The sequence below is a fragment of the Triturus cristatus genome, chromosome 7 (genome assembly GCF_964204655.1).
Source record: "Triturus cristatus chromosome 7, aTriCri1.1, whole genome shotgun sequence".
Taxonomy (NCBI): domain Eukaryota; kingdom Metazoa; phylum Chordata; class Amphibia; order Caudata; family Salamandridae; genus Triturus; species Triturus cristatus.
In genome coordinates this window covers 337,420,678-337,492,766 of record NC_140590.1, presented here as the reverse complement: position 1 = coordinate 337,492,766, position 72,089 = coordinate 337,420,678, and positions in this window count along the sequence as shown.

Sequence of the window (72,089 nt, the reverse complement as noted above, 5' to 3'; positions counted from 1 at the left end):
TAAGGTGAAAGGAGATACTCCAGTTGTGCAGTGGGGAGAAGTGTTATAATTCCAGATTTTTCATCCAAAAATATGTTCACATCTAATCCAGCAGACAATGCAGTCTGTATGCCCTCCTTCACAACTTTATTACCTCTTTCCACTAACTCGTTGGAAGTTGGTGAGTACAATGCTACTTTAAGATATTTTATATCTAGCTGCTTTAAAAAATTACACATTTTTTCAGAGACGAAATGTGTGCCATTGTCAGTTACAATGACTTTCGGGGCACCTTCAAGTGAAAAAATATTTTTTAGAAATGTTAAAGTCGACTCAGTATCAGGAGATTCGACAAAACAGTGGTACATCCACTTTGAAAAATAATCAAACAGCCAATATAATGAACTTCCTGTCTTGATTAAGTGCAGAATAAGGCCCTGAAAAATCCAGACCAATTATTTCCCATGGTGCCTTTGGAAATTCAGTGGGGTGTAACAGAGTTTTCAAAGTACGCCAATGTTTGTCAGACAATAAACATTCTGGGCAACTATCGATAGTGAACTTAACTTGAGAATCCACCCCTGGCCACCAATAATGTTGCTTGATTTTCATAGCAGTTTTAGTGGACCCCAGGTGTCCCAGGTGAGCATTGTTTATAATGACAAAACGTAATCCAACCGGAGGAACAAATCTGTCCCTCCGGCATACAATCCCATTTTCAATAGACAACTCATTCGCCACTAGAGCAAAAATGCATACATCTCCATTTAGGCACCTTGGATCTGGCCATACACTAGTTGAATATTCGATTACTTTTTCTTTATCACTGCATCCTTGTCGCATGCATCCCTCCAATCATTTTCCGACAATACTGAATCATACACCTGAACAGCATCCACCACTGCAACCCCTTCAATATCGTCCACTAAGGAATCTTCCTCGTCATCTTTATCCATCAGCAACCTGGACAAGCAATCAGCTCAGAAATGTTTCCCTCCCTGAATGTGTTTTACTGAAAAGTTGAATTCCTGAAGTTTTGAAACTAGACGTATGACTCTAGCGGACATCCAGGAAGTATTAACTTTGTTAGAAATATGTATCAGTGGATTATGGGTGGTTACCAACTCAAATCAATGTCCCCAAACGTACATCCTAAATTTATGGACTGCTCATACACATGCTAGAGCTTCTCTCTCTGCCGTACTATACTGTTTCTCACATTGTTTGAGGGATCTGGACGCAAATGCCACTGTCTGTTCTCGTCCATCCACTCTCTGACTCAGAACAGCTCCCAAACCAGACATACTCACATCTACTGTTATAAGGGACATACAGTCATCCCTAAAGGCATGTAAAGCCTGGGCAGATAAGATCAACTTCTTGACGTTCTTAAATGCTGACTCCACCTCTTCATTCCATTTAAAACCATGACCTTTTTTTAACAACTCACGCAGAGGTTTCACAGACTGAGCATAACTAGGTACGAATCTTGTGTAATATTCGGCCAGGCCGAGAAATGAACGCAACGCATACTTATCATTTGGTGCTTTTGCCTCTTCAATTGCCCTAATCACTGAAATGTTGGTTTAATACCTTTATTGGACACAGTATGTCCTAAATATTCAAGTTCTCTTACTGGAAAATTACATTTATCTGATCTCACAATCATCTCTTTAGACCTTAATATTGCAAGAACACGTTTTAAAATCACATTGTGCTCTTTAAGAGATTTATCAAATATCAGGATATCATCCAAATATGCTTGAGCTCCAACTATTCCATGGAAAAGCGTGTCCATCAATTTTTGGAACACACTTCCAGCTGATGCTAGACCGAATGGAAGACAAAGAAACTTATACGCTCCAAATGGAGTCACAAATGTTGTTAAATCTTGTGAGTCTTTTGATAATGAAACCTGGTGGTATGCTGACCTCAGAACTATCAATGAGAACCACTTAGCTCCCCCTAGGTTTGCCAGCAGTTCGTGAATTCTGGGCAGTGGGTGGCAATCCACGATTATGTTCTTGTTGAGTGCGCGTAAGTCTGCACAAAGCCTGAACTCTCTGGATTTTTTTTGTGCGACCACAATGGGAGCCACCCACTGCGAAGAATCTGTGGGGATTATAATCCCTTGGTCACATACATTTTGTAAATTGAGTTTAAGGTCTTCATGGACGCTCATGGGGACTGAGCAAATTTTATGTGATACTGGTTGTGCTCCAGGTATCAATTTAATATGATGCTCAACGCCCTTTACTTTTCCTACCTTTTTGCTAAAAACAGGTTTAAATTCATCAATGATATCATTCAAACAATTCATGCCCCCTTCCGATTCTGGAAAATCAATGTTGCATACGGGTAATTCCCCCAACTTAATTGGGTTTTCATCTACTGGAACTAAATACAAACCCATGCGTGCTAAATCCTTCCACCCTATTATATCCTTTCCTTTTTCAGCCATATACATTTTTGTCCTCGTCTCCCTCCCAATACATTGTACAACTCCTAAAAAATATCCTAACATATCAATGTCTTTCTCACTGAAAGCTTTGGGGTATACATTAGATTTAAGTAATTCTTTATCCATCCACCATTCAAAAAATGTTGTGTCCCTTAAAATGGTTATCGGTGATCTCGAATCCGCCATGACCTGTAAAGTAATGTTATCAATTGAAGCTGAACATAAAGGGCCCTTAATACAATAACTTCCACAATCTAACGTTACAATCGCATTGTTCAATGAATTGGAACATGTATCAACCTCTGTTTCTATGCTTTGAACATTGACAGTTTTCCTAGAGTTCCCTAAGACCCCTTGGAAATGACCTTCTTTTCTGCATATCACCCAGCGTTTATTAATGGCTGAGCATCCTGGAAAATTACCAATATGATTCCTTGATCCACTCCTATAACAAAACACAGGTTGTTTCTTTTGTATAAATTTGGTATTCTTGCTCTTATTATTAACAGCTGCTAATGAACACTCATTTTACGAATCGTTAGAAGTAATTGAATTGATCCCGGCCTTGGTATCGTCTTGCATGATCCTACTAGTAATAGTTGATTGCTCAATACTCAGGGCCAATTAAATTACCTCTGACAACGGAGGATTTTTGCAACTCAAAATCCTTTCTTTGATTTTACGAGTACGCAATTAAACACAAATAGATCCCTTATATAGTTATCAGCTAGCGGAGCAAAACCACAAGTGGTAGCTAAAACCCTGAGAGCAGAAATGTACTCTTCCACTTTTTCATCTTCTTTTTGTTTGCGTTTGTAGAAGTTGTGAAGTTCTAGCATAATGTTAGGTTCTTCTGCAAATTGCTTTTTAAGATGTGCAACAGCCTCCAGATAAACGTTCCATTGATTATCTCCTGAATGAGATGGTGGAGGTGGAATAGGAACAATGCTGTCGAAGATTCTTTGAGCCGCTTGACCAAGACAACCAAATATTAAAGCAAATTTGCGTGCAGGAGAATAGTCAATAGCGTCTATAGCTACTAGATGGTTCTCAAAAAGTCTGAACCACTTGATCCAGTTAATAGGTGGGCTGCCAGGTTTGCTAAGAAAAGGTGGAGGTTGAGTAATTTGTTGTGTATTTGCAGCCATGGTAGGATCTGTAATACTGGTGATAATGTAGAAAAAATAAAAAATAAAATAAATAAATAAAATATATTTATATAATCTTAACAACTGTAATGACGTGCGTGTCGTCGTGAATAAAACACTACTATGTAGATATTAATGACATGCGTGTCATCCGGAGGTAATCCTGTGACACGCAGAGAACAAATTAATGACCAATTGCTTAATCTGCTTACTCCGTGAATAAATTATACACAGGAATGACATGCGTGTTGTCGCAAGTAAATCGACAACACGCAGATAATAATGATGAGCCGTAATGACGTGCGTGTCGTTGGAAGGTAATCCGGTGACTCGTAGAGTAATGAAGAAATAATCAGCCGCTTGAACTGTGAACTGAACTGCTCCGCTTGAGTTGCGAGCTAAAGATGTCCCGTTTCAATATACTGTCACATATGGAAACGTGGTGACGTCAGCTGGAACAGAATAGTTCGATCTAATTATGTATGAGCTTTAAGTCGAGGAGGCTCTCTAGAGGAATGCGCGAGCAAAGCAACGCTCCGATGAAAATTTCTGCAACATACCTTAAACTGATCTTCCGGGCTGATTACTGGACCTTACCCCACATCTTACGAAGTCCGACCACCGTTGAAAACGAAGTCCGACCACTTTTGAGAAGTGATGTCCGTCAGTCCCTTAGGTGCAGCACATCAGTGAATGTTGTAGAAAACACGTGGGCTGATGGGTGGAGCTGTTCCCAGTTGTCGCCAAATGAAATGAATCAGGTAATCACTCTTGAATGAAGGTTGAAATTTATTTGATTAATAAAGTATATCCACCCATCGCACGGAGCGTCCTCTTGGTCAGATGATCGAACGGCAACTGACCAATGCCATTCGAACACCCTTACAACAGCGCTCCATGCGTGAGCCACAATTCAAATGTACATAGTAACATAAACATTACACGAGGCATCACGCGCCTAACATTCTTGGCATGGCGCGTGATACCGACTAATATAATAGAACTAACTAACCCATTACAGCATCCTTTTTTACACCAATGACAAGTATGCTCACAGACGCTGATGCAATATGTGAGGTTAGTATCAAGTCAGTGTAAAAGGAAGTCAGGGATACCAGAGCCAAAGAACACGGATTCCCATAACATTTCATTTTGGTCCATCTTTCTCTGTGGAACTTCCTCGCTCACTTTTCGCTGCATCTGGAACACTTAAGGTCACAGTAGTATGCCTATTATTAGCGCTGCTGCTTTCATGGTGAGCAGTTAATTGGCATTTACCATTGTCTTTTGGCTGTTGAACAGAGTAATGCTTGCTTGGAGTCCGAACAGCGCCATCGATCACTGTTTATGTTTTGCCTGCACAGCGCTTGCACTTTGCTTGTGAAATCTATTGTATTTAATATAATCTTAAAAGGAGCTTACATACTTTACCATTAGGTGGTTATACTGTACGCAGAGTCTATAGATTCTCCAGAAGTGTACAGAGCTCAATGCAAACCCAAAGGGCTTTATGAGTAGTAGTGTGGGCGAGCAGACTTAGGCCTAACACAGAGCAGTGTAAGATATTTATTACACACACATAGACCAACAAGGGACACATGACTCAAGAAGGAGATTGACATCAATTTTAGAAAAATAAGCTTTGTTTGAGTTTTATTTTAAAACCAAGATCTTTGCAAAATGTAAGTAAGTTTCTCAGGAAAAATACTTTAGTCTTTTAAAAGTCGAAACTTAGTGCAATTTCCAAACAGGTCAATATTATCCTAGGGAGGAAAACAAAAATGCGGTTTCACTTATAGTTTCAGTCTTCGAGGATAAGATCAGCAGAGGGCAAGGAGCACAGGGGCGGCCTGGGTAGATGTCAAATTTAGTGCTAGGTCCATTGTGTTTTAATGGAGCCAGGGGTTGCTTGGAGCCACACTGCTTGCAGGTAGGTAAATCAGTTGCAGGGGCCAAGCTTTGTGGGTTAGAGAAAGCCCAGGGGGCTACAAAGCATCACCAAACATACCACCAGAGGCACAAGGGGGGCTGGGTGCGGGGTGCAAACACAGCATCAGGCACCCAATGCTCTTCGATAAAGAAATTCAGTTGGACAAACAGACTGCAGGCGTTGCACCGGAGGCTACAGGAGCAAGGCCAGTGACAGCAGAGGTAAGTTGAGGGTCGTAGGGGCATTGTTGGTTCAGCTCACCGAGGCCCAGGGGATTGGGGTGCAAGGGAGTCTTTTGACATTGGATTCTTCTTACCAGAGACGGTCGAGGGGTGCCTCTGGTTTCAGTCTGCAGGCATCGTCGTGGAGTCCAGGAGGGGTCAGCCAACGATGGACTTGAAGTCAGAATCACTGGGGAACCTGTTCTGGATCAGTGGGCCACCTGGACATGAGCTGGAAGTGTTGGGTACAGAGTGGGCAGGACTTGCAGATCCAGAGGGCCCAGGAACCCTTTGAGCAAGTTTCTTGGGGTCAGATCCGCTGTCCTTGGGAAGGGCAGGCAGTCTTCCTCGGGTTCTGGAAGTTGCTGGCTGCAGGAAAGGCATTGTCTTCTTTTGCAGGGTCTTTGAAGCTGGAGACAGGCCAGTAGGGTTGAGGCCAAGTTAGTAGGCGTCTTCAGGCTTTGCTGTATGGCATCTTCTTTGTCCTTTTTAGGTTGGCAGGAACTGGTTTCCAGGTCTAGGGGGACCGGCTAAATACTACATTTAGGTGTGTTTTAGGGGAGTAGCAGGTAGGGCCAATGGTCACCTTACCTGGGGTGACTACATCCTTAACTATGCCACCCTCCTGTGGGAGGGGGGCTTAGTCTTAGCCCTGATTAGAGGGGTCTCCCCATCTAAAGACTGAAAGATGTGCTTCACCTTGCCTCCCCCACCTTAGGGATGGAGTTGGTAGAGGTGGGCCCTCCTCCTATTCTTCCTATGTTTTCCTGCCGGTTTTCCTGCCCAAAGTGGGGGTGTAAACTGGGGCTGCCCTCTGCTGCCAGCAGCAGAGGCTGGGGCTCGCATTACAAAGGTGAGATGCCTTTGAAGCTTTCCTCTCGAGCACTGTGCCCATCCTTGTGGAGGAGTTGTGACACCTCCGCCCAGGATGTGCATTGTTTCTGGTGCCAGAGAGCAGAGGCTCTCGACCCAGGGATCGAAAAACAAGTCGGTGGTGGCTGGTCTGTGACCACACCAGGGCTGGTAGGTTTTCGGGGGCACCTCGAAGGTGCCCTCTGAGTGCATGGTTCAATAAATCCCACATTGAGATCAATGGGGGTTTATTGAGAGGAGTAGTTTGGTACCAAACACTCCTGGTTTCACGGAAGCCATCATGGTGCTGGGGAACTCGAGTTGCCGAGTTTCTAGCCCATCTACTCTCTATGGCTTCCCTGGCAACTACAATATTTAAGAATGGACTTAAACATTGTAGGGACATATCTGATCATGCAGGCGCACCAAAGGCAAGCCCGTCTGCGCCCGTCCGCGCCAGGACACCGCCAGGAGCCAGGGAATATGCCAGCTTGGCTTCAAACTTCGGCAAGAGCAATACAAGATATAGAGGGGCAGAACTCCTGCTAATCCGGGATAACAACCATTTCCCCGATTTGGCATGCCCTAATGTGGGGCTCCAACACCTGGAAGGGCCTTTTTCCTGCATACAATGCAGACACCATAGTACCATCTCTGGCCCTGCAGAAATCCGACAAAATGCCCCCATAATAACAACACCTAGGCAGCACGTCACAGATATCAATGTTCCCCTGGCACCTAATACTACCGGTCATTCCCCGATCCCTAAGGTTGCTCCTCCCCCGCACAGACACACCTGGAAAGGTTTTCTCGGTAACGTGAGGTCTCTCCCCAAACATGCCATAGAGATCTGGGACATATTAAATACCAAATCACCCGATGTGGGTTTCCTGACCGAAACATGGCTGAAACCTTCTAGTGGCCCCGCAATTACTGTCGCCATTCCAGAAGGTTATAGGATTCAGAGCCTCGACAGGCAGACAAAAACTGGGGGAGGGGTCGCTATTATCCACAATGAGCGAGTAAAAATAGCTAATTTAGAACAACGCACCAATGCGCAGATCGAAATTATGATCTTTAGGATGGAAATGACACCCTATGACTCATGGAGAGGGGCACTGGTATACCGGCCTCCGGGCCCCATTGCAGACTTCTCTATGCAGCTTATGGAAATGATAGCTCCCCATGTGATCTCCGGCAGTAATTTTCTACTACATAGTGAAAGCCCTGACCTTCCAGAAATATCATCGTTTCTTGCCTATTTATCCACACTGAACCTTACCAAAATGAACGACGGCCCCACCCATTCAGCAGGCCATACTATTGATATTGTTTTCACTAACTCACCCCGGCTCACTTGTGAAGCCCCACGCCCTGTGTGCTGGTCGGACCATGCACTTATTAACTTTCAAGTGCAGGGACTCCACGTGCCCCCTATATCGGCCACCCGCACCCAATTCTCATTCAGACAGTGGCACAAAATCAGCCCCGAGTCTTTCCCATTAGCCTTCACACCCTCCAGGTACCCCTGGTTAATAACCTCGAAGAAAATCTTACCCTCTTCAATACAACGGCCCTAGCGGCCATCAACGCGATTGCCCCCTTAAAAACCTGCACGAAAGCTCCTAGACTATCCCAGGCCATATGGTTCACTCCTGAACTACGTAAGACTAAAAGCCACTGTAAAAACCTGGAAAGAAGGTGGCGACGCACTCACCTCAAAGCAGACAAAGAGAACTATAGAGCTGCTCTTACCCTATATCATAAAAACATCAAACAGGCCCGTAGAACCCACATAGCTCAGCAGCTAAGTCAGGCAGACAATACTCCTAAAATCCTTTATCAAATTCTGAAAAACTTCACCTGCCCCAAAGCATGTGAACTAGTAGAAAACTTCTCCCAGACCCTTTGTAATAAAATCAGTACCTTTTTTATACAAAAAATCGATGCCATCTACGATAAATTCCTCAAGACCTGCCGCACTTTGACGTCAGATGATACCCCAATATTGGTCGTGTAACTCTGCTGGCCTTTCCCCCTCTTTCTCGAGAGGAGACTATAGCACTTATGTGTAAGGTTAAATCCGGCTCACCCCTAGATGTCATGCCTGCAAAAATCTCGGCCTCTCTTGCCACCCTGCTTTCAGACTCTGTCAGCTTCCTATTAAACTCATCCTTGAAAGAAGGCCTTGTACCTCCTACCTGGAAAGCGGCCCAGGTCATTCCGCTGCGGAAAAACAACAAAGCCCCCATGGAAGACCTTTCCAACCTACGCCCTATTTCCCTCCTCCCCTACCTGAGCAAGGTCCTTGAAAAACATGTGAATAAACATCTCTCTGACCATATCGAATTGACCGGCTACCTGGACTCGTCTCAATCCGGCTTCCGCGCCAATTATAGTACGGAAACCGCTTTGGTGGCCGTCACTAACAACATCAGGCTCGCGTTAGATCAAGGCCAACCCACCCTCCTGGTGCTTTTAGATCTCTCTGCCGCATTCGATACGGTCGACCATCAGACCTTGCTCAGGAGAATGAGGGAGGCCGGATTGGGGGGAACGGCGTTGAAATGGGTAACCAACTTCTTATCTAACCGCACTCAAACTCTCAATCTGGGTCCGTTTCGGTCCACCACTGAAAAATTGACCAAGGGCGTGCCACAGGGCTCTTGTTTGAGCCCTACTCTGTTCAATATCTACATGGCCCCCTTGGGCACACTACTGAGAAAACATGGGTTCATCCCTTTATCTTACGCGGATGATACCCAACTCATTTTTCCCTTTGACAAATCATCTCAGACAGCCCAAGCATCCTTCTCCTCTGGCATGCTGGCCATCTCTCAGTGGATGAGCAGCAACTCTTTACAGCTGAATGCCAGCAAAACGGAAATTATTCTATTCGGAGAACCTCCCCTTCTGTGGTCGCCTACCTGGTGGCCCAATGAATTGGGCACTGCCCCCGCCCCTAAAACCACAGCAAAAAACATAGGAGTGCGTCTCGACCAGGCCCTGACAATGGAAGATCACGTCTCCCACACAGTCAGCGCATGTTTTCAGGCGCTGGGTCTTCTGAGAAGAGCCCTCCCCTACCTTCCGGACTCCTTTCGTAAGACTCTTGTACAGGCCCTGGTATTGAGCAAATTGGACTATTGTAACGCCCTTCTGGTCGCTGCCAATGAGACCGCCCTTAATCGTTTGCAAGTGGTACAAAACACCGCAGCCCGCTTAGTTGCCAACGCACCCTACAGGTCAGCCTCACTCCCATTGCTTCAACAACTCCACTGGCTACCTGTGCGGAAACTAGTAAAGTTCAAGCTTTGCTGCCTGACACACAAGGCACTGTGGGGCCCCGGTCCTCCTTACCTGGCGGAGAGGCTCCATCAATATATCCCCAGAAGAGACCTGAGATCTCGTTCTAAATCCCTGCTTTTATTCCCTAGGATAAAAAGAACACGGACAGGAGGTAAAGCCTTCTCCTATCAGACAATGCCCGGATTACCTTAAATTCAGAAAGATATTGAAAACGACTCTCTTTTTTGAATAACACTTACCGTGCCCCTTTCGCAGCTCCGCAAGTGCCGAGAGACCCCCCTGGGGGTGATTCACGCACTATATAAGTCATTTAACATTAACATAACATATGCCTACACCTGTGGTATAGTGCACCCTGCCTTAGGGCTGGGAAGGCCTGTTAGAGGGGTGACTTACCTATACCTTAGGCAGTGCAAGTTGGCATGACATACACGTAGTGTGCCATGTTGACTTTGTCATTTTGTCTGCACAAGGTCATTCATGCTGCAGTGTCAGTGTGCAAGGCCTAGGTGAGGGGTCCATAGGGGACCCTCTTCTGTCCCAATGCCCTAGGTACCCAGGTACCATTTACTGGGGACTTACAGGGGACTGAAGGGCCAATTGTGGAATCCTTTTAGGGAAGAAGCACTGGCACAGGGGGCCTGGTTGGCAGGTACCCTATGCACTGCAATCAAAACCACACCAAATACCACGCAAAAGGTGGGGGCTAACTATGTCAAAAGAGGCACTTTCTCACATCCCACCCTTGCTTTTCATTGATTTCTGTACTTGCTACTTGCTTTTACTCTGTTTATATTGGCTGTAGCATACTATTTCCTGTTGTTCCTCTGTCTGTTTCTCTTATCAGTGTCCTGCAGCTCAAGTACTGTTTTCATCCGCTTTGGTGGAACATCTTTTAAGCGTTGTCAGCACTTCTGCATGCTTTGTGGGAAGCCAATGATTCAATCAAAACATGCACTCACCAGTCCCCCCAGAACAGAAGCAGGGACCCACTCCAGTTTTTAGTTCTTCTCCCTTCATCAATGGTCCCCGTCTGCTTGATCTCATCAGCTTACTCTGCACACAAGTTTGTTTGTCTTAATTAATTTTTTATTTAGAGTTATTTGCAACCCCAAGCGTTCCATGAAAGATTGCATGAAATGAAATGAGCCCGACTCAGCCAGCTGTGCATGCCCTCACCCAATGTGCTCACGCTGGAGGACTGCCCGAAGATGTCGGAGAGGAGTCTGTGGGGAAGGCAAGGTGCACAGATGAGGGTATGCCCAAGTAAGGCACGACTGGGTCCCTGTACTACCAATCTTCATGGAAAAGTCTCTCTGGGCGGCCACTGGTTTCTTTTCTAACTAGTTTTAATATTGCTGAGAGGTCGCAAATGCAATTGCTGTGTTTACTAGATGCTACCAGTGGACCAGCAGATGGACGCTAAATAAAACCACATAAAAATACATTATGGCCAATATTTAGAGTCTGAAGGTATTAACTAATGTTTTTGCCCGTTAAGCTAATACTTTTATCCTGTCTTCCATGCTTGGTAAATGTGGCTCATTTGATGTTTTTCCTGGTAAGAGTCACGCACATAACTTACAGTTTTCTCACAGATGTATTATTGTGCCACTTTAGCTGAAGTACTAACACCGTAAGCTTTGTAGTGCATGTTTTAGCGTTCAAGTGCTCATTATGCTTGCTACATTTGCTGATGGACCCAGCAGTCCTTGGTTTCTTAAACACACCGAAGCATTAAATAAAGGTACCCCTCAGCTGCTCCACACAGACAATGTTTTTTTCTGAGAATGTATTATTCTAAAGAGTTGTGGAAAAATATTACCTTGAGTTGGGGCAAAAGATCGTATTTGGGAATTCAGTCTGTTAACACGGAGGGGCACTGTCTCGACTTCTGAGGTTGATCGTTTTTATACAATTTCCTGATATATCTTTGCTTTTAAACCCTTTTTTGCCACTAAATGATGTCCTGCATGGCATCCTGCAGTCACAAGGCTCCATTCAGGATCTCACTTCAGAAGAGAGCAGAAAATCAAACCGAAGTATTAAAAGCATGGCGCCTTCAAATGTGTGTATTCAGACATCAGTGCTGGCTCTGCAAGGCCATGGCATGCTGTTACATTAGCCTCCACATGTCACACTTCTGCCCAATTGACTGCATGCTGATTATTCTTTCTAACCAATTGTGGACCTAATAGCTAAGTTCATAAAGCTCTTTGGTGCCCAACTATGCTTTTAATATTGTCTCATTTCGAAATAAAAATATCTCTTTCACATGTGTCAGCACTTTTAGTAGCAAGAACACTGACCTAAGCAGCCATTTTGTAAGAGTTGTCATTTGGGATTGTTATGGTATGTCATCCAAGCCATGTGCCACCCCAAATGAGGTCTCTCAAGAATTCACAGTGCAAACTTTTATAAAACATTTGTGGCCCCACTACAGAACATAGGTGCACAAAAAGACAAATCCATGTGTATTACTTTTCAGGCAATGGAGTAAACTCTATTTGTACAAGTGCAGCCTTGACATAAACCTGTTTCCTAACTTTTTTAAATCTGTTGACATATTCATAGCAGGAAATGAATGAACTAAATGCTCATCACTTTTACAATGGCAAAGAGGGGTCTATGTTTGAGACTTAATTAGTTTCTTCAAGTTTTTATTTCAAATGTAGCAAAAACAGTTCGCTCATTTGTTTTTTCTTTACAAGTGCTGATGTTTGTTTAAAGTACTTGATTATTTTGTCTTTTTTTTACACATGTTAACTCTGTCTGGACAAAGGTTTCACCTCGTTAATAGCTGTTTAACACTCAAATACAGCAATAAGCCCCAGAAAGGTGGCAGGTCAACCCTTGCTATTGCCAACTACTTAAAAATAACAAGTGTTCATGCATTTTTAGGTCGAGCTTAGTGGCAGCGTGCATGCACTGCACGCTCTGCGAGGCATGCAGTAGTGGAGTATAGCTTTGAAGCCTCGCCTACTCTCCCCCCATATTTAGGTCTCGCCTGACACAGCGCATGCGCTGGTCTGGCGAGACTTATTGAGAGGACTCCAAAAAGTGCTACCAGGCCAGCCTAGAGCTACAGTGCATGTGCGCGGGCGCGCGCGCCGCCCTTTACCGCGATTACTTTCACTTTCGCAGCCGCACGGCCGCTTTGATGTTTGATCGTGATCCCGATCACTTTCACTTTCGCGGCCGCAGGGCTGCTTTGCATAGCCAATAGGTCTCGCTTTTGGGACCTTATAAGTATTTAGTTATGCAACTGTTGCATGGCTAAACACTTATAAGGTCCCAAAGGCGAGACCTATTGGCTATGCCAATGCTTGTTTTAATTGGCTTGTGTCATTGTCCTTCTTAAACACTGGCTTCGGATTCATTGTGAGGCTTGTTAGTCCCCCCTTGGTACCGCCTTATCTCCATCTGTTACCACCCATAAAGATTGGACCTTTTATTTCGGCTTTTACACGTTACGTCTTATTTAGTCTTGCAAGCACTATTTTCTTAAACGTGTTTCTCTTACTGAACACACAATGTGGTTTGCTTACATTCCGCGCTTTTATTCGCATTTTTACCCCAGAGTCTGCAGCACACTGCTCTCCCTTGCCCCCCAGCTCCACTGTAATGCCTCTCAGATCCACTGCCCGGGCCTCTCTGATATCATTACCACGACCCCTAACTGCAGCCCGCAGGGAGAGGCTCCGTAATTTACTCACTGCACCCTTTGGCGCTACGTCTCTGGCCTCATTTGGGAAACAAATAGCGCCTCAATCAAGTGGTACCTTTATTTTCATTTTTAAAATAGAGTGCAGTGCGAATGTCCTGTGCACATTCTGAATTCAGAGCACACAGGCGAGTCACTGCGAGGTCTGCGCATTACTTTAATAAGATTCTCCACATCTTTCCTTTTAAACTATTTGCGGTTGCAGTAACTATGTGAACTACGGTACACATTGTGAATACAGAGCACGGGGGCGTCACTGCGAGATCTGTGCATTATTCTGATAAGATTCTCCACATCTTTCTTTTTAAAGGGTTGCAGTGACTATGTGAAATACGTTAACCACTAAAGACAGATTTAACTGCATCAGAGCCACATGTGTGTGTCTGTGTTACTCATTTCACTTAATTCGAAATAATGGAGGGCACTTCTACAGACTCCTTTATTTATTTATTACATAATATACCCTTTATCCAGGCAGCAGGAGGTTTTCCTTTAAATTACTAAAAAAATCCTCCCTATAAATTATGCTGCAAGCGTATATAAATTATGCAGCAAATTATGCATCGTACTCTCTTGCAATATATTGTCATCCATTGGAGGCACAAATATCTTTGTGAAATCCGAAAATTATGTGGCCAATTAAATGACAAATGCTGTAATTCCTTAAAGCAGATAAATACCGCAGCCAAAGAGACATGCATACATTCACTTGTCCTCGCCAAAGAAAACCAAACTTTCTAATTCCAATCTGTGCTCACAGTTAGCCGCATTTCAGAAAATACCCTTTTCAAGTTAACTACCAAATAATATTCTTGTATTATATCAGTAAAACATAAGTGTGACAATTGTTACTTATCAGCTCGGTCAAGTGCAGTTGGACACAGAGCTTCATCTATTTGTTATTGCTGAAGAAAGACCTGGGTCCAAATTTATACCATAAAACAGTGTAACAAGAAACACATGTTTAAAAAATAGCAGAATCCAATCACTGCGGAGTGTAACAAAGCCGGACTGATAGTCACAAGAAAGAAAGAAAAAAAACAACATAACATAGTCAACCATGCAGACACGCTGAGTGCAGGCTGGTTCCACATCATTATATATATATGGTCGCCAGTAGATAGTTATAGTTAGAACCTAGTTTCCATAGGAAAAGCATTTTTTGATTTGCTTGTAACTTTGGCGTCGTTTGATGAATCTTTACGAAATTTTCCAAAAAGTTCCTCTTTGAAGGTCAGCTCCTATCCTTAAAGTTTGCGGGTGATTCGTGAAGGGGGGGGCTGAGAAAAAAGTGGGGTCCGAAAACGTTATTTCTCCATGCAATTGCCATAGGAAACTTTAGACAAGGCTACAGGTCAAACTGCTGAACGGAATTATGCCAAATTTGGCAGGGAGAAAGGTCTTGGTCCAGAAAGCATGCTTTTGTTAAAATGGTGTAAATCCGTTCAGTAGTTTTAGAGAAATATCAAAATTTACAGATATTGATATTTGAGAATTCTGACATCTGATTGGCTGTGGCGTTACGAGCACGAACATGCGGCTCATTGGCTGTGAATTGTTGAAACTAGGAAGTGTTGGCAGCCATTTTGTGACTGAGTTGAGAGGCGTAGGGCGGAAAAAAAGAAATTAATTGTATAAGAGGGTATAGTAGAAACACTGTGGTCTTAGTTTAAGCAATCTGTACGGTGCAGAGGCAGGGAGTTTAAATGTTGCACAGGCCTTGGAAATTACGTACGCAGAACAGCGGTGCACGGTATTGCGGCAAAGTTGCGTAGGCTCTGGAAATCCCGTCCGGAAAACAATGTGCCGTATTGCGGCAAGCAGTGTGTAGGGTGCACACACAGATAGTGTGAATGTGCGGTATTGCGGCAATGTTCAGTAGACTGTGTAACGGTGCACACACAGGTAGTGTGAATGTGCGGTATTGCGGCAAAAGTAGGCTGTTTAAATCATATCGGGAAAATAACAATGCACCGTATTGCAGCTTTCCTTTAATATAATGCACAGTAATGTTTACTTATAATGCGGTGTTCACTTTTATCACGGACAGTGTCACTTTCTTAGACGAAATTTAATATTATGTGGGAGGGGTGTTCTGTTCCTGTGCCCGGAACAAAATTAACGTTTAATTGGCTGAGGTGTTCCAACAACAAGCTCAATGTTCATTGGCTGCGAACCATTGAAAGTAGAAGTGTTGCCAGCCATTTCCTCCCCATCCGCGGAGTAGCAGGGACATCTGATTGGCTGACGTGTTCCAAGCAGGACCTTCCCAAACGTCATGTTCATTGGCAGCGAACCATTGAAAGTAGAAGTGTTGCCAGCCATTTCCTCCACTTCCACGGAGTAGCAGGGACATCTGATTGGCTGACGTGTTCCAAGCAGTACCTTCCCAAGCTTAATGTTCATTGGCTGTAAACCATTGAAAGTAGAAGTGTTGCCAGACATTCAATCCCCTCCACGGAGCATCAGGGACATCTGATTGGATAACGTGTTCCAAAGGACCTTCCCAGGCTTAATGTTCATTGGCTGTAAACCACTGAAAGTAGTAGCAGGGAGGGTAGGAACACTATTAACTTGATATAACAGAGTGTGTTGCGGTCTTTTTTTTATTGTGTTAGCAGTTGGGATGCTTCCCAGGAGCACTATTCACTTGTAATGTGGTGTTTACTTTTCTGATGGGGAGCTGTGGATTCGCAGCAAAAATTTCAGTCTAGGTTTGAAACAGTTTTTAGTAAGCAATTACAAATAATTCCTTTGGAAACTGATGCTGTATATATCAAAGGGGTGACAAGTAAAAACGCAATTCATAAAATATCCCTTAAGCTTGGCCACACCCTCCCTTTTTTTCTGCTATAGTTTGTAAAAGTGTTGCCCCATATTCTTGATAATATAAGAGGGCATAAGTTACTTTTAGATAAAGTAGAAAAGAAGTGCTACAAGAAACTCTCCCGCACTACGGTTGCGCAGCAAAAAATGTTGTCTAGGTTTGAAACAGTTTTTATTAAGCAATTACAAATATACTTCCTCCGGAAACTGAAGCTGTATATATCAAAGGGGTGACAAATAAAAACGCAATTCATAAAATATCCCTTAAGCGTGGCCACACCCTCCCTTTTTTTCCTGCCATAGTTTGTAAAAGTGTTGCCCATATTCTTGATAATATAAGAGGGCATGAGTTACTTTTAGATTAAGTAGAAAAGAAGTGCTACAAGAAACACTCCCGCACTACATCATCTAAGATCAGAAGAACAATAAGAAGTAAAAATAGTTCAAGACAAATGACTTTATATTACATACAAGTGTACGCTTTATCATTTTTAAAAAATTCTATTCTGTAGAATTCGGGAAAGTTCTGTCGTAGTGCTTAGAGGTCGCTCACTGCTCCACTAACAAATCACATACTCCTTTAAGAATATATAGGATAGTAGTATAATAATATACACTACTGGTCCTATACATTCTATAGGGAGAAGGTGTATAGGAACCGCAACAGAAAAAAATAGAAATACCCAAAAAACATCCAGAAATGTAGAGTTTATTAAAGGTATTCACTAAGAAAGTATGCAAACTATCTTTTTTTAAACTGCAATTTTGAAAAATATTCTTACTGTAAAAATATCGGATCAAGTAAGTTATAAAGGTCAGTAAGCTGTATTTCAGATGGTTTAATCCTGGCGGTGACAAATCTCACTGTTCTTACACAAAAAGGAAAAGGAGCATAGACTCATGGATACAAAAGAAGATCAATAACTAAATACTTTTCAGCGATGAATATGTTTAGAGCTTCTTTTCTCCTGGACTTCGAAATCTTTCATCTTCGTGCCAACGGGTCATAAATTCCTCTGAGATCACAATGACTGTTCATATTATAATATACATATTCACAATATATGATCTCAAGGGGGAAACAGACTGAGACCAAGAGGCTGCTGACGTTACATATAAATATTTATTCTTCGCGTCGACGGGTCATAAACTCCTCTGAGATCATAATGACTGTGAATATTATAATATACATATTCACAGTATATGATCCCAAAGGGGGAAACAGAAGAAGACACAGAAGCTGCTGACGTTACATATAAATCTGTAGTCTTCGCTCCGACGGGTCACCAACACCTCTGATGTCAAGTTCAGTGTCAATATTATAATATACAAAGTCACACTATATGAGCTCAAATAGCCAGAAAAGGAACAATGTTTGCTGTATTCTGTCTTTTTCTGAAAACAAGCTGCTGATGTTACATATAAATGGCAAAAACAATCAATAACACTATTTTCTAAATACAAGTGTTTAAATATTGACAAATAGCTACGTATTATAAATATCAACTATGCCATAATCAAACAACTTACAACTCTGGATTATGTTTTGTGGCCACAAAAGAAGAATCCAACTCTAGAAAAGAGCACCTGAATCACTGAATGGACATGCGTAAATAACTCGCAAAAACGAAACAAATCAATCAACGGGTGTGGTTCATATACTTTTTGGTTATTGAGTAGTCTATGGAAGGAAGATGCGGCTCCGCCCATTTAGATGTCACGTTTTACAGTTGACACATGCTCACATTTTAACTGTTTAACTTGTGCACGTGTTGGGAAAAGTTACAAAATGTGAAGCGGTAAAGGATTCGATTTCGATCCTAACACGTATAAGGTCCTTAATATGTACACACGCTGGAGAGCTTAAAAACTGATACCCGGGAAACCAAGTCATTTCCATTCTCATGACTAAATACATCTATTAATTGCCGTAATTCGAAATAGAAGACATAAAAGAAATATTTTTCAAAATAGAAGAAAATAAAAACGTGCTAATATTTCTCATCACTATGGTTTCAAATGATAAAAAATGCGAGCATTTGTAAAGCGTACAGCTACCCCTGGAAAGGTGTGCCGCGCTCGGGTACGTCGGAAACATTAGGCAAGGTGTTGCCCACAGTGACATAGTGGTGGGCTAACGTGCCGCTGGAGCCGGGGATCGAACTGTGAACGCTGTTGTTCGAAGTCAGGTATCATAGCTGCTGCGTCACACTTTTTCCACACTTATTTGTTAATTACTGCTAATTATGATCAAACATTGTTAAATTATAACTTATAACAGACAACTGTTACAGTTAGTTTTTCACTACAAAAAGTATGCACGTCTTTATAAAATTTACTTAAAAACAATATTGGTTTCAGGGACATTGTAGTTAGAAATTAGCATTTCAAAAACCATTGAAATTCACTGAAAAAAAACATAGGTTTCATGTACATTATAGTTAGAAATTAGCATTTAAAAAACCTTTGAAATACACTGAAAAAACCATAGGCTTCAGGTACGTTATAGTTAGAAATTAGCATTTAAAAAACCTTTGAAATTCACTGAAAAAGCCATAGGTTTCAGTGGCGTTATAGTTGGCAGGACATTTCACTCGTACAAAACCATAGAAATTCCACCGTTGTAGTAAGTTCAGCTAACTAAAACTGCGCCCCCGCAATGCACTGCTCATGATGTCACATATTACATCATTCATGGCATGGTCAGTGACACCATTGACCATCACTGATGACATCTCAAATGACATCACTGATGACATCACTGATGACATCATCCACATGAAAATCTAATGCACCTCCTCACAGTCTAATACAACCTTTGATACACCCACTGTAAAATACAGACCACTATTTTCGAAACCATTGAGACATCAATACCAGTTAATAATCTTTTTTTTGCACTACGCACTTTCAAAATTGGCATTACACATACCACAGTGCATTGCGAAAATATCAGGAAGTAATTGTGAGTCATGGAAATAAATAATGCCCCTGACGATTGAAACAACACCCGTGATCAAGGTCCAAGTAGGGGGACCGAAAAGCGTTGGGAATGGCAGAGTTTTGTTTGCTTGAATTAACCGCCATACAACTTGGAAACCAAGCATGTGCGACCATTATTGCCGAAAGGTGAAAGCTGTTTCATATATATAAATACTCCATCCCACACCAGCAAAGAAGAAGGCACGTACTTGAAGATATCAGGTGTGGCTTTCTTTATTCAATCAGGTCTCACACGATCCCATGGCTAGAGAGACACGTTTTGGCTTCACAGAAGCCTTTATCAATATATACAGTGCCATAGGAAGTTTGCCATTCCATGCCCCATGATTTAGACATCCCTGCCGCATAATTAAGTCCTCCCTTTTCACACAATGCCAGTGGCCCTGACAAAGAATAGCTCTATATAGTGGCCTGGAGGCAGGCACTTTTATGATGAAGTACATGTTTTAATGGTACCTATGACATTTTTTTCCATATTTAACTATCCCCTGTGAATTATATATTTTCAACCACTGCTTTGTGTGCAATCAAAGCACCCAAGCATTTAATGACCGTCGTTTAAATATTTTTTTAGCCACATGGTTTACATTTTGCTGGATCATAGATACAATGTGCCTCCAGTTTTGGTCAAAACACAGTATTTTGTCGTTTGTAGTGCCACTCCGCCAGATGGCGCTTTTTAATTCCGGTCACGTAAAACACCGACGCGTGGTTCTGTGAGTAAATCAGTTTACGACATGCCATCCTGAACGAAAAGTAATCCTGTGGTGGAAAAACGCAATATAGAACCTGTATTACCATGTAAACTGTCCAGTTACCAGAGACCCGATAGTCTGTACAAAACCAGAAGATATTGTATTGCACCTCTCATAACAATTACATATACAACATTAACAATTGAAAATTAATTTAATTATGTACAGTATATCACGCCATTCTTTTACAGTTTGTAAGCGCTGTAAATAACAGATTTTACAATTACCAAATCTAGTTGCACTGAAATTACCAACCACACGTGAAGAAATCTGAGTTTACCGTAGCAAGATTCGAACTCGACCTACGATCACTGCAGGTGTCAGCAGCGACCGTCAATTCATTAAGTCGTCCACCATAACCGTACTGGTGTTTTATATGTGTAGAAAATTTGCTCACCTGCAAGCAAAGAGTACAATGAAAGACACATACGATCAAATACCTGTGGGGGTCCACTGCACCCGTCACTACATGGCCACAGCAATCATCTGTAGAGGTGCCATACAAAATATAACTGCATAATATATATTATAAATAAGTAGAACAAGTTAACAAGATTTGCTTTCCATATTGTTTGTATAGGTATTATATAAATATAATGAGAGAAGCTCTATAAGGGTTTAATGGGTAACTTTGTAATAAGGTCCTATATTGCCATTAGGGATTTCTCATGACATCATGAGCCACGAGGAGTGATATGGAAATGTCACCACCACCAGACAATGAGAGTTTTGGACCATGCTACCTGGGCCTATATGTTTCTTTATATCGCATGTTTATTTTAGAGCATCAAACTTGAAAACATGGACATGTTTATTCCAATTTGTAAGTTCAACACTGGACTATACTGTTTGGTTTACTGTAGAAAACAAGCATTTGCAATGCAATAGGTCTCGCTTTTACATGAGTTTAAGCCATTGGCATTATTTAAAAAACAGAGCATAAATAAAAGACATTGTCATTTACAATGCCAAATGCTCAAACTGGCGTAAATGCGAGACCTATGGCATTGAAAATGCTTGTTAGTAACTTGTAATCTGTTTGAGCTAAAAACATATTTTCTTTGTTATAATCTGCAGATTGAGCAGCAAATTATAAATTATGTGGCAAATGCAACAAATCCATAATCATGCAGAAAAACACTGCAGTCACAAAATCAAATCGTTCCATAGCCCTACCTATGGAGCAATCTGGCAGTGCCAGAGGGCAGATGTGAGTGATCAGTGTGTCGGCTGTTTTTTTTACCATGTGTGGGCCGGTTTAGTGGACCAATTTTTACATTTGATTTCGCTGAAATTTCCATAAACATTCCCTGCAACAAAGAACAATGCATTCAGTCTCCTGTTCCTTACAAAATACATATACAGTGCGTCTCTTAAACTTTGTTTTTGTCTGCTTTTCTCTCCAATTCGCTCGTTCTGTCTCTCCTTTCATTGTGTCTGTCCATCCTCTCTTTCTTTCCTCTTCCTATCTGTCTCTCTTTCTTTCGCATTTTTCCATATTAGTCTCTCTTTCTGTCTTTTACTCTCTCTATTTGAACACCCAGTTATCTGCATATCCATTTGACCCCCACCTCAGTTTTCTGTTGCACCCAAGTGTTGCTTGTGAAAATCACACAGAGAAAATGTTGATGCTCTACAATATTGCGCTATTGAGTCTGGTCTGTGGGGTTTAAAACCCGCGATGATTCTAATGAGGAACGTCCTCTGACCTTCCCTGATATGCTTTCTATTCTACCCATGCTTGCCCCGTGGTTCCTCTGAAATACCACACCATTTTTTTCACGTTATTATATTGTGATACTGGCTGAGGATTATTAGAGCGCTTTACAACAGAATAAGACTAGTTGACGTTTTTTTGATCACAGTAAGATACACTGATTCGCTCAGAATCTCAGGATATTCAGGCAAGGCCGAAACTGCTGCCCCATGTTTCAAGGTCAGTGGCCGAAGCTGCTGTCCCATTTTTCAAGGTCAGTGGCCGAAGCTGCTGTCCCATGTTTCAAGGTCAGTGGCCGAAGCTGCTGCCCCATGTTTTAAGCTCAGTGGCCGAAGCTGCTGACCCATTTTTCAAGGTCAGTGGCCGAAGCTGCTGTCCCATGTTTTAAGCTCAGTGGCCGAAGCTGCTGTCCCATGTTTCAAGGTCAGTGGCCGAAGCTGCTGTCCCATGTTTCAAGGTCAGTGGCCGAAGCTGCTGCCCCATGTTTCAAGGTCAGTGGCCGAAGCTGCTGCCCCATGTTTCAAGGTCGGTGGCCCGAAGCTGCTGCCCCATGTTTCAAGGTCGGTGGCTGAAGCTGCTGCCCAAAGTTTTAAGGTCGGTGGCCGAAGCTGCTGCCCCGTGTTTCAAGGTCAGTGGCCGAAGCTGCTGTCCCATGTTTCAAGGTCCTTGGTCGAAACTGCTACCCCGTGTTTCAAGGTCGGTGGCCGAAGCTGCTGCCCCATGTTTCAAGGTTGGTGGCCGAAGCTGCTGCCCTGTGTTTCAAGGTCAGTGGCCGAAGCTGAAGCCCCATGTTTCAAGGTCAGTGGCCGAAGCTGCTGCCCCATGTTCCAAGGTCGGTGGCCAAAGTTGCTGCCCCATGTTTCAAGGTCAGTGGCTGCTGCCCCATGTTTCAAGGTCAGTGGCCGGAGCTGCTGCCCCATGTTTCAAGGTCGGTGGCCGAAGCTTCTGCCCCATGTTTCAAGGTCAGTGGCCAAAGCTGCTGCCCCATGAATCAAGGTCGGTGGCCGAAACTGCTGCCCCATGTTTCAAGTTCGGTGGCCGAAGCTGCTGCCCCATGTTTCAAGGTCCTTGGCCGAAGCTTCTGCCCCGTGTTTCAAGGTCAGTGGCCGAAGCTGCTGCCCCATGTTTCAAGGTTGGTGGCCGAAGCAGCTGCCCCGTGTCAAGGTCAGTGGCCGATAGCTGCTGCCCCATGTTTCAAGGTCCTTGGTCGAAACTGCTACCCCGTGTTTCAAAGTCGGTGGCCGATAGCTGCTGCCCCATGTTTCAAGGTCGGTGGCCGAAGCTGCTGCCCAAAGTTTTAAGGTCGGTGGCCGAAGCTGCTGCCCCGTGTTTCAAGGTCAGTGGCCGAAGCTGCTGCCCCATGTTTCAAGGTCCTTGGTCGAAACTGCTACCCCGTGTTTCAAGGTCGGGGGCCGAAGCTGCTGCCCCATGTTTCAAGGTTGGTGGCCGAAGCTGCTGCCCTGTGTTTCAAGGTCAGTGGCCGAAGCTGCTGCCCTGTGTTTCAAGGTCAGTGGCCAAAGCTGCTGCCCCATGAATCAAGGTCGGTGGCCGAAACTGCTGCCCCATGTTTCAAGTTCGGTGGCCGAAGCTGCTGCCCCATGTTTCAAGGTCCTTGGCCGAAGCTTCTGCCCCGTGTTTCAAGGTCAGTTGCCGAAGCTTCTGCCCCATGTTTCAAGGTTGGTGGCCGAAGCTGCTGCCCTGTGTTTCAAGGTCAGTGGCCGAAGCTGATGCCCCATGTTTCAAGGTCAGTGGCCGAAGCTGCTGCCCCATGTTCCAAGGTCGGTGGCCAAAGTTGCTGCCCCATGTTTCAAGGTCAGTGGCTGAAGCTGCTGCCCCATATTCCAAGGTCGGTGGCCAAAGTTGCTGCCCTATGTTTCAAGGTCAGTGGCTGCTGCCCCATGTTTCAAGGTCAGTGGCTGCTGCCCCATGTTTCAAGGTCAGTGGCTGGAGCTGCTGCCCCATGTTTCAAGGTCAGTGGCCGAAGCTGCTGCCCCATGTTTCAAGGTCGGTGTCCGAAGGTTGGCTGTGTAGCCACTAGACCATATCTCTCCCTGCAATCCCTAACTATATGAAGCCGGCTGTCATTAATTATTTCGACACCTCATAATGTTTCAGCAGTAGTTCATGAATGTTTTGGTATGTACATCATACAACAAACATGTAAAAAAAAGTCTAGGCAAAATTTAAAAAATTGTTACTTTAACACATGGGAGGATTTCACCTTAGTTCATCAGTTCATATTACTGCAGCGGATACTCAAATTCTGTGATCAACATTTATGTGATTGGAGTGCAAGCTACATATAGGCAAAGGCAGGTTACATATAAGCACTAAGCTCATTGAGCTATTTTGCTGAGATGGATTTGTAGCCTGAATGTCACTCAGAAGAAGATCTCTGCGGAAAATCATTCTCTTCTCTCCAGTGAGCTCTTTCATCTATTTGGAACCTGTGGGCTGCACACTCACACAGATTTCATCAGCACTTTTACTTTTTCATCAAATTAAAAACTGCTCCCATTGTGATGTATTTTCAAATTATTTTTAAAATGTGCATGTCTGAATCATCTGTGTCTTTGTGCATGAGAGCCCACACGTGAATATCTGTGTGTGAGTATATATTGTGTGTGTCTGTTCGCCTGAGGGGAGTACATTACCCTGAGAGGCATTCCAGTAATTAAAAAAAATAGTTAAATGTCATCATGTCTCAAAGCGCACCTGGCAGTCAGTTCCGGAGCAGCAGGACTTAAAACATTAACTCAGAGAGGCTTGAGAGTGGGCAGGAGGGCATGCATCGAGTGCCCACAAGCAAGATACCGAAAAACTCACACCAAAAGGCTACTTCTTTCATTCAGACTTTCGACACCCTCTCAGAAGCCATATTGTAATTGCATCCATTTCAGTGCGATTTGGCAGGTTCTTGAGAATGTTGGAGGCAAACTCAGTTGTTCCTCCTTAATGTGCTTCCTCCAGCGTACCTTTAGCAGTACCCCGCACCCCTCCCCAGTCCTCGCTTACATATCCCTACCATCCCCGTTGGTGTCTCCCTCTTCCCCGCCACAAAAAAAGTGCTACGCCTGTCTCACTGTGCTTTTATTTTATTTACTTTCAACATGGTTGAGAGAAAATAAAAGTGCTTGTTGGCTGTATATATTATTTTTCTTTGTCCTCCACCCTTTACCGAATCTCCCACTTTATATAATCACCAGTTTCTGCACAATATATTACCTTTCTCAATAAACAAGTCATAACACTTTTACAGAGCTTTAGTGTTGGAAATGGCCCTTTTTGCAGGGGTTTCCCCAAACCTTTTGCTTCTTAATTCTATTTGTTTCCCGACTTGTGTTTGTTGGCTATAGGACTCTGGGCACTTTACCACTGGTGATTAGCGCTAAAGTGCATATCTCTGTGTACATTGTTATTGTGATTGGTTATCCATGATTGGCATATTTGATTTAACAGCAGGTTCCCTAGTAAAGGGCACTGAGTGTGCCAGGGCTGGTAAAGCAAATGCTACTAGTGGGCCTGCAGCACTGATTGTGCCACCCACATGAGTAGCCCTGAAAGATGTCTCAGGCCTGCGCTCAGTTTGTTAACCGCCATGTCGATTTGGCAAGTGCACCCACTTGCCAGGCCCTAACCTTTTCTTACACATAAGGCACCCCTATTGTAGGCCCAAGGTACCCCCCCCCCCTGGGCAGGGTGCAGTGTATGTGAAAGGTAGGGCATGTACTGGTGTGTGTAACATGTCATGATAGTGAAATACAGCCAATTTTGCTTTTCACTATTGAAAGGCTATCTTGCTCCATAGGACACAATGGGGAATGCTTTGTAACATTTTACAAGCATATCTTCCAATAGGGATAAGATTGAAAAATGGAGTTTGGTATCCCTGAACTCAGGATTTAATAGAACATCTTTTAGTAAGGATGGTTGTTAAATTGTGTGTTTGAAAATACAACTTTTAGAAAGTGGCTATTTTCTTGTTTAACCATCCTGTGTGCCTCGGTCTGTTTATGGATTGACTGTCAGGCTTTGGAGTGTCAGGGGCTGGGGAGGTGCAGTTGCTCGAGGAGTCTAGATGAGTCAGCACTAGGCTGAATTGGCCTGATCTGCATTTGGATTGATGGGAGGGGTTGCACCTGTACCTGAATAGGGCAGGGCCTGCCTTCCACTATGCTGGCTTCGTCCCCCTGTGGTGTGTCTGGGGCCAAGGCTCACACTGACAATGGATGTTGTTGTGCACTTGCAGAGGGCCCCCCCAGAACTTGTTTGAATTGGGCTCAGAGCACCTTGCACAAAGAGAACAAAGACATTTTGGGGTAAAAGTATTAGACCTAAAACCCCTGAACTTTGGATCATTCCTGGAATTCAAGAGGAACCTTTGCCAAGGAGAGGAGCTGGAAAGGCTGAGAAGTGCAGCACTTGCTGTGTGTCTGGGGTTGGCCTGCAGTTTCTGTTTCTGCCAAGGAAAGGAGGAGGACTTTGCTGTCTGCTGTGTCCCCTGCTTGAAGGAGATCTCCAAGGGCCCAAAGTGAGCTGGCCTCCTGTTCTGAAGTCTCAGGGACACAAAGACTTCACACCCAGCTCCCCTGAACACTGCTGCTACGAGTTCTAGCCTACCAAGAGGTGCCTGTGCCAGTTTTGGGCCTCTGGAGGATGTTGCTACTGTTTGGGAGCTGGAAGAAAGAAGAAACATGAAGAATTGCTAAGATCGATGCATCGCTGCTGAAGAGGACCGACGCAGCACCGCTCGATGCCGCCACATCGATCGCTGACGCATCCCGGATATCCACACATCATACCTGTGCGGCACGCTTTCCTGATGCATCACCTGTGAACCGGAACTGTCACGAAGAATTGACGCATCACTCCCCATACAGACCGGATTCGACGCAACTCGTTCCTCTGCGTGTCGCAGAACTGTCGCATCGCCTCCACAAGGTCTCAGGAGTGTTGCATCTCTTTGTTTTCCGACTGCAGCTGTTTGGCTTTTGGAAATTTGACGCATCTACAGGTACTTTGTTGAAGATACTTTATTTTTCTAAACACATGTGGTGTCCTTTTGTGGTGTTTTCACTGTGTCACTGTGTTACTGTGAGTGTTGGTACAAATACTTTACACATTGCCTTTGGGATAAGCCTGTCTGCTTGTGCCAAGCTACCAGGGGTTATCTAAAGTGCGTATCCTCCTTACCCTGACTAGAAGCAAGGGTCCCTATTTGGACAAAGGTACCTACCTCTGCCACCTAGAGACCCCCATTTCTAACATTCAGTAACTTATATTGCACAACTGCTCGCCAAGTTAAAACTTACAACAACAATAAAGTATTATTAATCACATAGGCGAAACCTACTGCATTGGCCAATTCTTGTTGTATTGTGGCAGGACGCAGGTTGTTAACGCATGACATCACCAGAGGCAGATATCTTTTGTTATGAGGGTCAAATTGTGTCCTGGGCAGTCACCAGTGCTGCTTTCTTCAGGGAAATAGAAGTGTATGAGAAGGTTTAATGCTGCCACAAGGAAAAGGACTTCACTTGCCTGACATCTGACAGAAGACATTGGGCTAAGAAAAAGCACAAGGGACAAGTTGAACGCATCTATGCACACTTTACATTGACAGTGCTAGCAGAGGGGATGGGATGGAGACCGTGGGCCTTATTTATGGTAATGTGGGGCAGTGCAGCGCAGCAAGTCATCTTGCTGCGCTGCTCTGGGTCACTGGCAAAGGGTAGGAATGCATCGTATTTAAGGCATATGGCACATATATGTCCTTTACCCCTGCGCTGGCGCACAATGGGCTGCCTAATGCCAACACAGGCACAATTGCACCATGGTGCAAGACTGCCTGCGTTGCATGCAGGATTGTTTTGTGCAGGAAGAGGTACCTTCCTGCACAGAAACAATCCTTAGAGGCATATTCCTCTATCTATGTGTGCTGCAGAATGCAGCGCACATAGAAAGAGGAAGTAACAAGTAGAATTAAAAATATTTCTCCTCATAATGCCTCTCCTGGGAGGCATATCTTTTTGGCGCATTCCCAGGTTTACTAGGTTTGGCAAGTCTGGAAATGAACCAAAAACCACAGGAGCTGCATCGGAACACCCACACCATGCCCATAGAATGCCCCCCTTGCGCAGAGTAACAAAACGCACCAATTTGAGCTGCTTTGCATTACTCCAGATTTTTAAAGCCAAAGCACGTAAAGTGACTTTGCGTGGCTCAAAAATATGGCTTAAGGTTTGCTTCAAGCGACACAAACCGGGTCATAAATATGGCCCCTATGTTTAATTGTGCAGCATTTCAACATATGAAATGGTGCATCATTGGGGTTGGGGTCACCTTGGAACAGGGAGGCCTATCACTATGATTTATGTGCAAATATGCCACTGACAAATTAATGCAAAATGACTAAAAAAAGGAGCACAGACATCAAGAAGGAAGCAACAAAGGAAAAGGGAGGGCCTGAACATGAGAAGAGATCAAACAAACCATCAACAAAGGTCAAGGGCTAAAGTAAAAAAAACATGATCTACAACCACATTGTTCTTAACACTGCAACAGACCTACAGGTTATAGATTGTAGATATTGTATATATTAACGCTTATGGGGAGACAGGATTTAGGAGGGATGGTGATATTTATGTCAGACGATAGTCCCATTAAATTATTCCACAGGCATGCTTTTGTGTAGAATAAAGCATAACCTAGTAAAGCTCCTTATTCTGAACTATTGAAAACTCTCTACCAGTGCAGGGCCCAGACGCTGGCCTCCCGAGCCATCACCCACCACCTTGACTTCCTTTGGTACAAAATACCAAATGTACGGTCCACGTTCTGTTCAAGGTCATATTATATGAACTCTTCTTCATCTTATATTGCTCTATTTCGTAATTCGTTCTGTTCACAAACATTTGTACAGTTGTGATATGTGTTTCGTCATAGAAGGCACTCATTTGCCAAATGTTTTTAATGAAAAATGTCCTGCAAATACAAAGAGGGTAAACAAAAATTTCAAAGCATATTCAGGTAGATTGTAAACCCAAGTTACTCCCGTTACATATATTTTTAAATATCATGCAACAGGTAAAAGTGTTTTGCTCCCCTGGACTCGGATCCTCCTTAAATCTTGACAGGATACCGGATATCAACTTCTTCTCGCTTCATCCATTCATGAGCCTGCAGGAGGGCACGGAGGCAGTGTACTGCTCCTAATAATTATAAATAGTTAGGGGCAAATTTACAAGCCCCATGCGCCACTTTTGCGACACCGTTGCGTCACTTTTGTGACGCAGCGGCGGCGCAAAGCTAGCGCCATGCTGCGACAGATTTACAATGTGACGCATCTAGGGAGATGCATCACGTTGTAAAGCCCTGCGCCACTTTAAACCCGCGTAAGGTTTAATGTATGCAGGGTGGGCGTTACGTCGGAAAAAGCCTCGGAAAAGTGACGCAGTGAAATCTACAAGATTTCACGCAGTCACTTTTCCGACACTGGTGCGTCAAATTCTTACGCCTGCTTCAAGCACCATGTTAGGAATAGCGCAGGCTGGAACAGTGCTGGAGTTGCGTCGCGCTTGCGACACAACTTCAGCACTGCGCCAACCTTACGCCGGCAGATGCGTCACGCATCTGCTTGTCCTTGCACCACGATGCACCGCATTGTAAATGCGGTGCATCTGCGGTGGCGCAAGGGCAAACTTGCGTAACGCATCTTCCCTGGCGCATCCCTGCTGATTTGCAGGGATGCGCCAGGGAACGTAAATCTGCCCCTTAATGTGCTCGTCATTTCTTTTGTTGAACAACAACCCCCACACCCACTCCTCCCATTTAATTTTAAGTGCACACTGTCCCAGAGCGTCCATCTTGTGAAAACGGATGTCCATGCTCAAGACACTTGAAAAGTCTGAGCCCGCATCTCCGGGCCGAGCGGAGCGGGTTGCATTTCAGGAGACACTTGAAAGCATTAATAAGTACCACAGGAAGTGCGAGAGTAGGGACAGCTCGAGCGTCAAGTGTTTGCATCAAGGAAAGAGAATCAACAAACAACCATAGACAAACAGAAAAACAAAAACTAGATACGGTCAATGTAAATAGGGGGCAAACAAAAGCCGGATAGAAGAAAACAAGAGATGAAGAAAATTAACAAAGCAAAAAGGGCACCCAGAGAAAAGGTTAACTACCAAAAAAGACTGAAGAGGCACTTCACCCACTTAAAACCTGCTGGATGACAGGCATTAGCTGGTACTTGCCTCTGCTTTACCTTCATCTCCTCCCACACCACTTCCCTGTATTCCTCCACACACTCCCACATTTGCAAAGAGCTCAGTTGCTTTGTGGCTTGGATGACAAATATAGAAACCATAGAACTCAAAATAAATATAGGCTTACAAAATACAACATTTTGAGAATAGTAATACAACAAATGACAGAACACTAAACGTAATATGCACACAGAAAATAGGTGAACGAAAACAGGAAAATAAGAATTGGAAAATAAAATAAATACAAATACAAGTGACAAATGTCCAAAAAGAAAATAAAACATAGGGAAGCAAAGGAGAAAACATGAAAGAACAAGTAACTGAAATTATGAATTAGAAAAGAAAAAAAAGGAGGTCGAGTAAAATAAATGATATAGCCAAAGCTCGCCAAAAAAGTGGAGAGCATATGCAAAGAAGCAACAATAAATTGGTGAAACAAGAGTAAAACCAAGGACTCAAGGAAAAACATGAAATGAAGCAAAAGTAGTAAAAAAGGCTTGCTTGGGTGTGCCTTCTTTCATCACTTTGATTCAGAAGGCAGCACCTAATAAACCGACACAATATACGACCTCAATGTAGAGTTCACAGTCACCTGGTAAATTCTCTAATTTGGAGATATAAGTCAACTAACTCTCTTGCTATAATAACGGCCAAACTCAAGTGATTTTCGTAAAGTATAATATAATGTGTTAATCTACAAACAACTACACACCAAAGCTACTATAAGGGAAACATAAACAGTTGAATTACTGTTATGAGCAGTTAATAAACTGTGCAGTGGTGCTAACAATGATGACAAATTAGAAGAGAAATCTTATAAAGTGTCACCTGCTGAAAAAATAAACGCAATATTTTAATTGAATTGCTTTCTGTCCGTCTGCTATCCATCGTGGTCCTGGAGATGAAGTGGTCTCCAGATGCTACCTCTGCACAAAGGGCAGTGCAAGAGGAAAGACAAGGAGCCTTATCAGAAGTCCCCCGGTACCAGCCCCATCGGGATAAAAAGAGATCTGTGGTAACATAGTGGATCATTGACAGTCTGAAATGCTATAGAAATGAGGAATAACCATAGCAATGATGTGCAGTATTCCTATCCCCTGATATTTCCCCATTCCTAAGGGGACAATCAGGTACACATATGTAGTGGGAGATACCAGTGTGGCTCAAATTGGTAATCCCAGGGGGAGCTCTTTGTTGTGCCTAAGTGGCTATGTTTTTCAATTGTGGGGCGGACTTTCAGTCTCAGCTGGCCTAAGATTAAGAATTTCGAGGCTGCCTTGTAGTTACCAGAGTTATGAGTCTATTTTGAAGTACCGGCATGTATATGGTCCTAGATTGGGAGGCCTGTCAATGCTCATTACTACTAAAATTCCTGAATAGTATGTCACAGGCTTCTGCATCAAGCAATTGCCTAACCAAGTCCACATCTATAATTCTGGGTATTGAGGCTACAGCACAGAGCTAACTTGACTATATTACTGCACAATAGGCTGTCGTTCATTGCGTAACATAATGTGCTCCTGAACCATGGGGATGTCTGCAATGGATTGTATACCACTATAGCAAGGACTATGATATCAACATACACTGATATTGTGGGGGCACTATAGCTTAGATAATCTGCATGATTGTAGAATACCTGATTTTATTTGGTGAGGGATGTTGTTAACCTGAAGAACTATTAGGTAATGTGGCCCCAGAGACAAGATTCAAAACAGCATTTCAAAATACAATCAATAAGAAAGGACTTACTAAAAAATTGAGTTCAAGATCAGAAATGCAGGGAACATCACAAAAGGTTATTAAAATATAAAGTGCAAAACAGCAAAATAGAAAAGCGCAGATGCAGAAAGGTGCAAATATAAATACATTTCCATTAAGGCTCTCAAAGACTGTATAATGAAATAATGGCCAAGAATCAGTTGCATAAACTAAGTCTCAAATGTGCTGCAAATCAATAAGAAAATGCAGTGGCGTAGCTAGAGCTTCAGGCGCCCGGGGCTATCCCTCAGATTGCCGCCCATGTGAGGTAGCGGGGGGAAGGGGGTTGCTGGGGGAAAAGTACGCATTTGCACTGGAGCGCTATGGATTCAACCATGTAGCTTGGCTCTATCGCGCCAAAAACCTCCAGCTGATTATTGGTGTATAGAAGTTCATTTCACACAAGGCCTAGTGACTTAGAGAAATCCCACACTGCTTTTGTGTTCTGACATTCTTGGCATGCTTATTTTCACACAATATAATATAATTGGAGACAAAAGCAGCTTTTAACGGCCATGGCAAATTATTTTTAAAGGCCAAGTAAGAATAAAAAAAACATCAGAAATTCTTTTGTCAAGTGTAGGTGCTAAAAATGATTGCAGTGTGCTTTATTGTAAACAACGCCCACAATAATAAAGTACAGCTACTTATTGACACAGGCAGGCACTAATAGTAAAGCATAACTTTACGTCATAACTTTAGACATCCTTCATCATTCCATCCCGATATCATGTATTTTAAGCCTTATTTCTCATCTCCACACGCAGTACCTTCCCCCATAGCAACTACAATGTTCTCTTCTTTTTTAACTTCCACACTCTCACTCATCTCTGTCTCTTTCGTTCTCATGATCGCTCTCACATTTACTCGCTCCTCAGGTCTAACTTCCCCCTCCCCCGTCACCAGCAATCACCTCGGCCTGATTGTACACACCTCAAATGGAAAATAAATGCAAGGTAAACTCATCTGTGGGAAATGTGTTGCACTGCAAGAAAACTCAGTTGGTTGATTTGATCACTTCAGATGTGTAAGTCTGTAGCCAGAGGGTCACTGATTTGAATCCTTGTTTGCGCACTAGGGGAATAGTGACTTATATTTATGGTGCTAGGAGGGCACAGTCTGTGACAGAAAACACTGAGTTTGTATGCAATTAATTTAAATAGTGTTTTATACACAGTATGAAATAGACTGCACACAGCATAAGATAGTTTGTCGCCTGGAGGAGGCCAGTGACATGGTTGTTTGCAACACTCATGTGAGACGCATTCATTAACACACTTGCACAAAACACTGTTGCTGCATAATGTGTGTAATATAAAGTTCTCCGAACTCTACATAGGGATGAATAGCACTATTAAAGAAATTAAAGAAATGTGAGAAAGGGGCCATGGAGAGATGTAGGGCAGTAGTGAGGGAATCTGTGAACAAGGAAGACATTGGAGGCTACCAACAGAGATTCTTATACCACCTGCCACCAATGCTTAAAACGTCCCTGCAGCCGAGTGACATTTTTATCATTCTGAAGTGCAACACTCTGGAAACGAAACAATGAACTTTATAGATGAAAAAGCTACACCAAATAATGAACTTTGATGACGAAACATACAATGAACTTTAAAGAATAAAGTTACATCTGCTTCGAAGTCAGCCTTAACACGCCCCCTCGCTCCCTTGCTGCAACTAAAGATACCAACCAAACCAATTCTCGATTCCACTGCTGCTGAAGCTAGAGGCCCTTGGTCTGAGGTAGTTGGGAATGGAGCCCTGTGAAAAGTACTCTTGTGGGGTAATGTTCAGCGGCAGTAAACACCAAAATGAGGAGGCTCACCGCTCGCCAAAGATCCTTTCCTCCCCTTACTGTATTGTTAATTGCATTTATATAGCGCTTACTACCCCTGACAAGGCGTCGAAGCGATTTTTCAGCAAGTAGCACGCTACTGCGAAACCCAAGAAGGATTAGTGTTGAATTAGTATAGTGAAATATGAAAGTAATTTGAGTGGTGGATCGGTTAGTCAGTTATTTGGATTCAGAGGGATAGAAGAGGGAAAAAAGGTTTGCATTTATATAGCGCTTATTACCCCTGTTGCGGTGTTGAAGTGCTTTTTCGGCGAGTAGCGCGCTACCCCGGAACCCATAAAGGATTAGTGGTGAATTAGTATAGTGAAATATGAAAGTAATTTGAGTGGTGGATAGGTTAGTCAGTTATTTGGATTCAGAAGGATAGTGGAGGGATAGAAGAGGGGAAAAGGGTTGCATTTATATAGTGCTTGCTACCCCATATGAGGTGTTGAAGCGCTTTTTTCAGCAAGTAGCACGCTACTCGGAACCCATAGAGGATTAGTAGTCGATTAGTAGTGTGACATATGAAATTTGATAAGTGGACATGTTAGTCTGTTTTTTGATTGAAAATGATAGTGGAGGGATAGAAGAGTAAAAGATTTAGATTTTCTTTGTGGACGTCATAGCAGTAGTGGGAGGCTTGGGAGGAGTAAAAAGGGATGTGGAGGGGGAAGAGTTTAGAAAGGCTTGTTTTGGTGGATCAGTATAGTAAAAAGAGGTGTCAGATTGTGGTAAATAATTTAATTACCGGGACTGAATTTGATACGGAATCTTAGTAAAATAGCTCAGTAAAATAAGAGGCAGAATCCGTGGTATAAGAGGTTTCAGAATGGGCTTTATTCCAATGGACGATTCGAATCGTGGCCTCCAAGTTCCATCACCACGGAGGTTCAGGAAGTGAAGTACAATACTTTATTGATAAGTAATCATTTTTATAGAACAGACATTACAATGAAACCAATGTAAGAGGCGTAACAATTGATAACAAAGATAACATTTCACATGCGTAGCTGAAGGAGGCGTAATTGGGAGTAACAAGGAAACGTCATTGGTTGTGATGTCACATATGGGTGGACCTATGAAATAATTTCGCAATGTCATCAGAAATACTTGGCAGAGATGCGCGCGCAGCAGCATGACGTATGATTGACGTGCGACTAGGGGGTGAAGGGGATTTGACATTTAACTCTACATGTGGCGACAGATGTCTGGAGGGTCAAGTCAACCTAATCCCAAATCATATCTAACATCCTATGTTTAAAGAACTATGTTATCCAAAAGAGAGGTCTCTTAGAGTAGAATCTTATTCTATACTGACTATACTGACTGTTAGTGCGTGTACAAGCGTCTAAGTGTCTACACTAGATGCGAGGGCAGAAGTCTTCCATGGTAACGGGGCTATGAATTACTTGCATAAAGACAGAGAAGCCGGGCCTTTGCTCGGTAGCTGGAAGAATGTTTACTTAAACTACTAGACAGGAATGCATTGGGCAGGGAGCGGAGCAGATAATTTCGAAGGTGAAATACAGTTCTTGGCAGGCAGCAGGCTGATGTCAGGCACCGTGAGCCGCGCAGGAAATGAGACAAAGTTCATGGTCACAGATGCAGGCTCAGACTGGAGCTCTCAGAGGCAGAAGGCAGGGAAAGCTTGATGGCAGAATCAGGGCCTACTCGCCTGAACTGTAAAATGGCATAACTAAGCCATATAAAGTCGGTGGCCTTTCGTACTTAGGAATCGAATATCCAGCCCATTCATGGCGGATCTGAAAGAGGACATGTTGACGGTGGACGCACATGTATTTGCGTCTTCATAACTGGAACTGGAGGGAACATACATGTACTTGTAACATGCACATAGAACCATTGGGGTCCAAGATAGGGGACATAACTGACCAGAAAAATCCATATTTCCACATTCCCTCCTTGTCCCCTACTTGCCCGTCAAGAGATATCAATCTTCATCAATCCATTGATCTGTTCATATAGCATCATTTGTTCTTCTTTTTTCTTCTGGGATCTTGAATGAAAATCTTGATGTGGAATACACGAAGTGGCACACAGACCACAAATCGCTGGTCCACATTGCAGGCATAAGCAGCAACTGAATAGTATAAGAAGGCCAATACCTAGGAATGATAGAACTCTCCATCCCCAGGCTGATAACACGCTCCAAAACCACCCGGACCAAGTCCAAGTGCCTGGATTCTGGTGTATCTGGCTCACAATCTTATGAAGGCGAGTTATAGCTTTATATACAGATGGCGAATTTTCTGGTATGAATACGCAGCAGCTTGATCCGATGACCCTACAAGCTCCGCCCCTATCGGCCAGGATGACGTCAAGGACAAGACGATTTTGAAGAACAACAATCCTCATCGCAGACTGCTCCTCTGTCAAATTGCCTAGGGCGGAAATAGTTTCATTCACTACAGCTTCAAGAGTCCTGGTTAATCTACGTATTAGCTTACTATTGGTAACTGTACCTATATAGGGAAAGAGACCTTTATTGAAATCTGTGTATTTTTCCCATGCTGTTTCAGTGTAATCGACTATTGGGAGATCTCTCCTTTCTCTATTGTGTACTAAATGAGTATTTCTGTGATAATCAGGAGGAGCTAGAAAAACAGGTGGCAAAAGGAATGCAATGTAACAGGTACCATCCCAATCTAGAGGCAAACGCATATATGCAGTCTGACCACATACAAAGTAGGAATGGCGAGAAGCTCTAAACGAAGACTTGCCTTGATCACTGAATTCTATTACAGTAGTGCATCTACTATGGCCCATATGTATGGAACAATTCTTTCTTACACATAATTCACCTTTTACTGGAAATACTGACATGGCGGGCAAAATTGGAGTAGCTTCGGATTCGACATTCAAGATCAAGAGATTAAGCGTAAAATTACCTAATCCATATACTTCATTTTCTAGATCAGTTCCTGTTCTTTTGGGACGACCCTCCTTGTCGGGGTAGCAGACTTTGAGTAAAACTAAGTTCAGATTTCCCCATACCCAATTGTCTTGATAAACTGCTGTGTTTGAGTCTAAGGAATTAATTAAACTAAACCATGTTCCACAGGAGCCGTTGTGTGTGAACGGGTATGGAAAGAGAGGTAGAATTCCTTTATAGTTCTGATAGGGAGGGAGTCGGCCACATATCCAACAATTGGTAGCATTACTAGTCTGATGGGAATGATGTAACATACTAATAAAAGTGTTATTGCGCAGCGCAAATCTATATGACAATTCATGCGGGGGTAGGTCACTAAAAGAATGTTCAGCAGTAACATTATAGACATGTTTAGAAATAGGATAATATATGTGCAACAATATACTTGCAGTAATTATTAAAAGACTTAAGAAAAACAAAATTAATAACGTCACTGTGCAATGACTACGCAGTGATTTACAGTATGCATGTCGTTTCAACATTTTTCGGGTTTTTTCTCTATTCAGGTCTAAGGGGTACATGTCAGAGGCAAATTCAACCGCTTCACCTTGGAGAGGACTTAAACAATCAAATTGCCTGACGGGTTAGACCTGAGTTTTAATTTATATTGTTCCGGACTACTAAGTTCAACCAGAGGAAGCTTTGAGTCAATGGGTGAAGACACACGAGGTGTGGCATTTACATCCGATGGTAGTCCATGAAATTTCTTGATATGACTTGAATGTATCCAGCCTTTTCTGCCCTCGATCTTCACGGCTGTCCTTGTGGTGAGCAGGACCAATTGCGGCGACTTCCACCTAGGATCCAGCTGAGTCTTTCGATCAAAGTTCCTCACTAAAACGAGATCCCCCGGAATTACGTCATGGGGTTTCACCTCAGTGTTGTCAGGAAAGGCTGCAGCTACCTGTGAACGACAAGATTGTAGTGCAGACATCAAGGAAGCCAAGTAATCTGTCAGCATATTACAGTCAACATCAGTTATTTTACGTGGTATAGGCGTCCCCCACATATTTGGTGGTCTACCAAAGATCACTCCATAAGGGGATAGCCCTGTTCGAGAGTGTGCTACCATTCTCATGTAAAAGAGTGCAACTGGTAAAGCTACTACCCAGTCAACACCTTTCTCTCTACATATTTTGGACAATCTGATTTTCAAAGTTTGATTATGTCGTTCCACGAGACCTGCTGCCTCGGGGTGTCGGACACAATGAAAGTTCCACTGATATCCTAGCAGAAGTGAAACATGTTTCATCAGTTCGGATGAGAACGGCTGGCCGTTATCTGAATAGACAACACGTGGTAAACCGTACCGTGGGAAGAATTCTCGAACTAGCTGCTTGGCAGTGGTCGGGGCAGTGTAATCTGATACTGGGTACGCTTCGGTCCAACGGGAAAGAGCGCAGACAACTACGAGAACATATTTGAATCCTCGACATCGTTCCATCTGGATATAATCCATCTGAAGGGCTTCAAAAGGGTGATCAGGAGGCTGAAATCCACCCTGCTCTACGGGGATGCTTTTACCTGGGTTAAACTGACAACATATCATACAGGTACGGACTTTTTGTTTAGCTGCTGCTCGTAAATGTTTGTTGAACCAAATGTGTTGGATGCTGTCTAGCATAGCTTTCTCTCCTAGATGCGCTGGACTGTGTATTGTATTTATGATAGCTTGGACCATAGAGTCAGGAAGAAACCATACAGATTTCTCCTTCGTCATCCATCCCTGGTCCGTTTGGATCCCTCCTAATTCCGTCCATTTCTTTATTTCGTCTGGTGTAGCATGTGTCTGTATGTCAATTATATCAATAGCGGGATCCTTAATCGTCATACAATGTGTCGGTGTCTGGACTATTGTCTTTGTCATGTCGGATGTGCGAGTTTGCGCAGTCTGTTTAGCTGTTCTGTCAGCTAAATCATTGCCTTGAGAAATGATATCAGTAACTTTCATATGAGCTTTGCATTTCATAATCGATATTGCAGTGGGTAAATGTATTGCATCTAACAGAGCATGAATGAGGGATCCGTGCTGAATGTGGGCACCGTGAGACGTTAAATAACCTCTCTCTCGCCACAGCACGCCGAAGTCATGTACAACTCCGAATGCATAACGTGAATCAGTGTATATGTTGACTTTCTTATTTGTGGCTTGAATACAGGCTTGTGTCAGAGCAATAAGCTCTGCTGCTTGAGCTGACAAGGTATTTATACAGTTTGTTTCAATGACTTCAGTATCTGTTGTGACTGCATATGCGGCCACTAAATCTCCTGTACTTGTTCTCATACATGAACCATCTACATACAACGTCAGGTCTGGATCTAACAATGGAACATCTGTCAAATCTTGTCTGGGTTTCGTCGTTATTGTAATAACTTCAATACAATCATGAGCTAGTGGGTCTGTTCCGATTACAGGTAAAAGTGTAGCAGGATTTAATGTATTACAGCGTCTGATTTCTATGTGTGGCTGAAACAGTGTTAGTTCGTACCCTGTAAGTCTTGCCATGGTCAAGTGTTGTGTTTGTGTGCGGTTCAAGAGAACCTCTACTGCATGTGGTACTTGTACTGTCAATGGATGTCCTAACACTATGGCATCGCTTTGTCTGATTGCTAAAGCTGTCGCTGCCACTGATTTCAGGCACGCAGGCAGAGCCTGAGCTACGGGATCTAATGTACTAGAAAAATAAGCACACGGTTTGTGTGATCCTGCTTGTTCCTGTGTGAGTACTGACAAGGCAGTACCTTCGCGTTCTGTAACAAAGAGTGTAAAATGTTTGCTGTAACATGGTGTTGCTAGGACAGGTGCTTGACATAAAGCTTTCTTTAAACTTTCAAAAGCGTGTGTATGTTCCTGAGTCCAAGGGAGAACAGTCGATGTGGCTACCTCCTGTGTTGTCAATTGAATGAGTGGTTTTGCTAAAAATGCATACTGAGGGATCCACTGCCTACAATATGAAGTGAGGCCTATAAAAGCCCGCACCTCCTTTTGTGTCTTGGGTATTGGCATATTTGCAATTAGCTGGATGCGATCTGGTGTAAGCTGCCTTCCCTCCTTGGACAGCGAGTGACCAAGGTAAACAACTCGCTGGACACAGAATTGCAGCTTAGAAGGGGACACCTTGTGCCCCTTTTCGGCTAGAAATTGTAAAACCGTCAGTGATGCTTTTTCACATTCAGGTTCGCTTCGGGCGGTGATCAGCAGATCATCGACATATTGAAGCAGGGCAGTGTTGACTGGCATGTGTATACTGTCAAGTTCTCGTTTCAGTGCTTGGCTATAGATGCTGGGGCTTTCTGTAAATCCTTGGGGTGCGCGTGTGAATTTAAAGCTTCGTCCATTTAAACTAAATCCGAACAAGTATTGACTTTCTGGGTCTATTGGGACGCTGAAAAAGGCATTCTTGAGGTCAATTACAGTAAAGAATGTTGCTTCGGAATCAATAGCTGTCAGTAATGAAGAGATGTCTGGAACTACTGTGGTAAATAAAAATTCCTTTACCGGGACTGAATTTGATACAGAAACATTATAAAATAGCTCAGTGAAATGAGAGGCAGAATCCGTGATATTAGAGTTTCGAGAATGGGCTTTATTCCAATAATCGATTATAATCGGATGCTTCAAGTTCCATCACCACGGGGGTTCAGGAAGTGAAGTACATACTTTATTGACAAGAAGTAACTTTTATAGTATATACATTATAATGAAGTGAATACAGTAGGCGTAACAATTGATAAGGACATTGACGTTTGGTCTGCGTAACCGAAAAATGGGTGTAATAATGAGTAAAAAGGAACATGATTGGTTATGACGTAATACATAGGTGGATCTATAAGATAATACTTGGCATTGATGCGCGCGCAGCAGTATGACGTGTAATTGACGTGTAACTAGGGGGTGACGGGGACTTGACATTTAGCTCTATATGTGGAGACGAGAAGTCTGGGGGGTCAAGTCAACCTAATCCCAAATCATATCTAACATCCTATGTTTAAAGAACTATGTTATCCATAAAAGAGGGACTCTCGGACAGAATCTATTCTATACTGACTGTGCGTGCGGGTACAAGCGTCTAAGTGTCTACACTGAATGCGAGGGGGTAGGAATATTCCATGGTAACAGGGCTATGAATTACTTGCATGAGGACAGAGAAGATGGGCCTTTTTGCTTGGTAACTGGAAGAATGTTTACTTAAACTACTAGGCAGGAATGCATCGGCTGAGGGGGAAGCAGATAATTCGAAGGTGAAATACAGTTCTTGGCAGAGAGTAGGCTGATGTCAGGCTTCGTGAGCCGCGCAGAGAATGAGACAAAGTTCATGGTCACAGATGCAGGCTCGGGCTGGAGCTTTCAGAGGCAGAAGGCAAGAGGAGTTTTGATGACAGAATCAGGGCCTACTTGCCTGGACTGTAAAGTGGCATAAGTGAACCATATAAAGCCGATGGCCTTTCATATTTAGGAATGGGATATCCGGCCTATACATGGCGGATCTGTCAAAGGACATGTTGACGGTGGACGCACATGTATTTGCGTCTTCATAACTGGAACTGGAGGGAACATACATGTACTTGTGACATGCACATGGAACCGTTGGGGTCCAAGATAGGGGACATAACTGACCAGAAAAATCCATATTTCCACATTCCCTCCTTGTCCCCTACTTGCCCTTCAAGAGATATCAATCTTCATCAATCCATTGATCTGTTCATATAGCATCATTTGTTCTTCTTTCTTCTTCCGGGATCTTGAATGAAAATCTTGATGTGGAATGCACGATGTGGCACACAGACCACAAATTGCTGGTCCACATTGTAGACATAGACAGCAACTGAATAGTATGAGAAGGCCAATACCTAGGAAGGATAAAACTCTCCATCCCCAGGCTGATACCGCATTCCAAAACCAACTGGACCAAGTCCAAGTGCCTGTGTTCTGGTGTATCTGGCTTACAATCTTATGAAGGCGAGTGATGGCTTTATATACAGATGGCGAATTTTCTGGTATGAATACGCAGCAGCTTGATCCGATGACCCTACAAGCTCCGCCCCTATCAGCCAGGATGACGTCAAGGACAAGACGATTTTGAAGCACAACAATCCGCATAGCAGACTGCTCTTCCGTTAAATTGCCTAAGGCGGAAATAGTCTCATTCACTACTGCTTCAAGGGTTCTAGTTAATCTACGTATCAGCTTACTATTAGTAACAGTACCTATATAGGGAAAGATGCCTTTATTAAAATCTACATACTTGTCCCATGCCGTCTCAGTGTAATCGACAATGGGGAGATCTCTCCGTTCTCTGTTGTGTACTAAATGAATATTTCTGTAATAATCAGGAGGAGCTAGGAAAACAGGTGGCAAAAGGAATGCAATGTAGCAGGTACCATCCCAATCTAGAGGTAGACGCATATATGCAGTCTGACCACATATAAAGTAGGAGTGGCGAGAAGCTCTAAATGAAGATTTTCCTTGATCACTGAATTCTACCATAGTAGTGCATTTACTATGGCCCATATGTATGGAACCAACCTTTCTTACACATAATTCACCCCTCGCTGGGAATACTGACATGGTGGGTAAGACTAGTTCAATTTCAGATACGACATTTAGAATCATGAGATTAGGTGTAAAATTACCTAATCCATATACTTCATTTTCTAGATCAGTTCCTGTTCTTTTGGGGCGACCCTCCTTGTCAGGGTAACAGACCTTGAGTAAAGCTAGGTTCAGATTTCCCCATACCCAATGATCTTGGTAAACTGCTGTGTCTGAGTCTATGGAATTAATTAAGCTAAACCATGCTCCACAGGAGCCATTGTGTGTAAATGGATGTGGAAAGAAAGGCAGGACTCCTTCATAATTCTGATAGGGAGGGAGTCGGCCACACACCCAACAATTGGTGGCATTACTAGTCTGATGGGAATGATGTAACATACTAATGAAAGTGTTATTGCGCAGCGCAAGTCTATAAGACAATTCATGCGGAGGTAAGTCACTAAAAGAATGTTCAGCAGCAACATTATAAACATGTCTAGAAATAGGGTAATATATGTGCAACAACATACTTGTAATAATTATTAAAAGACTCAATAAAAACAAAATTAATAATGTCACTATGCAGTGGCTACGCAGTGATTTACAATACGCCTGTCGTTTCAACATTTTTCGGGTATTTTCTCTACTCAGGTCCAAGGGATACATGTCAGAGACAATTCAACCGCTTCACCTTGGAGAGGACTTAAACAATCAAATTGCTCGACTGGTTGGGCCTAAGCTTTAGTTTGTAATTTTCAGATTTGTTAGGTTCAACAAAAGGGAGTTTTGTATCAGTCTGTGAGGGAGTGCAGGGCACAATGTCTATATCCGAAGATAGTCCATGAAATTTCTTGATGTGGCTTGAATGAATCCAGCCCTTGCGGCCCTCGATCTTCACGGCTGTTCTTGTGGTCAACAGGACCAACTTGGGTGCTTTCCACCTGGGCTCCAGCTGAGTCTTTCGGTCGAAATTCCTCACAAAGACAAGATTACCCGGAACAACGTCATGGGGTTTCACCTCAGTGTTGTCGGGAAAGGCTGCAGCTACCTGTGAACGAGAAGATTGTAGTGCAGACATCAAGGAAGCCAAGTAATCTGTCAGCATATTACAGTCAATATCAGTTATTTTGCGTGGTATGGGCGTCCCCCACATATTCGGTGGTCTACCGAAGATCACCTCATACGGGGATAGCCCTGTTCGAGAGTGTGCTACCATTCTCATGTAAAAGAGTGCAACTGGTAATGCTACTACCCAGTCGACACCTTTCTCTCTGCATATTTTGGACATTCTAATTTTCAGTATCTGGTTATGTCTTTCTACGAGACCTGCTGCCTCGGGATGTCGGACACAGTGGAATTTCCACTGATATCCTAACAGAAGTGAAACGTGTTTCATTAATTCGGATGAGAACGGCTGGCCGTTATCTGAGTAAACAGCACGTGGTAAACCGTATCGTGGGAAGAATTCTCGAACCAACTGTTTGGCAGTAGTCGGGGCAGTGTAATCTGAAACCGGGTATGCCTCCGTCCAACGGGACAGAGCGCAGACAACTACGAGAACATATTTGAATCCTCGACATCGTTCCATCTGGATATAGTCCATCTGGAGTACTTCAAAAGGATGATTAGGAGTATGAAATCCACCCTGTTCTACGGGAACGCTTTTTCCTGGGTTGAACTGACAACAGATCATACAGGTACGGACCTTTTGTTTTGCTGCTGCTCGTAAATGTTTATTGAACCAAATGCGTTGAATGCTGTCTAGCATAGCTTTTTCTCCTAGATGTGCTGGACTATGTATAGTGTTAATTATAACTTGGACCATTGAATCAGGAAGGAACCACACAGACCTTTCCTTCATCATCCATCCTTGGTCCGTTTGGATCCCTCCTAATTCAGTCCATTTCTTTATTTCGTCTGGTGTAGCATGTGTCTGTATGTCAATTACGTCAAGAGTAGGATCTTTAACTGTCATACAATGTGTCGGTGTCGGGACTATTGTCTTTGTCATATCGGGGGTTTGAGTTTGAGCAATCAGTTTAGCTGTTCTGTCGGCTAGATCATTGCCTTGGGAAATGATATCAGTAACCTTCGTATGAGCCTTACATTTCATAATTGATATTTCAGTGGGTAGATGTATTGCATCTAATAATGCATGAATGAGGGGTCCGTGCTGAATGTGGGCACCGTGGGAAGTTAAATAACCTCTCTCTCGCCACAGCACGCCGAAGTCATGTACAACTCCGAATGCATAACGTGAGTCAGTGTATATGTTGACTTTTTTATTCGTGGCTTGAATACAGGCTTGTGTCAGAGCGATAAGTTCTGCGGCTTGAGCTGACAAAGTAGTTATACGATTAGTTTCAATGACCTCAGTATCTGTTGTGACTGCGTAGGCGGCTACTAACTCTCCTGTACTTGTTCTCATGCATGAACCATCTACATACAAGGTCAGGTCTGGATCTGACAATGGGACATCGGTTAAGTCTTGTCTGGGTTTTGTTGTTATTGTAATAACTTTAATACAGTCATGGGCTAGTGGGTCTGTTCCGACTACTGGTAAAAGTGTGGCAGGATTCAATGTGTTACAGCGTCTGATTTCTATATGTGGCTGAAACAATGTAAGCTCGTATCCTGTAAGTCGCGCTACAGTCAAGTGTTGTGTTTGCGTTCTATTTACAAGAACCTCTACTGCATGTGGTACTTGAACTGTCAATGGATGTCCGAACACTATGGCATCGCTTTGTCTGATTGCTAAAGCTGTTGCTGCTACTGATTTTAGGCATGCAGGCAAAGCCTGAGCTACGGGATCTAATGTACTAGAAAAATAAGCACATGGTTTGTGTGCTCCTGCTTGTTCCTGTGTGAGTACTGACAAGGCCGTACCTTCGCGTTCTGTAACAAAGAGTGTAAACTGTTTTCTGTAACATGGCGTTGCTAAAACGGGTGCTTGACATAAAGCTTTCTTTAAGCTTTCAAAAGCTTGTGTGTGTTCCTGAGCCCAAGGGAGAACAGTCGGTGTGGCTGCCTCCTGTGTTGTCAATTGAATGAGTGGTTTTGCTAGAAATGCATACTGAGGGATCCACTGTCTACAATATGAAGTGAGGCCTATGAAAGCCCGCACCTCCTTCTGTGTCTTGGGTATTGACATGTTAGCAATTAACTGAATGCGGTCGGGTGTAAGCTGCCTTCCCTCCTTGGACAGCGAGTGACCAAGATAAATAACTCGCTGGACACAGAATTGCAGCTTAGAAGGGGACACCTTGTGCCCCTTTTCGGCTAGAAATTGTAAAACTGTCAGTGATGCTTTCTCACATTCGGGTTCGCTTCTAGCGGTGATCAGCAGATCATCGACATATTGAAGCAGGGCAGTGTTAACCAGCATGTGGATACTGTCAAGTTCTCGTTTCAGTGCTTGGCTATAGATGCTGGGGCTTTCTGTAAATCCTTGAGGTGCGCGGGTGAATTTAAAGCTACGCCCATTTAAACTAAATCCGAACAAATATTGGCTTTCCGGATCTATTGGGACGCTGAAAAAGGCATTTTTGAGATCAATTACAGTAAACAATGTTGCTTCGGAATCAATAGCTGTCAATAATGACGAGATATCTGGGACCACAGGAAATTGTGGCACAATACATTTGTTTAACTCGCGCAGATCAATAACCAATCGATATACTGGCGGAGCTGTAGGATCTGTTCGTTTAAGAATCGGAATTATCGGTGAATTACATACATTGGAGTCTGTTTCTACAACTACTCCTTGGGCAATAAGCTCGTCAATGATTTGTAGTAAAGCCGTTACAGCATCTGGTGGTAACTTGTATTGTCGCATTCGTGGTAGCACCACTCCTGCCTTTAGTGTGACTCGATATGGTGTAATATTCATGCAACCAACATCAGTAGGGCCTTGTGCCCATAGATGTGTAGGTAAAGTCTGCAGTCGGGGATCCATGTCTCTAGATACATAGTGACCTTTAAAATCACGTAAAAACAACCTTACTCCTTCCGGAGAACAACATATTATGGCTCCTAGGGCTTTCAACGTTTTTATTCCTAACAAGTTTTCTGGACATGATTTAGTAAGCAATAAATCTGTAGTTCGGGTCAGAGGTCCTATCGTAAGTGGCAGAGGCTGTGACACTTCATTAACAATAGGTTTTCCTGAAAAACCAAGGGAAATATTCTGTGAGCCTGAGAGGGGTGCCCCTGGGACTTCACTTCGTTTTATAGTTGTTCGACTTGCCCCTGTATCGAGTAAAAATTTTCTATCTTGACCTAATAATTCACTATGTACATAAGGTCCTTCTTGATCTACAGGAATCTCGATAAGGGGTAAGTCAACTTCCCTCTCTAGGCTAGTTCATGCGTAACGTTGATACTCCGGATATTCATACTGTGCAGTCTGATACATTTGTCGTGTTGTTGTCTGTGTGGCAGCAACAGGCAACGGTGGTGCAGCTGGCACAAACTGTATTGGCTGTTGTGCGGCTGGCATGGCCTGGGCATGCTGCGTAGCTCCTTGTTCATTCTGATCTTGTCTTAGTGGCCGTGATCTTTCTTGTGTTTTACCTATGGCGATATTATGTTTTAGCACTGGACAATCGTGTACGTAATGACCTGGCTTTTTACAATAATTGCATGTCCCTTTTACAGGTCCTGCTGAATCGGAATGTGTCATACCCTTTTTATGTCCTTCAGCTGGAACTGTCTGGGAAACTAGCATTTTCATTTTCGTGTCTTTCATGCGTCTGTGTTCATGTTCTTGTTCCTCTTTAATTCTATTGTGGTGGTACTGTAACATTTGTAACATTTGTGTTGGAGTGTTACCTTGCCAGGTACTCTCGAATTTTAATACTCTATTCTTTACTGGGGGCAGGGCATTTTCCACTAATTTTGTTACAAACAGATGCGGGTATGATTCGCTACTTGCTTTTATGCCACTATTTATACCAAAACATTTCTCGAATCGGGCATAGTAATCGCTAGTGTCTTCATCTTGCTTCTGTTTACAGGCTGAAATTGTACCCCAATCTTCCTTTTTCGTAGTTAATAAACGTGGCAGTACCTGTACTAGTAGACCTGGTAGTGCTTTAGTTTTGTCCCCAAGCCCCGAACCTGGACCTCGGGCCCTTTCTTCTGCTTCTAATGCTGACCATTCTATCTTTTGATCACCTACCTCCCACTCTTTTTCCTTGAGTTTCTCATAAATGCCAGCAGGCATCAACACCTTTAATATTGTCATAATGTCGGGGTAGGTATACTCTCCCATGAGTAACATGTCTTTAATTTCTCGGTGAAAACCCGCTGGGTCCTTGTCATGACTGGGTACTACTTTCTTCATTTCTAACAATTCTATTTTCGATATAGGCGTATATACAAATACACGTTTAAACTGATTGTCCTCGCCTTTTATTGGGTGTACTTCTCGTAAAGGATTCTGTCTATCCAGGTGATACGTCGTTCTTTCCTTGACAGGTAATGAGACATGCTCTGAGCATACAAAAAGAATATACTGCTTTCTAGATACTAGAATTTCTTTAATTAATTTGGTACCTGGACCTCTCCATTTATTCATAAGCAATTCAGTCAATATGTCAGGTAAGGGACCAGGGTCCGAATGCTGACTCTGATATAGTATAATGAGTTGTTGAATCATATAAATCCCAGCTAACCTCTGCTCATCTGGGGTGAGATTCAAAAATGTGCGTACTACTGTCTCATCACTATATTTTCCGGGACTGTCCACCCAATGAACAGCTGCCCTCGCTAAATCTTGTTCGTCCATAGAATCGAGAAAATGATAACCCCTTCGTTCTCGGAGTAGTTTGTCGGCGGTTTGGAACGAATGCTCGTTAGACCTTATGTTAATTATAGGTATTTGGAAATTCCTGTCATTATCTGGACATATTGGACGTATTGGGTCAGTATGACATCTAGTCTGATTCCTATTACAAGATCTTCCTCTACCTACATAGGCTATGGTGTCTGACTGTCCGGCGGGCAGTCCTGACCCTTCTTCCTCGCTTTGCTCGAACTCGTCTGTCTCTAATCTCTCTTCGTGTAGGCGTTCTATTTCTTTACGGATCTTTCGGCACATGGCTATTATACAATTTTGCTTATCGTGTCTCCCTTCTGATATATTCTGGCTCCATTTTGTAAGAATTTTCATTGCTTCCGGATCTACCCCCGGTCGGTCTTGATTTCTGATCATACAGTTTATGAGGAAACGCAACAGTTCCCCCTGTATCTCTACTTTCTGGTATTCCATAGCTCTGTTAATACATTCTGGATCTCGCCCTGTTTGAACAAAATGATATATTTTATCTAGATGCGCAGTCATTCCTGGTAGCTTCGCTAAATACCCTGCGGCTCGTCTGATACGTAATGATGCCAGGATCATTTCGTCCTCTTTACCGAGCACCGGGTCATATCTACAATCTATAAGAAGTTCCTTAAGCGTACGATCACTTACGAATTTGGGTGTACGTGAATGCGCTGACTCTTGGAAAAATAAGTTTATTTATTCTAGGTGGCGTAGAAAAAATATTGGTAGCACCTCCCGTGGCCCCGTCTGGGGCGTCGGGTGTGAAAGGATTCGTCGAACGTGACACAGCAACTATAGGTGTGGACTCAGCTATAGAAGTACTTGTAGGAACAGATGCAGAAACAGATGTGCTTGCCGGAACTTGTGACTCGATTTGTTGCTGCAGGGATACGGGTGCTGGATCTTGGCGTTGGACCTCCCTGGTATGCGGTCTACGTGGGGCGGAATTAGCATACTCGGGAGCTGCGTCATCTAAATATGAGGAAAGAAAAACATCTTCTGCGGTTCTAGGATGCCCCTTAGGATGTACCTTGATTGGGAATAATGGGGGTGGCAAGTCTTTCGGTATCTCTGGAGTAGCCTTAGGTAATCCTTCGGCCAGAAGGGGATACATACCATTCATAAGGGCATTTCTTTGTCTGTCTACTTGTTCTGATTTCACTCGGATACCTTCCTCAATTAATAGATTCTCTCGAACTTTATTGGAATTCTCTTTACTCTTCTCTTCCTGTCTACGTGCTTTTTCTGTTCGTCTATGTGATTCTTTACGCCATAATTCAACGGCGTCTTTCTGTGACTGTCTGACTTTTCTTTTCCATAACTCTTCCTCGACTTTCATGATGCATTCTGCATCCCAGGTCCCCGCTGTGGGCCACCTCTGACTTTCTGGTAATCCCTTGGTATAGTCTACCCATAAATCAAGAAATAATATAGCGTCTAAGCCATGTTTGTGATACATAAAGTGCCCTGGAGTGTCCCTAGGAGGAATAGGGACGGCTTCTTCGAGAACCCCTTTTCTGGTAGTGATCTGTCTTAATTTCGAAAAGAGCGGCATATTGAGAACTGACCTTATACTTGATTTTGACCTGATACTTGAATTTGAACAGACTTAATACAATAAACACGATAATGAACAGTCATTCATACCACGATATACAGAACATACTTAAACACTTTAAACATTTAACATTAAACCTTTAACTGAAACAACAATGATGATCGTCTGCATAACTAATCACCAAGCTTAATTCTCGACAATAACTAGACAATAACTAGATACTTCGGAATACTTCGGAATACTTGATATACTGCTAAACAGTACAGATACACTGCTAAAACAGTGCAGACCGGATTTGTGTACCCAAACCCGTCTTGACCGGCACAACCTATGTGCACGTCAGAAATGCCTCCCCAGCAATGGTACTCACCGGGTAGCTTCGGAAACGGAAGGCCTCAGTAACTTGAACTTGAACCGGACTGGACTCGACTCGACTCGACTCGTCGGACACTGGGCTTGACTTCGGACTGGTGGGTCTCTGTATACCTCGGATCTTGCTCTCTCAGCTAGGCTCTGGTCGGGATACTTCGCACTTCTCACCGCCTCGTCTGGGTGTTGATCGCAGTCTCAGTCGCCCCCGCTTGACCGGAGGGGGATACAGGAAATCCTGCTGGTACGCGTTATTGTCCGTCCAGCTGTGGCAGGAGACCGGGCCTGCAACGCACCGCCGGCGCGTGAGATGAGAAAGTGTCCCTGTTCGGGCGCCATCATGTGGTAAATAAAAATTCCTTTACCGGGACTGAATTTGATACAGAAACATTATAAAATAGCTCAGTGAAATGAGAGGCAGAATCCGTGATATTAGAGTTTCGAGAATGGGCTTTATTCCAATAATCGATTATAATCGGATGCTTCAAGTTCCATCACCACGGGGGTTCAGGAAGTGAAGTACATACTTTATTGACAAGAAGTAACTTTTATAGTATATACATTATAATGAAGTGAATACAGTAGGCGTAACAATTGATAAGGACATTGACGTTTGGTCTGCGTAACCGAAAAATGGGTGTAATAATGAGTAAAAAGGAACATGATTGGTTATGACGTAATACATAGGTGGATCTATAAGATAATACTTGGCATTGATGCGCGCGCAGCAGTATGACGTGTAATTGACGTGTAACTAGGGGGTGACGGGGACTTGACATTTAGCTCTATATGTGGAGACGAGAAGTCTGGGGGGTCAAGTCAACCTAATCCCAAATCATATCTAACATCCTATGTTTAAAGAACTATGTTATCCATAAAAGAGGGACTCTCGGACAGAATCTATTCTATACTGACTGTGCGTGCGGGTACAAGCGTCTAAGTGTCTACACTGAATGCGAGGGGGTAGGAATATTCCATGGTAACAGGGCTATGAATTACTTGCATGAGGACAGAGAAGATGGGCCTTTTTGCTTGGTAACTGGAAGAATGTTTACTTAAACTACTAGGCAGGAATGCATCGGCTGAGGGGGAAGCAGATAATTCGAAGGTGAAATACAGTTCTTGGCAGAGAGTAGGCTGATGTCAGGCTTCGTGAGCCGCGCAGAGAATGAGACAAAGTTCATGGTCACAGATGCAGGCTCGGGCTGGAGCTTTCAGAGGCAGAAGGCAAGAGGAGTTTTGATGACAGAATCAGGGCCTACTTGCCTGGACTGTAAAGTGGCATAAGTGAACCATATAAAGCCGATGGCCTTTCATATTTAGGAATGGGATATCCGGCCTATACATGGCGGATCTGTCAAAGGACATGTTGACGGTGGACGCACATGTATTTGCGTCTTCATAACTGGAACTGGAGGGAACATACATGTACTTGTGACATGCACATGGAACCGTTGGGGTCCAAGATAGGGGACATAACTGACCAGAAAAATCCATATTTCCACACTACGGGGTATTGTGGTACAATACATTTATTTAATTCGCGCAGATCAATAACCAATCGATATACTGGTGGAGCCTTTGGATCAGTTCGTTTAAGAATCGGAATTATCGGTGAATTACATACATTGGAGTCGGTCTCCACAACCACTCCTTGGCCAATAAGCTCGTCAATGATTTGCAGTAAAGCCATTACAGCATCTGGGGGTAACTTGTATTGTTGCATTCGTGGTAGTACCACTCCTGCCTTTAGTGTGACTCGATAGGGTGTAATGTTCATGCAACCAACATCTGTAGGGCCTTGTGCCCATAAATGTGTGGGTAAAGTCTGCAGTCGGGAATCCATGTCTCGGGACACATAGTGCCCTTTGAAATCTCGTAAAAACAATCTTACTCCTTCCGGAGAACAACATATTATAGCTCCTAGAGCTTTCAAAGTTTTTATACCTAACAAGTTTTCTGGACATGATTTAGTAAGCAATAAATCTGTAGTTCGGGTCAAAGGTCCTATCGTAAGTGGAAGAGGCTGTGATACTTCATTAACAATAGGTTTTCCGGAAAAACCAAGGGAAATATTCTGTGAGCCTGAGAGGGGTGCCCCTGGAACTTCACTACGTTTTATAGTTGTTCGACTTGCCCCTGTATCAAGTAAAAATTTTCTATCTTGGCCTAATAGTTCACTATGTACATAAGGTCCTTCTTGGTCTACAGGGACCTCGATAAGGGGTAAGTCAACTTCCCTCTCTAGGCTGGTTCATGCGTATCGTTGATAATCAGGATAGTCATACTGTGCGGTCTGGTACAGCTGTCGTGTCGTGGTTTGTGTGGCAGCAACAGGCAACGCTGGTGCAGCTGGCACAAACTGTATAGACTGTTGTGGAGCTGGCATGGACTGTGCATGCTGTGGTGCTCCTTGTTCATTCTGATCCTGTCTAGGTGGCCGTGGTCTTTCTTGTGTTTTACCTGTGGCGATATTACGCTTCAAGACTGGGCAATCGTGTATGTAATGACCTGGTTGTTTACAATAGTTGCATGTCCCTTTTACAGGTCCTGCTGAATCACCGGACTGTGTCGTACCCTTTTTATGACCTTCAGCTGGAACTGTCTGGGAGACTAGCATTTTCATTTTTGTGTCTTTCATGCGTTTCTGTTCATGTTCTTGTTCCTCTCTAATTCTATTGTAATGGTACTGTAACATTTGTAACATTTGTGATGGGGTATTACCTTGCCAGGTACTCTCGAATTTTAATACTCTATTCTTCACCTGGGGCAAGGAATTTTCAACTAATTTTGTCACAAACAGATGTGGGTATGACTCGCTACTTGCTTTTATACCACTATTTATACCAAAACATTTTTCGAATCGGGCATAGAAATCACTAGTGTCTTCATCTTGCTTTTGTTTACAGGCTGAGATTGCACCCCAGTCTTCCTTTTTCGTCGTTAATAAACGTGGCAGTACCTGTACTAGTAAACCTGGTAGTGCTTTAGTTTTATCCCCAAGCCCCGAACCTGGACCTCGGGCCCTTTCTTCATTTTCTAATGCTGTCCAGTCTATCTTTTGGTCTCCTACCTCCCACTCTTTTTCCTTGAGTTTTTCATAAATGCCAGCAGGCATTAACACCTTTAATATTGTCATAATGTCGGGATAGGTATACTCTCCCATGAGTAACATGTCTTTAATTTCTCGGTGAAAACCCGCTGGGTCTTTATCATGACTGGGTACCACTTTCTTCATTTCTAACAATTCTATTTTCGATATGGGCGTATATACATATACACGTTTAAACTGATTGTCCTCGCCCTTTATTGGGTGTACTTCTCGTAAGGGGTTCTGTCTGTCCATGTAATACGTCGTTCTTTCCTTGATGGGCAGTGAGACATGTTCTGGGCATACAAAAAGAATGTACTGCTTTCTTGATTCTAGTATTTCTCTAATTAACTTAGTACCTGAACCTCTCCATCTATTCGTGAGTAATTCAGTCAATATATCAGGTAACGGACCAGGGTCTGAATGTTGACTTTGATAAAGTATAAGAAGTTGTTGAATCATATAAATCCCAGCTAGACGCTGTTCATCTGGGGTGAGGTTCAAAAATGTGTGTGCTACTGTATCATCACCATATTTTCCGGGACTGTCAACCCACTGAACGGCTGACCTGGCTAATTCTTGTTCATCCATAGAATCGAGAATATGATAATCCCTTCGTTCTCGGAGTAATTTGTCAGCGGCTTGGAACGAATGCTCGGGGGACCTTATATTTATTATAGGTGTTTGGAAATTCCTGTTATTTTCTAGACATATCGGACGTATCGGGTCAGTAAAACATCTAGTACTATTACAAGATCTTCCTCTACCTACATAGGCTATGGTTTCTGACTGTCCTGTGGGCAGTCCTGATCCTTCCTCCTCGCTTTGTTCGAACTGATCTACCGTTAATCTCTCTTCATGTAGGCGTTCTATTTCTTTACGGATCTTTCGACACATGGCTATTATACATTTTTGCTTATCATGTCTCCCTTCTGATATATTCTGGCTCCATCTGGTAAGAATTTGCATTGCTTCCGGGTCTACCCCCGGTCGGTCTTGATTTCTGATCACACAATTTATGAGGAAACGTAACAGTTCCCCCTGTATCTCCACTTTCTGGTATTCCATAGCTCTGTTAATACATTCAGAATCTCGCCCTGTTTGGACAAAATGATATATATTATCTAGATGCACAGTCATTCCTGGTAACTTCCCCAAATACACCGCGGCTCGTCTGATACGTAATGATGCCATGATCATTTCGTCCTCTTTGCCGGGCACAGGGTCATATCTACAATCTACTAGAAGTTCCTTAAGCGTGCGGGCATTTATGAGTTTGGGGGTACGTGGATGTGCTGTTTCTTGAAAAGTAAGTTTATTTATTCTGGGTGGCGTAGAAAAAATGTTGGTAGCACCTCCGGTAGCCCCGTCTGGGGTATCGGGCGTGAAAGGATTCGTTGAACGTGATACAGCAACTATAGGTGTGGGCACAGCTGTAGAAGCAGCTGTAGGAACAGACGTGGAAACAGATGTGCTTGCCGGAACTTGTGTCAGGATTTGATGCTGTAAGGATACAGATACAGGGTCTTGGCGTTGAACCTCCCCGGCAGACGGTCTATGTGGGGCGGGGTTAGCATACTCGGGAGCTGCCTCATCTAAATATGAGGAAAGAAAAACATCTTCTGCTGTTCTAGGATGCCCCTTAGGATGCATTTTTATTGGGAACAATGGGGGTGGCAAGTCTTTTGGTATCCCCGGAGTAGCCTTAGGTAATCCCTCGGCCAGAAGGGGATACATACCCTTCATAAGGGCATTTCTTTGTCTGTCTACTTGTTCTGATTTCACTCGTGTACCTTCTTGAATTAATAGATTCTCTCGGACTTTATTTGAATTTTCCTTACTCTTCTCTTCCTGTCTACGTGCTTTTTCTGTACGTCTATACGATTCTTTACGCCATAATTCAATGGCGTCTTTCTGTGACTGTCTGGCTTTCCTTTTCCATAATTCTTCCTCTATTTTCACGATGCAATCTGCATCCCAGGTCCCAGCTGCGGGCCACCTGTGACTTTCTGGTAGTTCCTTGGTGTAGTCCACCCATAAATCAAGAAATAATATGGCGTCTAAGCCATGTTTGTGATACATAAAGTGCCCTGGAGTGTCCCTAGGAGGAATAGGAACAGCTTCTTCGAGTACCCCTTTTCTAGTTGTGATCTGTCTTAATTTCGAAAAGAGCGGCATACTGACAACTGATCTGATACTTATTCTTAAACACACTTAATACAAAAGCACAATAATGAACAGTCATTCATACCACAATATGCAGGACGTATTAACACATTTAACATTTAACGTTTAAATGAGCAACAATGATGATGACGATCTAAGAAAACTTTATCACAAGACATAATCCTCGGCATTTTAACTGAAATATTCTGAATTTATATACTTGATATACTAGATATACTGCTAAACAGTACAGATACACTGCTAAAACAGTGCAGACCGGATTTGTGTACCCAAACCCGTCTGGACCGGCACAACTTATGTGCACGCCAGAACGCCTCCCCAGTAATGGTACTCACCGGGTAGCTCGGAACGGAAGGCCTCGGAACGGAACTGAACTGGACTGGACCGGACTGGACTCGAAAACTTCGGACACTTCTGGACATCGGAAACCTGGTGGGCCTCTGTATACCTCGGATCTTGCTCTCTCAGCTAGGCTCTGGTCGGGATACTTCGCACTTCTCACCGCCTCGTCTGGGTGTTGATCGCAGCCTCAGTCGCCCCCGCTTGACCGGAGGGAGATACAGGAAATCCTGCTGGTACGCGTTGTTGTCCGTCCAGCTGTGGCAGGAGACCGGGCCTGCAACGCACCGCCGGCGCGTGAGATGAGAAAGTGTCCATGTTCGGGCGCCATTCATGTGGTAAATAATTTAATTACCGGGACTGAATTTGATACGGAATCTTAGTAAAATAGCTCAGTAAAATAAGAGGCAGAATCCGTGGTATAAGAGGTTTCAGAATGGGCTTTATTCCAATGGACGATTCGAATCGTGGCCTCCAAGTTCCATCACCACGGAGGTTCAGGAAGTGAAGTACAATACTTTATTGATAAGTAATCATTTTTATAGAACAGACATTACAATGAAACCAATGTAAGAGGCGTAACAATTGATAACAAAGATAACATTTCACATGCGTAGCTGAAGGAGGCGTAATTGGGAGTAACAAGGAAACGTCATTGGTTGTGATGTCACATATGGGTGGACCTATGAAATAATTTCGCAATGTCATCAGAAATACTTGGCAGAGATGCGCGCGCAGCAGCATGACGTATGATTGACGTGCGACTAGGGGGTGAAGGGGATTTGACATTTAACTCTACATGTGGCGACAGATGTCTGGAGGGTCAAGTCAACCTAATCCCAAATCATATCTAACATCCTATGTTTAAAGAACTATGTTATCCAAAAGAGAGGTCTCTTAGAGTAGAATCTTATTCTATACTGACTATACTGACTGTTAGTGCGTGTACAAGCGTCTAAGTGTCTACACTAGATGCGAGGGCAGAAGTCTTCCATGGTAACGGGGCTATGAATTACTTGCATAAAGACAGAGAAGCCGGGCCTTTGCTCGGTAGCTGGAAGAATGTTTACTTAAACTACTAGACAGGAATGCATTGGGCAGGGAGCGGAGCAGATAATTTCGAAGGTGAAATACAGTTCTTGGCAGGCAGCAGGCTGATGTCAGGCACCGTGAGCCGCGCAGGAAATGAGACAAAGTTCATGGTCACAGATGCAGGCTCAGACTGGAGCTCTCAGAGGCAGAAGGCAGGGAAAGCTTGATGGCAGAATCAGGGCCTACTCGCCTGAACTGTAAAATGGCATAACTAAGCCATATAAAGTCGGTGGCCTTTCGTACTTAGGAATCGAATATCCAGCCCATTCATGGCGGATCTGAAAGAGGACATGTTGACGGTGGACGCACATGTATTTGCGTCTTCATAACTGGAACTGGAGGGAACATACATGTACTTGTAACATGCACATAGAACCGTTGGGGTCCAAGATAGGGGACATAACTGACCAGAAAAATCCATATTTCCACAAGATGGTGCAATGAGGGGTAGAGTAGGGGAGAGTATAGAAAGGGCTATTTTGTGGGGTCATAGTAGTGGTATGGCGGTTGAGATGGATGAGTGGATGTTGAGGCTATATTGATAGAGGTATAGAGTTGAGGTAAAAGATATATTGAGAGAGGTATAGGGTGAGAAATACGGTAGTGCAATATGAAGTCTCAGGTTTTCGTTTTTTGAGTACACAAATTTCTCACTTACAATGGCTTCTCCAGTGTACAGTGGCAAAACGTAACATAATCCCTTGGTATCACGTTTTATTTATATTTAAGCATCACTTCATTAGAACTGTGATTCGAAAAGCAACCATTTAGGGAGTATAAAATCTCTGTTTCTTAGACTGTTCTATTACCCTAATATCTTCTTACGCTACCGCTGCAGCGAAGGAATATATTTGTCTGTAAGCAGGAAGAGTATGCTTAAATTGAGCAACATCCTGTGCAGGATAAATCAGAACTTTATGTTAGGCTTTATGTGCAAGTGTCAAAGTAAGCTTCAAGTAAAGTTTTTGAATATTCCAAGAATTCAGAAATGCTGCAGTCTGATTGACTTGAGCAAACAGACCCAACGAGCATAATGAAAACAGGTATGAGCAATCAGTGTCTTACATTGCTTTTGCACTGTGGCGATTTATGCCTAATTGACTTTAGCCACAAGCAAGAGATAATTTTTGGATCAGGCTAATCTATCGTTAACATCTTGTCATGCAAGAAACTACCTTCACTACACATGTTTTGCTGGGAGAACTTTGCAATTCCATTCTAATTTCAAAGTAAGCTGATGCAAAATCTGTGCACAAGATACTGTGCCAGCTTGAGACTACTTTCATTCTCCTGTGACTTTCAAACCAATGCCACCCATCCCCACACACCAAACCACAGCACACAGACATGTTTCACTATTTCACTGCACTTCACTTGCTCCTCATTCTTATTGAACAATCAAGTGTTTCTTAATTCCGTCTTCAGATTAATTCAACAGTTGTACAGGCTTCACAAGGGAAGTAAACTGCACAGGGCCCACTCATTCCAGAAATGCAGTATCGATTTGAGACTGCTTCTTTACAGACCTAAGGCTGCTACACAAAACTGCAGCCGTGTTGTGTCAATGACATTATTCATCCAAAAGACTTTTCAACACCCAATCCTTACTGTCAACACTGTAGTGATACTATCTATGCCAGGCCTTCAATGAGCTCAAAGCAAACAAATGATCGCACACACACCAACACTGCATTCAGTTATCACCGCACCATTGCCAGCCTTCATTTCCTTTCTAAAACCGGGAACTAAGCATGTGTTTCTTGCCTCCCTCCATAGATAAGTTCAGCGCTTGCACAGGCTCTGTGCAAAGTGCCATCTCCAGGGGCCGTGCACCAGTCTCCTCCTGTGCAGCAGCAGTCTGTCTTTCTGGACATCTCCAGCGGGTCCGTGACCGATATGCTTCCTGCAATAGCGGCATGGCGTGTAGCCTGTTTTGGCGTGGACATTGATCCCTAACACTGATTAAATAGTTTTGTTGTCAGGAAAAAAAGCGACAAGTTGAGAGCAGAGCTTCAGATCCTTGTCAAAAGACAGAGAAAGAAAATATCTGGGGGCAGATTTATGTTTCCTGGCGCATCCCTGCAAATCAGCAGGGATGCGCCAGGAAAGATGCGTCACACAAGTTTACCCTTGCGCCACCACAGATGCGCCGCATTTACAATGCAGCGCATCGTGGCACAAGGATAAACAGATGTGTGACGCATCTGATGGCGTAAGGGCGGCGCATTGCTGGAGTCGCGTCGCAAGCACGACGCAACTCCAGCAATGTTTAGGGGCTGCCCATACCTAACATGCTGTGTCATGCCTTGCGCCTGCTTCAAGCAGGCGCAAGTTTTTGGCGCAGCAGCGTCGGAAAAGTGACTGAGTGAAATCTTGTAGATTTCACTGCGTCACTTTTCCGAGGCTTTTTCCGATGGAACGCCCACCCTGAATACATTTAACCTGACACAGGTTTAATGTAGCGCAGGGCTTTACAACGTGACGCATCTCCCTAGATGCGTCACGTTGTAAATAAGACGCAACATGGCGCATGGTTTACGCCGCCGCTGCGTCACAAAAGTGACGCAACGGTGGCGTTAAAGTGGCACAAGTCTAACATAAATCTGCCCCCTGGTGGCAGTATGCAGGGGTTGCACTTGTATGGGACTTCATTTAGAAACTTCAAGGGTGACGTGGAGTCAGCGCAGAGCAAAAGCGCTGTCTTAGTGCTCAGGGCACCACTCCTATTGAGAAAAGTGTTCTTGGTACAGTCTGGCGCCTGGGGAGTACTCTAATGTGAATACTCAACCACGTGTGGTTCGAAGTATCCTTAAAAATTTCGCACCTAATGTATTAATATTTACAACATATCTTCCTTTAAATGCAACACAATGTTGGAAACTAATTGGGTTAGTTAGATTACACGTCCCGCTGTGCAGGTCAATTCAATGGTTAGAGTCCACTTTTAACTTTATTAGAAAACAAACGCTCACAGGTCACAGAAGCAGGAATGTTTTGAGGGTAGCATTTTGAATTGGAACTGAATTATTTCCTTCAAACGAAACAGAGCATGGGAAATGTAAGCGACACGTCGGAGAGGATGTAGTCTTAGGGCTAGAGCGGTGCGTCTTGGCATGGAGGGATGATTTCTTTTTTCTTGCCCTAAAATTCCATTGTTGTGGACAACCGTTTTTATTAGCTCCTACCTCAAGCTCTCGTCGGTCGTGTGTAGACTGCACAGTGGTGGCAGGGCCCCTACCGTAGGGGTTGGTTCTGCTGCAAATCGCACAGACTCGACTCCACTCACGATGAGAGCGCGTCGTGTTGGCGTGCGTCGCTGCTGCATTTTCAGCGCGGCGCGGGGGCTGGACAAACATGATGCCCAGGGCCGTCATTGGTAGCGCTTATGCGCGCTACGAGATTGACAGCCCTGGGACCCACAAACATGGGACGTCACACACCGCACCACCACCACTATGCTTGGTGGTGCATGCGCTGCATTTTGCAAGCAGGCACGCTTGCACTTCACTTACATATGTAATTGTATTTCATTATACAATAAATGCGTACTCAATTTACAGAACTGCACACCACTAGTGTCGGGGCTGGGGCCGCGCGGCACTGTTGACCCATGGCGGCCACCTTTATAATTTAATTGGGGACACTGACAGGACGGTCCCCAAATAAATTACACAGACCGCTGCCACGGGCCACCAGTGCCGTGCGGCCGCCGCCCCCAAAATTGTGCCGCCTGGGGTGGACCGCCCCCATCGCCACCCGAAGCTACGCCCCTGAGAAATTGGACAGCATCCATAATATAGACCCAGAAAGATCTAGCTTAACCCCATATTAAAGGGTTTATTTAGCCATTTTCAGAAGAGGGAATAATGAAAACTGAAAAGTTAGCATGGTGTGAGCATTATGATAGAAAATCACATTTATTATTTCTAAAAAGTCAAATAACCCTACCATTACATGAATATTGATTCGGTCCTTCTGACCTAATGTCATTCGCAGGTGTCAGAACAAACTAGTTACATAAATAACAGAAAACAATCGTGAATTAATGCAATAGAGTGTGCTAGCAGGAAAAACCTTGGAAAGGAGCAAAAGAATTCCTCCAGAAACTTCTTCAAGAAATGTACAACATACAAAAAACAGTGCACATCTTGTTGCATGTGGTGTTCAGTGAGAAATGTAAACAAACAATGAACCTCATAATCTGGCAGCCACTTTAACAAAGTTCGTGTCTAGGCCTAACTGAGGCATAGTTTAGTTTAAGCCAAAATAACACATTTTAACACATCATAACTATTTCGTTTTAATAGCAATAGCTCTATGTAGAAACACATGACTTCAAATATAGAGCAACTAATATCAATGCACATATATAGTACAAAATTGAAAAATGTCCATAATATGATATCCGATACATTGCCTGCAACTACATTGTCATGGTAAGTATATTATTATTCTTCCACATAGTTTACCTAAACTTAAGAACTATAATATTCACCTACTGTACTTACTAATCTTGTGATGTAGTGGCTAGGTCGATGTATTGGATGCAATATAACTGTCTTGATATATAATGCAAATAAAATGGCGAGGCTGGTACTTGCCAGTGTGTCAGTTCTAATTGTTCATTGGTTCATGCCAGCTGGGGCGCCAACCAAAGCTTATTCTTAAGGGGTGGGCGAAACATGTTGTCCTAAGTAAAAAGGAAACATAAGCACTCTTCCCGTTTGCTCTTCTTCCCTGCATAGGAGCAGAATTTGCTGGGCGCCCTAGTTAGCAAAAAAGGCCTCATTTAGCAGGCTTAAAGTGCAAAATAACACCCTATAAATCATCACTTATTACAAGATGAATCCAATATAAAAGTGGGCCAATCTGAGTCCACCAAGTAGATCCAGAATTGGACCCAAAAAGGAGGTGATCAACTAGCGTGCTCTTCTGGAGAGAAATGAGAAATTTTGCCTGGGCTATTATGACCCTTCTTCTGACTCAATCAAAGCTTCTGTTAAGTTTTTGAGGGCAGTAAAACAATAAAGGGTTCAAGCTGTAAACTGAGTTTTTGTAGCTGTGGGAGACATAGGCCACCATGTTGATACGAGGTGTGGCCGAGCTCCCTGAGAGTCAAAACAACCCCTGTTAGGTCATCTCTAGGGCTTGATGTATCAAAGGGTTTTGCACATTCTTTGCCTATGGGGAAATGTGTTGATACATAAGAGCCTACGTTCCTGTGAGGAATACCTAGCTCACCCATGGCAGTGTGAAACAAGCAGCCAGGCTTTCCTCTTAAACAAATGATGCATGTGACAGTTTTGGCAATGCTACAACAAAACGACAGTTAAATAACAAATAGTTTAACGTCGTTGACCCAATTTAGTAAAAATGAGCAAAATGGAAGGAGTTAAATGACACAAAAATAAACTAAAACAAATGTTTAGGTTACTGTAAAAAAAAAAAATCAGTAAGAAAGAATTATGTTAAAATACAATGTTAGCTTCTTGGTTACAGTACACCAGGAGCTAGACACCTTTTTAAGCAAACCCACAAAGGAACATGGTCGGTATAAGTCTGTGGTTCATCCAATTCAAAAAGTCTAAGGTTGCTCTTAGAACATTCCCACCAGTAGTTTTCCTCGAGAGGAGGCAGTAGTCACCTAGGTAAGCGAGTACCTAGGTGCAAAACCCAATGATGATGCCGCCTGATACTACACCGTATTGGTGACCACTTAACACCACCAGTAGCCAATATTAGTTGAGGGTTGACAACTGGTACACGAAGATACCAGAAAATCATTTAGTTCACTCCCTTTTGAGTAGGATATGCTCCTAGAACATAACCAAATGTGGCTCATTTTCAGCGGAGAAAGACTGGAAATTGTAGATGGTATTATAGCAATATAATATACTTTATATAATCTTTGGCCAGCATAGCTCATATACTGCCATATTTTCTTAACTATACTGAAACCAGCTAACCAGAAGTTGCCTCCCTTTCTTCCCTTTTCAGTTGTGAGGCACAGAGTGCCAAACTGCCAATTTCTGGCAAGAAATGTGCGGACGCACGCGCATGCGCAGTTTACTCAAGGATTACCCAGATGGCAAGGAAGAGGAGGAGGGCAGCCCGGGGACGCCGCAGTACAGGTAAGTGGTTTTAATTTACTTTTAAGTAATGTAGAATTACTTGTTAATATAGGAGGGTGGAAGCATGGGCTGGCCAACTCCGCTCCACTGCAGAGTGTGCTGGGATTTGCCTTCTCCGCGTTCTCCGTGTAACACGGAGGAGGCAAATCTCCGCACACTCCGTGGGTAGAGCGGAGGTCTCTGCCCTGGTCAAAACTTCAGAGGATTCACAGGCCAAAATATTCAATACGTACTAAACCTCTCGAAATTCTGGTCACTGGGGCCATGCGATACAACCCAAAGCTGACATGTACACATTATGCTATGACAAGACGGCATAATCACTTTGTGTATTGGATAAAAATACACAAAATACTTCACAAAGTGATGGGCCATTGTGTGACAGTTCCATTTTGCATTCAACTTGGTATGGGTACCGAAAGCCACAGCTTACCAAAAAATATGAGTTGTGGTGATACAGTGGATACCAGGGGTGAAAACATCATATGAGAATGGTTGTAGATGGGCACCCTTTGTAAAGAATGCTGTGTGTTCTTGTTTGTCATGATTTGTTTCCAATATGATACAAGACGTTGCAAATGCTATTCATCAACCAATGTGCCAAGACCACAGGTAGACACTTATCATCGTTAACAACAGTGTACACTTGCAATGGCTAGCACCAAAGCTGGCCCCCTTGCAGAATTCTGACAGAGTGCATAAATGTTTGGTATGCTGCCTAATAGGCTCAACAACAGGGTCAAATTATGAAATTACTGGTATAGTTGCTCGTACGGTGCACGGATGTAGTGAGTTATTAGTTGCAACATCAATTAAAGAAGGCCAATGCTGTTCTCCATCAGTAACTGATGATTAGGTGCATAACTCTGTACTTGATACTAGCTCATCACACTAGAGGTGAGGTCCATGTGATGTACAGCTAGACTATGTTCACCAACATACAGGACCATTGACATGATATATTCCTGTCATCACATACAATCAAAATGTATGAGCAAGGCACTCACAAATGGCGTGTGGGACTATGAAGGCATCCACGTCTCCCAGTGTCACCAATGGTCTTCCAGCTGTGACAAAAGGATAATAACAAAAATATATGTATCACACTTCACATTTCACACGTCTCTTGTACCACATTGAAGTCATCCTAATTCAATTTGATTCACTGTAACAGTCAGTATGTGCTTTGTCTGGCTGACACACAGCACATGATAATTGCAGCCTTGTGGCCTACAGGACAATCTTACCAGTACCCGTGAGCTAAATCTTACTACAACTTGATGTACAGCTTCATAAGTCACTTTTTACCTCGCCAACGTCAATATACTTGATGTTGTTTAGTCAAATGGGCCTATAAGTTGAAGCATAGGTGTGTCAGGACACTTGACGTGTTAATATACAGCATTGTGTATCACACAGCTTCTCAGCCAGGAATTTATGTGACGTTTTCCAAAGGGAATGTGTGTTGCGATGGACAGAACACCATGACACTCATTTCATTTTCCAATGGAGCACATTTAAAAGGGGGACATGTACTTACCAACTTGCCTGCCAACAATGACTTCCAGGTGATCCAGTAGGTCTCCCATACCCACAACACAATCCTGCCATCAGTGCTTTCACTGTAGGACAGTCTTGTGCACACCGAAGATTCGCATCATGTGGTTGCAGATGTGCTCCCACCTGACCTTCCTGATCTTGACATCATATCCCTGGAGGACACATCCCCGGCCTCCACCATCTGTGGCAAAAAGAATTTGACAAGCCAGAGGAAGCCCCCCAATGCCACTCAGGCATGGTGCCCTCCCTACCCTGACCCAACATCTCAAAATACACCAGTAAACACACTAATATATATATAAACTCCCCAAAAAACCCAAATAACAGTGAAAAATACAAATAGAGCCCTAAGACAAAATTTGACAAGACAATCACGATGACGCAAAAAACACGTAAGGACAAAGACAAAGGAATCAACAGGGACAGTAGACTAGGCACAGAACCACACTCTAACACACCACTACCAGCTCACAACTCTCAAAAACTCCACAACTTTCAACATACACTAACAGTTTGGTTGAAAGAGAAAGTGAAAGTGTACAGTACTCCTCCATGGAATAGGATGCAGACTGACATCACTTCGTGGGCATTTGCGGCCCGTTTTGGACTATGCCATTACATTTTAACAGCTAAGGTGTATGTGGAAATATATTTCCTTGTATATACATATATTTTGCAAGTATTTTCCCTGGTGGTTATGAAAAATATTATCGTTTACGTGGAAAAGCAGTAAAGTTTTTGCCGCAAATTGCTAGTTGATCAGCAAATGTACCATGTTGCAGGATTTAGCATGCCTAACAACACCATATGACTATTGGATGTGATCTGTGTTGTGTAGTTGAGTCTAGGCAATCTGTACTGTCGTGATATCAGTGATCCAGAGCGGTCAAGAGGCACTTGTTTCTCACATTTATGCCTATCTATAACTAGTCATGTGTGTAAGAAAACACATGCAACAGTGGTAGTCATAATGGTTAGCACTGGTGTTATGTGTCACTACATGTGAGACTGTTAAATCACACATTGCTGGGATGTCTGTACCAGTTTAATGGGCTTGCAACATACACGTACTTGAACAACAGGCAGTCACTACCTGTATATGAGATTTGTGATGCAGCATACAATGTAAAGTAAGACTACAGATTCACATTTGAGTATTTGATTAGCTGGAGGCAGATATGTGCACATTTCCAATGGGTTGTGCAAAGGCACTCAATGCCATAATTTCAGGAGATTGTGCTACGCATTTTAGAGGCTGCAATGCATGACATAATTTTGATAGGTGTCTATCGACCAGATCCATTGTCACCTTTTCAACATATGTAAAATAGGACCTTCTTGTGCCAGCCACAATTAAACATCAGTATAGCGTGACAGCTATACACATCTTGGAGCTAGCAGACACAATGATGTGATGGCTGGACAGAGAGTAGACACATTTATTGATGTTAGTGAACCCTCCCTGCAGTTTTCAGCCTCTAAGGTCTACAAGAGTTTACAGGGTTAACGCATAGATAAATGTGTGTGCCAGATTGCAGAATGGAGCACCCATGTCCAAATTATGCATAGGTCAACAAGTCCTACTAAGCCATGTACAAACATGTTGTAGACCCAGATTCACAGGTGAACAGGACATTGTTGTCTTGGAACAGCAATGCAGCACTTTGTACTGCGCAATCTTTGCAACAGTAAAGCATCCTATGCCTGTAAGTGCAGACCGTCCCCAGGGACTAGAGACCACGCTGGGCTTTTGTATGAGACCCAGTGGCCTTGACACAGATACTGCAGAGTTACCGCAGACTGATGTTGATGTCAGTGCCTGTGTAGTGCACCAGACGGTAGGCCCTAGCTGTTGACATTGATGCATCAGCAATGACCATTACCTGGTGGCAAAGCCTGCATGTTAAATGTTTACACATTGCTGACATGAGAGGTCCGCATTGGTGCAACTTGTGTGACCCAATCGAGGTACTCCTGATCATGAACAAAGGGTTGTCTGCATTGCATGACATGCACCGAAAGGATACTGTGGTGACAGGGGAGACATTGTATTTTTGGCTGTGCCTCTCCCCATCATCATGCTGGAGTAGGTTGTGCTGTCCGTCAATGTGGAGGGTGAGCTGGAAAAATCTTGTGATGCAGGGGACCTGTTACTAGGCAACTAAGAGGGTCCACTTGCATCTCCTGCACCTGTAATATCCCCTGCATACTCATGGTACACTGCTGTACCCAGGCATTTGTAATCCAGACTGACAGAGGATGAAGCTGGCTCAGTCAGTGATTGGGAGAGGGTAGTGCAGTGCGAGGCCTGGTGTCATTTTCCAATTTGGGAGATGGTTGGGTGTGAAGCAGAGGAGGCCCAGGGGTGGTATCTGCCCAAATGCTGCGAGCACACTGCTTGTACCACCCAGATGTACATGGGCAATGTGGAACATGTAATCTGCTTGCCAAAGTTGGCATTCATGAGGCAACTGGGAGGTGCAGCCTTGCCTCACCCCATGTTATTGAGCTCTTGGGTGTACGGTGGGTTGCCCTTGGTGCTATCGGGACAGAAATTTCTCCTGACTCCTGACTGGAGTTGAGGGGCTGGTTGGCCAGATTGGACTCCAACACATGCCATACATGGTGGCTGGTCATCTTGTGCAACAATGTTTTATAAAGAGTTTGTTGTACATTCCTTGAGAGATACAACAATGTGTGAAATTGACAATTATTTTTAGATGCATGTTTGCCTATGTGTTCAACTGTGCATACAAGATGTGTGGGTATTTTGATTGGTGTAGTCGTGATGAAGCGCACAATTACACACATCATGCAATTGACATGAGTAAACTTGTAATGACCATTCAGAGATAGGTGGTGCAACTTCATGGTACTACCATTTTTATGTTGCTTGCATGTTTTGGCTGTACTTATTGGCTTCCCTGTTGCACTTCAACCATTTGTATACCTGTTCTCTGTCTTGGGGGTGTCAACACAGAATCCGAGTTATTTGATGAGAATGTAGCCTGTTCTCCACCTTAAGTGACATGTCACACTCATGTTGAGGTGCATGTGACATCAACAGTTTCTTGCCATTGCATTGCCAGGGCCATAGGCCTACATACATGTTGTTGATTGCTGATGCCTTGCCAGTTGTCCCATGGCTGACCTATGTGTCATTGTTTCTGCTTATGAAACTGTAGCATTGTTAGATCAGTGCAGTGTTGATGGATGATTCACGCACAGTGTTAGTGATGCAAGACATGTGCTTATTGCTCATTCCAGAGACATATGTGTCATCTAGGAAGGTACTGTCACTTGCTAATGTTGAATGAATGGGTGTGCTTGGTGTTTGAAGCATTCACTGCACTGTATTGATACATCCATCATTCTAGCTGTACTATCCTCTGTATCTTCATCCTCCACACCCACAAGTGGATCTAGTCCACATTTGTCATGTATCTTTGTGACTATTTTCAGTAACCTTTTTCCTGTGGCACGGAATTCACAGATATGTTGGGTTTCAACTTTTATGATAGTTTAGAACTATGTTACCCCAGCTACAATGATGCATCAGACACACAGTATATGCTGTACTACGCTCCTGTGTGAAAACAAACCTGATGGTGCTCCTGTGAAAACACAACACGCAGTTATTGATTCTCACTGAGGAAACATACACAGTAATAAGTTCAGATGCCTAATACATTGTCGCATCCCACTCTTTCTTTAATTGGTGTCATATCCCCTGCTAGGTGAGAGATCTGTGTGACACAGTTGTTTTGTTAACGTGACTTTACATGATTGATCACCTTCTGAAGTCACAAACCAAGCATACATCACATTGTTATAGTGATATTTTATTTTTCAAAATAACAAGCTGTAGACTTTGGTTTTAAGAAATGCTTGAGACGGGACATTTGTTAATTGATGATGTGATTAGGTAAATGAATTGCGGATGATTGCATCCCGCCTTGCTGTTCCAGCAGCAGAAGCTGTGGTGTGTCTTCGTCCGGGCCATCCTCCGGATTGTCCTGCTCCTGCTGGTCTTCTGGCAATTGTGTGTTTGTACGTACACAGATGCTGTGGAGGATGCAACAAGCCAGTATAATTTTACAGACCAGTTCATGCCTGTACATGAGTCCCCTCCCCGAAATATCAAGGCATCGAAACCTTGATTTAAGGACTCAAAAGGTCCATTCTACAATGGCCCTTGTGCGTCCCAGTACAACATTGTGGTCTCTCTGGGCCTGTGTGTGGGTAATTTTGATAGGGTTCATCAGCCATGGTCAGAGTTCATATCCTTGATCACCTGAAACAGAAAATGGAGAGAAGTGTCCATTAGTATTTGTGCCTCCTGTGTTTGAAGAGTGTTTTTTTTATTTTGTGTCCATTGTACAGCTTTGTACTTTCTAATTTGTCATGTTGTGGTACATATAATTGAACTGCATCACTGAAATTGTATTGCTTGATCTTTACAGCCTATACATCACCATGATGCTATTGGCCAGGTGCTGTGTATTACCTCCATGTTGTAACTGTTAGGATGTCAGGAAGTCTGGGTAGCTCAAAACTCCTTTGGGGTTATTTATAGGCCCATTGGGCCACCAGTACGTCATTTAGGCACAGATTGTAAATGAGGCACCGGTGACGCATGGGCCTTGTGAAGCAGCCTCCTTAAATTTTGGTAAATTACTGTGTTTGCGCATCAGCAAGATACATCATTGTGAGTTATTGTGCTGAGGCTAGCTGGCACTGGAAAGTACTTGGATGTTAAATGTTGTACTCATTGTGGGTTATTTACATCTCACTTACCCCCCATGTGGGTCACTATTTGAGTCACAGTAGCACTGCTACCTGGTACACTTGACTTACTGGGACATGTAAAAACAACAGGCATGTCTATTGATGTCTTTGGGCATATATTAACTTTGAATCTGCTTGTATGCAAGTTGGGGTCATGCCCATGGATATTGCCGTCTGTGTTCCCACTCAACACACATTTATTTGGCTACATTTGCTCATCTGGTATTACATTTCCAGCAGGGACTGCAGCAGATTGTTTCACCTCACCAGGGGAGGCGTAGGGATGCGCAACATGTAGTGAGATTTAGATTTCTCTTGTTTGTATGCTCCTACTATGCATGCTACATTCTGACATGACTCAGACTAATGCTAAATCAACTTTTGTGATTGTCTGCAGTTAGATGTCCATTTATACAGAAATACTTTCCTCCCCATGACGCAGGCACCCTTGCAGCATGGTGCATGGGTGCTTGTGTTTTTGCATGTCAGCTAATTGTGCACCAGCGCAGGCGATAACAGGGTAATCTGTCATTTTGTTGTGCATATGGCACATGTCCTTATTTCAGAATAAATGAAGCACAGCACAAGCACATGTCTTGTGTCACGTGCTGCATTGATTCCTTTCAATTTTTGTCTGATGAGTTCTGCAAGATCTATATTCCTAGAGTGACTTAGTGGTTTGTGAGAGTATTTCTGGCCTACTCCCTTGTTGGGCTAACTTACATATGTGTGGTTCTTTGGCCTTAGGTTTTTGTGTATAGTATTTGGCCCAGTTACAATGTATGTCAGATTCAATTTGCTACATTCTCACATGGTTGAGCTACATGATTGGTGACTTGAGGTGTGTGGTGTGTTCAGTTTGTACTTACCAACGAGCAGTCAATTTCCATAGTTGTCTTTCTTCAACCACTCATTGGTGACCGATTGGCGGAAGATGTAGTAGTCATGCACAATCCCTGAAAACTTGGAGACGACTTTGATGAACAGGCCATTGTGGTCCACAATTGCCTGCACGTTCATTGAGTGTGTGTGCTTCCTGTTCCTGTATATATGTGCAGTGTCCGCAGGAGGCACAAGTTGCACATGGGTGCAGTCGATTGCCCCCAACAAATGGGGAAACCAGAAATGGCATAGAAGCCTTGCTTGTTGGCAAGTTGTTCTTGCACAGTGTTGGGGAACCAAAGGTGTTGCGGTGTCAGGCTGAGTGGAGGAACATGTAGAAGGATGCCTGTGAGACTCCGGCCACTCTGGCAGTGGTTGGTTGGAAGGTACCAGAAGCTAACATGTGCGGCACTGCAAGTAGCTCTGTCTGTGAAGGGATATTCATGCAGCTCTGGGATGGTGCCGCCAGCCTTGGCACTATCTGAGTGAGTAGACCGTAGTGGGCTATCACGTCCTCTGGCCGGAGGTGTATCAGGGTGATCCATTGGTGGTAGACCCGCTCTCTTCTGCAGCGCTGCCTCTGTGGTGGTGCTTGTGGTGGTGGTGGTGGTTGTGGTGGTCTTCATGGAGCTCCAAGCTGCAAGAGTAGTACCTCCATGGTATCAGTGAGAATGCCAATGAGGGTCTGGGATTGTCTCCATTATATACAGGTGTGTTTGCACCATTTTTCAGACCAGCCATTTTATGATCCTAAAAGCCTGCCGCTAATTGGGCTTAGCTGCAGTTTTGAGGGGCTAGCGCCGTTTGGGAATTTCATTGTAAATATTGCGAATTGTGGTTAGCTGCAGTTTTTTCACTGGAACGCCTACCTTGCATCTCATTTTCATTAGGTCCCGCTAACAGAAATGCCGATCTTGGGAATTGCCATTAATGCTGAAAAATGCCACTACCTGTAGTTAGCGGCAGTTTAAGGCACTAAAAAAAAGCCGCCATAGCATAGAAAAATGTACACTACAGCGGCGATAAGTTCTTGCAAATATGCCGTTAAGTGTCAAGAGGATGCCACTTACTTGAAGAAGTTGTGACGACCCTGCTTCACAGTGGTGGTTGTGCTGCGCGATTGAGTATGACAGACAGGCATGTCTTTTTTTTGTATTAGAACCTCAGCGTACAAAAAACCTCTGAATAATAACATAAAAAGAACAAAAATATTGGAGAAAAAATGACCTGGAAGGGACAGGCTAGGATAAAGGGTCAGGGTTTAGTAGATTACCTAATGGAAGGGGTAAGGTTAAAGGAATTTGGGAAACATTTGTTTGACTATGTCTGATGTAATAACAAAATAAATGAAAAAAACATATTATTTTAATAAATACAAAAATAATTAGGATTGCTACATATAGCAACAAAAGAACAGTTACAAGTTTAACAGAGTGGTTTAGGTGGGTCTTCTTCTAAAAATAATAAAAAAGGACATCCAAATTTGACATAGAATTTCCAGAATTTAATACTCACAAATTATTGAAAGAATAATTAAAAAACATAGGGGCATATTTACAAGCCCCTTGTGCTACCGGTTTGTCACTTTTGTTGATGCACCGGCGGGGCAGTGTGGTGCTCCATATTTACAAGGCCACGTAAAGCCAACCTGCGTGGCTTTTCATGGCCTTGTAAAAACGGTCCTTTTTCACGCAGCACTTTGCATGGAAAGAGCATTCCATGGGTGTTTCTGTGGGTATTCCTGCAACACCCATGGATTCTGCTGCATTCTCAGATCTACAAAGGTTTGTAAACCTGGGCATGCGCTAGAATCCTAATACTCCCCAGGGGAGGAGTACTTTTATTTCTCCTCGTTTTGTCCTCTTTCTATCCATGCTGTATTCTGCATTCTCTCACAATTGTGTTTGTGCAGGAAGGTACCCCTTCCTGCACAAAAACAATCTCCCCTAAAATGCAGACACCCTTGTACCATGGCTCAAGGGTGCCTGC